At 40.8% G+C, this 70,675-nt stretch overlaps 1 protein-coding gene across 1 annotated transcript; it reads left to right on the forward strand.

Moving 5' to 3' along the window:
- Positions 1-27,367: 27,367 nt before the first annotated feature.
- On the forward strand, positions 27,368-49,093 carry RAD21 (RAD21 cohesin complex component). The gene is made up of 14 exons (XM_071421694.1): positions 27,368-27,612; positions 33,219-33,392; positions 34,742-34,871; positions 37,011-37,110; positions 38,095-38,201; positions 39,101-39,304; positions 39,926-40,051; positions 40,244-40,366; positions 41,983-42,206; positions 42,528-42,687; positions 43,004-43,155; positions 44,689-44,838; positions 45,287-45,370; positions 47,302-49,093. The coding sequence occupies exons 2-14, from the start codon at positions 33,249-33,251 to the stop codon at positions 47,491-47,493; spliced, it is 1,896 nt and encodes a 631-aa protein (XP_071277795.1). The 5' UTR covers positions 27,368-27,612; positions 33,219-33,248; the 3' UTR covers positions 47,494-49,093.
- The last annotated feature ends 21,582 nt before the right edge of the window (positions 49,094-70,675 follow it).

The following is a 70,675-nucleotide window of genomic DNA, read 5'->3' on the forward strand; positions in this document are numbered from 1 at the left end:
TGTCCAAGGCCATCACCTTGGCATGGCAAGAGCATCAGCATGGTGCTCTGTAAGTCACACCATAGTCAAGGAGGTGGTGGCTGCCAAATGTAGACAGAGCACAGTCTACAGGGGTGACACAAGGGAGGAAGGGACTTCTGAACACCTTCCTAAAAGCTACTGGTGCATTACTATGAACCTCTGCTTCTCAGTGAATATCCAGAGCTGGCCTCCCCACTGCTGCTCTAGCTGGGTAGAATGAATGACTGAGAGGGGTAACTGAGTGGACTGTACCAACAATTACCTGCTGTTAACAGCAACTGCTTTATTCTCTTATTAATAATTGAGTAACTCATAAAATGTGTTCCAATAAATGTTGGTGGTAATCTGTATTTCCCCCTGACTGGTTCCCTTGTCTGCAAAATTTACCACCTCCTCCTCCATAGTTGGAGACAAGCAGACAGTGAAATTGAATTCCTTGTAGGGAATTGGGAAGGCAGGAATGACACTGGAGCAGAGGCAGGAGAGAGGAAAGCTTTTACAGGGGCAGAGGAGAGGCCAGAAACACACCCCAAGTATAAGCCCACTGACTTGACCTAGAGGACTCATAACATCCAGGTACTGATAGAAATATAATACATACATTGACAATAATGGTGGCATTAAATTAAAAAACTCCTTAGACAGATGGTACTCCAGGCTGTTCTGCCTCTTTCATTTGGTGCTTTAAGCACATATAAGTAAATAGTCATGTAAAGATTGCTAAGAATTCCTGTTCACAGCTGACTTTTTGCAGAGACTGATTTTTAGATGGTGTTTAATTTTTGGAAACAGAACACTTCAGTCCACAGAATTTTTATCTCAATAGATCTAAAAGGCTCGTGAATGGACAGTAAAGTCTTTGTCTTTATATTCTCTAGCCCCATTGCTAAGAGCTATATGAGTTACAAACTGTTCATATAAAATTTCACATTTTTCTTCACTAAAACCCCAACAGGAAGAAAAAAAATCTGCTGACATTGATTAAGATTTTGAAAAAGCTCCTATGGTTTTGGCCACACCAGGCCAAACTATAAACAGTTCCCAGTTTATATTCTGGGAACATTATCACAGTTTCATTTCCACAACAAAAAGGCTCCATTCTTTTTTTCAAGGTTTGGCCTTTAACTCTGTCCTTGGTGTTCTGCATCAGAAATGTGCTTGTGTTGTCAGCCCCTCTATTAGCACTCACTTATCGAGGGTGCCAAGGAAAAGTAAAAGAAAAGGACAAGCGTCTAACAGGTTGCTATAGTTTCTTTTGTGCTCTCAAAATTTGTTGGCTTCAGGCATTTAAAAATGTAATTAACATTTGTACATCTGATAAATTTTAAAAATGGGTGAAGTTTTCACACTTGAATGTTAACAATTTCCATTGTCTGTTACCAGTAAATTTCAATGACTGGTAAATTTTCCTCTACAGATTTTGATCAGGCTATAATGCTGATAGGTTGTACTATGCAGAGTATGCCAAGTTGTGTGGGAGTGTTGATCTGCTGGAAGGTAGGAAGGCATTGCAGAGGAATCCAAACAGTCTGGATTCATGGGCCAACACCAACTGCATGAGGTTCAACAAGGGCTGGGTCACAGCAACCCCCTGCAGCCCTGCAGGCTGGGGAACAGTGGCTGGAGAGCTGCCCTTGGGAAAGGACCTGGGGGTGCTGGTCAGCAGTGACTGAACATGAGCCAGTGTGGGCCCAGGTGGCCAAGAAGGCCAATGGCATCCTGGCCTGGATCAGAAACAGTGTGGCCAGCAGGACCAGGGCAGGGATTGTCCCCCTGTACTCAGCACTGGTGAGGCCACACCTCGAGTGCTGTGTCCAGTTCTGGGCCCTTCACTACAAGAAGGACATGGAGGGGCTGGAGTGTGTCCAGAGAAGGGCAACAGAGCTGGGGAAGGGTCTGGAGCACAACTCAGGTGAGGAGCAGCTGAGGGAGCTGGGGGTGTTTGGCCTGAAGAAAAGGAGGCCCAGGGGAGACCTTGTCACTCTCTCCAGCTCCCTGAAAGGAGGCTGCAGCCAGGTGGGGTCGGTCTCTTCCCCCAGGTAACAGTGACAGGGTGAGAGGATACACTCTCAAACTGTGCCAGGGGAGATACAGGTTGGATATCAGGGTGAATTTCTTCATGAAAAGGGTTATTAAACATCGGAACAGGATGCCCTGGGAGGTGGTGGACTCACCATCCTTGGAGGTGTTCAAGAAATGACTGGATGTGACATTTAGTGCCATGGTGTAGTTGATAAGGTGGTGATTGCTCAAAGTTTGGACTCCATATTCTCCATATTCAGAGGTCTTTTCCAACCTAAATAATTCTGTGATTTTACAGACACAGAACAGGAAACAACCATTTAAATGTTCAGTGTAAAATAAAAGGTATTTTCCCTCCAAAAGTGAAAGAAAATAATTTCAATTATTGCAGGCTGGTAGGTGGGAGGCATCTTGCTAACATTACATATTGCTAATACTTTTTCCTTTCACTGCCATTTTATACAGTCATTTAGTCACAAGCTAGGAAAATGTGTGAATAATCCACTTCTGCTATGCCAACTTACACTGCTCCATAAGCAAATCAAATATGATCTTGGCAACATCTGAAGGGACAGCAAAATTAATGCAGTGGAGAATGGAGAGATCATGCAGCCAGTGATCTCACATGACAGTGTTCTTCCTCTGAAGTACCCCTGCTAAATTCCAGAGCAGTCTAATTATTAATGGAAATATCATTTTACAGTTGTCCTACAAGGAGTCCAGAGGTTTTAGGATTGTCTAGTTTAAAGCACTGTGGTATCTGCAGCACAAAAGTGTGTATCATGGGTGACAGCCTGGCTGGCAAACTCACCAGCAAGTCCAATAACTATTGCATTAGGCCCTGGTGCCAGCATTTGCAGGTCAGAGTAAGGTAAGACAGCACCAGGAAACCTGCACTGTGCATGTTCTGTGGTGGTAACCTGAACTTCTCTCTCTGAGGCTGGCAGGGCGATGCCTTACAAAGGTGCTAAAATGCAGCTGAGGCTTAGACATTATACTCATCTGAGCAATGAGGTTTAGAAAGAGACAGAATTAAGTCAGTACTACTGAATTTTGTTGTCTCTTTAAAGATTGGTGCCCAAGAAAAAGAAAAAATGCTGTAACAGAGAATTTGGAAGTAAACACCTCAGCATTTTAATAACTGCAAAAGCCATTTTTGCTGGAATGCCATGAACATTATTGCTGTAAGATAAAGGACAGTCCTATAAACAATACATAAAAAGACAAAGACACTACTTGCAACACTGCTTATTTCAGGGCTAAAATGCTGCCTACAAGTTACTACTGCCCTATTTTAATGTTCCCAGCTGGCTTCTGCAGGGAAATGCTTACTTTTTCTCATGAAGGAATGAGACTACACCTTCATCTAATACAATTCATTAGGGAACACAGAATAACTATGTCCCTGTTACCTTTTTGATCCCCATCTCCCTGGATGGTGAGACAAAGGTATACTAATTGCAGATCACTAAGAGTGATATGATGAGAATTTCTGGAAAACATTGTAAATAAATCAATGTTTAATCAAAGGGATGTAATAAATTCAGTTGAGAAGCCTCACTCCATTGCATCTCTCCATAGTCTCTCTAGTTAAAGGATGTCTTGTATATCTGCTGGTGGCAAGTATGACCATCACAACAGCATTAAAGGCATTCATCTGCCTGCTCATATCAGAGAGAGGATGAAGAAACAGAACCCAGAATACTTATTCCTCCCAAAATGAGACCTGGAAAGAAAGGACAATGAAATAAAGAGCTTCAGAGTCAAAAAAAAAAAGAAGGGGTGGGAGGAGGAGAGGGATGTAGAACAGGTAAATTCTGTAGGTAAATTGTAGGTAAATTCTGTAGGTAAATTGTAGGTAATTGTAGGTAAATTCTGAGAGCCTCTTGCAGGGACAGGTTATCCAAGGCATTCAAAAGGGTTACAGATTTCCCTCATGGTTAAAAGAGAAGGTGAAGATGAATTTAGCAAATTTGTTTCAGAATCAGCAAAAGGATTATTAGAAATGAGGGCAGAAAAAGATAAGTATTTTGACAACAAAGATAAATTGTCATGAATAGGCTTGGTAATGCTACAGAGAATAAAATACTTATATTTAATAAGTGAGTAGATGGAGAGATGGAGAGAATGAGAAATCAAACGTAACAGTAAGGCTACAGGAAAAGGAGGACAGTAAAATTCTGAACAAACAGAAAAGGGACAAAAGAACATCCTGAAGACAGCTAAAAAAAGTCTCATGTGGAGAGAGTTTGAAATGGCAAGGTAACACCAAAGAAGCTATGTCTGAGACAAAAATTCACAACAGGAGGAAAAAAAAGAGTTGTAAGCAACAGAAATGGCTGGGGAGGATGAGGTAGTCAAAATAGAGACTATAAAGATAAAAGGAGGAGGGCTGAGGGTGAAAACTTGAACTGATACTGGATAGGGATCTACCAGAGGAGGTGCTGAAGAGAACTTCCTCCTGAGAGTGTTTGATACTAAAGTAGAAAGCAGAGAGCAGAGGCTCACCAAAAGGCAAGATGGAAAGGAAGAAGATGTGGGGAATTGCCAGTGGTCCTGGAGACTGCATTAAGGGCATCCAAACTGAAAGGAGCCCTCCAGCTTAGCTAGGAAAGAACATTGGTGAAAGGGGGTCTCCACAGACACTGAAAGTAGATAAAACAGAAAGTCTGACAAATACAAGACAGGAATGAATATTTGGAAGTCCAGTTGGGTGTGAGAAAAGCTCAGTGGGGAAGTGCAACCATGGTTCCAGGCTGCCTGAAAAAAGCTGGAGAAGGGAGGCAGGGCAGCAGAGGAACTGTTGAGGACTAAAAGAACAAAGGGCATTGATTGGACTGTGTCAAACAAGAAGTAGAGAGTAAACACCAAAGAAATCTTACCCTCCAAGGCAGAAAAAGCAAGATGAGTTGGGATTTAATTGAGAGTAAACAGAGGAGGTAGGAAAATCAAAGTAGTTTTAATTGTCTAAAAGCAGATTTTGCACTTTAATACTAGCAAATGATTGCACACTTTGAAATTGTCACTTACAACTGCAAGATCCAGAAGTCTCGATAGATGTAAACCTGTAGACCCATATATTAAACTGATGCTATAGTTGACCTTGTTTTCTGAAGGAGAGACAAGAGATTAATTTATATGGAAGCCTTCCAGCCACTAAAAGTACAATTGAATTAGGCAAATTATCATAAAATCCGCCTCAGTTATCGGGCAATCTAGCCATTAGCACTGGGGTGAAAACATTTTGGAGAATGATTAGGGTTGAATGGATTTATAGCCCCAGGAATTGCAGAATAAAACTCTATGGGAACCCCCATTTTCAGGCTTTCTTTTTCTGAGGAGAGTACAGGACTACTGAGACCATAGCAGCCAAGTATCAATGCAGGCTGGTTTTGCTCAGTAGTTAGAAGATAGACTTACCTGGCATGGGTTGGATGGAGAACTTGTGCCTAGATTATTAGTTTAGGAAGTTAGCACAGATCTTTTGTGGTTTTTCAGTTACTAAATGATCATGACAAAGAAGCCTAATTCCCAATTTCCAAGCTACTGGTGGGTTACCAAGCAGTTGATGTTGCTCAGAAGGGCTGCTGATAAGACAACCTCTACCTGCACATTGGCACCAACTATTTTATGCCCTGGTTCCAAGACAAGGTGATAACGATGGAATGTGCTGTGCTTGTATTTGAGTGCTGTGCCTGTACTGCCATGGAGGCCACAGGCCCCTGACAGCTGCAGCTGATGCCTTGGAGAGGCTACCTGGAACAGAGGCTAGACAAAGTTAAAAGAATAAAGTAGGTATTTATTAAAAGGCCTTCAAAGGTACACCTTGGACCGTACAAAGCCTTGCAGAGGCTATACCCAAGATGGACAATAGTCACAAGTTTCTCAGACAGATAAGTCCAGTCTATTTGCATATCAGAGGTTAATTGTCCAATTAATTATGGCTTTAGGTAATGAAATCATATTTCCCTGGTTTGCTTCCCCCCCAATTCACTTTTGTTTAAATTTCTCAGGGCCTGAGGCCAATGGTGTGACCTTGGTTCCCAGGCCCAGAAGAATTGTTTAGTCTGACCAAAATGTCAAGAAAGCTAACTAGCATTCCATCTAGAGTTCAGAGTTATACACTAATGCAGTACAGAAACTGAAAAATGTAAAGGCTAAAAACTTAAGGCATTACAGTGAGTTTGCCTCAAATATCCACCACTGCAGTGCCAGCAGCTGCTGTTGGCCACACCTCACACAGTAAGCAGGGAGTGTTAGCAGGGCTGACAGCATTGCTTCAGGTGAGCACAGAACCTGACCCACAGTGAGCCACTAAGGCTGTTATGTCTTTATCTGAAATACAAAAGTGAATTTATGTATCCAGCAGAGAAAATGTGAGAGCACACCCCCATAACCAACCAGAAACACATCCTTGGAAACTACACCTAACTCCCCTGCCACAGGACGGGACAAAGAAATTGTAAAATGAGCTTTATAAATATATTGTTCTCTTTTGTTTGGGTTGGAGAGTATCAAATAATAAATCACATGAGAATAAAAAATGCTTTTTAAAAAATTCCACCTGCTTAAGTATGCTATAGCATAATTAAGTTCATTTAACAGGCCAGTGACTTGCCTCTTCTACCTATCCTCTTGCAGGCTAATCTTGTTAAAGATGTTAAACAACACATTTTTAAGAAGCAATCACTCTTCAAATCACTCAAACAAAATTTTATCTGCTTTGAAAATTAGAAATACAAAATTAGAAATACAAAATCAGTAATACAGTAGTCAGCTTTCTATTTTGAAACAGAATGACAGGAGGAGGCTTTCAGGTTGTTGGTTTTTTGGGTTTCTTTGTTTTTTGTTTGTTTTATGAAAATTAAATAGTCATTATGGTTTAATTAGAGAAACAGCCTAGCCTTGTTAGGAAGCTGGGTTGACAAAAACTTCAGAGACTCTATACAAATCTATACATTAATACATCCAATGATTACAGTGTGTGAATTTCTCACAACTCAGATCAACTTATATCTATTAAGAGGCAAGAACTTTTGCAAAACTTCTAGTCAGAAGAAGACCCAGAGTCTGTTTCCAGAAAAAGTGCAGTTTCTCTCAATTGCACCATTCTGTACTAGAGGGAAATACAGAGAGCTAAAATTTCCCTAGTCTTGCCTCTCATATAGATTTTGATAGAACTTCTACTTTGCTTTTGAAATCCTCACTCTGAGAAGTGTAAAGGAAATATAGGAGGATGACAAAATATGTCAGATGAGATTTGCCACAAAATGCTTGAAAGCCAAAAGCCTGCATGATTGATGAAAAGGCTTGGCATCCTGAGATCCATCAGAAATTAAGAGAGGATGCACTGCATACTACTCACAAACCTACAGGTTTTCCCATGACTTAAAAACCAGTCATCTCAGCTGAAAAATATCCTGGGCACCACAAACCTGGGACAAATCCAGGTTGGATTTTAATGACTGAAATCCATTAATAAGGGCTGGCTGGTAAAAAAAAACCAGCTGTGGTCCAATTGCAAGTCCCTGTGAGTTCATTCCTGCATGGAAAAGCCAACACAGCATTTGACCAATGGTGATTGATGGTGGATCTCCAGGAGCTAAGAACCACACAGGTACAAAGCTGCAAGGTTTTCTCACACATGATGTTACTGGGGCACCTGTACTGGTGGCACATGGTAACTTGCAGTTTTAAAATGTTCATTGTATTTGTTCTACGAGTCATCATAGGATTTTGCTCAACTTCCTTATGATGGCACCTTTAGGTACCAGCTAAGTGAAAAAACTCTGTACATGATCATGCAAATGAGGAGAATTAAACCTAGGGAGAACAAATGGAACTCAGGATTCTGAGATTTACATTTCATTTATTTTAAAACTGCTAAAACTCTACTTAAGTCTACTTAACTCTACTTAATTATACACCTTAAAAAATTAGGATATACCCATTTTTAACATAATAATCTTTGTAGAACCTACAAATTTTTACTTTGTGCATATAATTTCTTTCCTATTACTAACCCTTTCTTCAGCCTGACCTGACCTGGCTGGGTTTAAGAGCTGTCCCAGGGAGGTTTCAGTCTGTAAGGTGGCATTGGAGGTCCCCTCCACACCCCCACCTGAGTACCAGAGATATGGCCCCAGTGCAATCCTCCCCAGAGCCTCTCTGAGGAGAGAGAGGAAAGAGAGCATAGCTTGAGTGCCCCAGACAGACAGGAACTACCATGCCTCAAGGACACTGCAGGGATGGGCAGAGGACAGGAGCGTGGATATGACATGGGTACTGCCATCCAAGGACCCTGATGCTGTTGCTTAGTGGATAAACTCAGTATCACTTGTCCTTCTGTATTTGGTTTTGTTGCCCATCACAACCAGACCACTTGTGCCAGTTCTGTTGTGCTGACAGAGCCCTCCAGTGGGAGGACAGCAAACACCAGACAAACATTTTCTGCAAAGCCAGTTCAAGTGGCTCTCCACAGAGCTTAGAGCTCAGGCTTGTACAGCTGACCCTGCTGACCAGTGGTGTGGGCTTTTCTCTCCATCCCTAGCTGGTCACAGACACCACACAGATCACTCTGTTCTCACCAGCCTTGGCATCCAGGGGTTCAGGGAGCTGAGGTTCACTCTGGAGAATGGCTGCACTGGGTTATTGGCATTGCAGAGCTGGGAGCAAGGTCATTTATTCCCAAGAAAGGACAGGGCAAAACTGGAAGAGTGCAATGGGCAAAGCATGGGTGTGTGCACAGAACAGTATCACAGGAGATGGATGAAGTTTGCCAAGCTGTCAGCAGCAGGGGGAGTTGGCATGTAGGGACACTGTGAGTTGAAGATCTGTCGTGCTGTACAGTCTCTCACTGACCAAAGAAGTTTTAAAACCAACTTTGTCCTGCTATGCAAGGATTTAAAGCATAAGCTCTGACATTAATCCAAACATTATCCTAATCTTCAATTAAATAGCTGCCATTTTATTTCAACTCAACATGGATTCTCTGAATTTCTTTCATCAGGAATGGCTAAAACAGTTCAGATACCCCTGGCATCAGTCTGGCATATGTAATGTATACTGGGACTTCTTCTTTACCCAGATTTGTTCTGGTGTAAAACTGACATAATAGAGTACTAAGTCTCCAGCCTCTGTGTTTGAGTTATCAGACATTAGCCTGAGTATAGGAAAAAAAATTCAGTGTATTACATATCTGTCTTTCTTATCTCCAGAGGCAAAATCATTTTGGATAGTTGCCCTAGGGAGCAGAAAGACCATGTGTTTTCAGCTTTTGTGATATTTGTTGCTTATTGGATCAGAAGATTACACAGTAATCAAAAAAAAAACCTCCCACCCCCCAAAAAACCCCCAATAATAATATCCAAATGTTATAGCTGTCTGAAGAAAAAAACATCTTCAGTGAAGACCTGGCAAAGAATTAGGACATGACAGAGAGGTTAATTTGGATGTAATTCTTAAGGTTATTTGACTTGTGACTGGGAGCAGCACTACTGAAGAAAGCATGTTAAACCTCTCTGATAGGACTTTATCTCAATCACTAGCAAAGGTCCTGTCAAAAAAGCTATAGCAGTGGTCCACAGTTCCCAGGGAGCAGAGCCAGTGAGCAGCTGATGCAGGCACTGCACACATGCAGCCCTCAGCAGCACAGCCCAGAAGGATGCTGAGCTGTTGCTCTGCCTCTGCTCTCCCATCACCACTTCTCTTTGCCCAAAAAAAGGCTCATGAAGCTGACTTCGTGCCTCCCTCCAGCCCCAAACTTCACAGTTTTCTCCTGATTTCTAAAAGGATATGCAAGCATAATCTTGCATAAGAACTTGTTTCCTAAATCTAAGCTCTGTGAAAAACAGTTAGATGCTTAGTGAAAACATTATTTCTCTTCATTCCTATTCATGTTGCAAAATAACAGCACACACAACAACAAGGGCCTCCCTCCTTCCCCCTGATCAAACATTCGCTGACACTCCAGTGGCTGTGGTTAAACTGATGAGTGAGCTGCAAGTACAAACTGCTGGCACAAAGGGGCTCAGGGCCAGGCATGTGTTTCTTACAGCTGTTACCTAGCAAACATGAAATTTACTGTTTGAAAAGACACTTCCTTTTTTGAAATTGTTGCTAACTTTGAGAAAAAATAACACATTTCAAGCTTTCTTTGCACATTGTAAGGGAGCACAAACAACAAGGGTAAGACTGCAAACAACATTTAAGAGATTCTTTACCAGTCACCTTTAAAAACCTGCTATTTTCTGTAAAAGGATTCTGCTGCATATTTTTTACCATTAAATCCTGTATATCTCAGGCCTTCTCAGTTCTTTGTTTCTGCTGGGTGGGGAAAGGTGTGTTAGCAATGTAATATGCCAGGGATGTGATGTGGCATACTACTTCAGCACAGTTTAAGGAATCATCTGGACTGAAGTCAGATATTATATTATATTCAATTATTGTCTTAAAAGGTGTGTTACACTCTTTTGCGAAAATGAGGGGAAAAAACAAGATACAAAAAAATGCCATGGAAAGTAAACTGTAGAGACATGGACTTTTTCATAAAGAGACACTAAAAATATGCTAAAGGGTCCAAAAATATGGAAGTTCTCTTTTGTACTTATATGTCTTTTCTGATAGATGTTGAAATCAAGATCTACTTGAGGAAAATAGAGCTGCTATGATAACAGTCCTTTTCTAGACTGAACTATCATCCTTATCTACCTTTTCATTGCCTGTCACACAGATCTCTTCCCAAGATGTACATCTGCACCCAGCACTATCAGTGGTAATGTCTCTCTAAACTTTCTAAATGGACCTTTATGTAGTCATCCATGGTGCATTTATCTTCACATTTTGTAATCTAAAAGTTGGCCATCTAGTCCAAACCAGCTGTCCAGAGAACTTCTCCAGTCAGTGGAGGGAGACAAGTGTCCTCACAAGGCAAAGATTCACACTCAAGAAGTGTGTTTGGCACCAATAAAGGAACTGCCTTCTGCATGAACCTGTGTCAGCTCACCAAATGGAGACAGCTAGGTGAGACAAGCTCAGCCTCTACATGCCAGAACATGGGTGAGATAAAGCTCACCACAAATGTAATGTTGCACTGGGGCTGCTGTAAGGCTCAGATTCACTCCATCTTTATTTAGGTAAATGTCCAAGGTACCTATGGGAGAAGTCATTTCCCAGAGGGACTTTCTATAAAGATTGGAGAATGACAGGCACATCCTGAGAGTGAGCCATACCACAGCACTGCACAAAAGAAGGTGAGAAAAACACTCAAATTCTGTCCAGGCCACCAAACACCTCCTGGGAGACCATGGCCAAACCAAGTGGGACCCTGTTCCATTTCAGGCAACCTGGACAAAGGGGTAGCATGTGTGATGAATCCTAGCCTAAACTCCACTAAACTGGATTTTCACCTGTAATGTACAGCACTAAATATATTGTCATGGCTTGACATAAGATAAACAATACCTAACTAAGTATAAGGCAAGTTCATAATTGCCTGAAATGGTAGCTGTTAGAGACTTTTTTTATAGCAGAGGAAACCAGATGTTGATTTTATGGAAGCAATAAACTGTTTTAAAAACCATAGTACAATAGGATTTCAGCTGTTCAAACAGATTCTGCTAAGTCATCTATGTCCAAGGAGAAAACTTGGCCTTAATGACCATGTTTCTGCTTATTTTTAACTGGCAACTTAAAAACATCAGTCAGCATGAAGTATTGGATCCAAGGGGTCACCTGCTATGTTTATTAATTAATTTCAGTACAAAGCCATTTAGCTTTGTTCTTTGGCATTCAGGTCTATGCCCCATATTCCCTGATAATTCTGCTCACACTAGTGTGGTGCATGAAGATATGCACAGAGCTTGTGTCAGACCAAAGTTACTGAAGCGTTTCTGTTCCAAAGCATCAAAGTCAAGAGTCCAAACGAGTATCCAAACTAGCACAGCAGGAGTCTGGCTAACCCATGAAGTCCAGTTGCAATGGTTTAGCATTCTTGTCCACCCCACACACTCTGCTCAGCTGTAATACCACTCTCAGCTGAATGCAAAAATACCTTTTTTTCTCGTCTTCCCAGGTCCAAGCCCTACTCTGAAGTGCAGCTGCTTGGTTATTTCTGTGTTTACTGGTGTAACTGCTGTTACCTCAGTCCTGTTGGATCATGAAAGTAAAGTCAATGCTGCTGCTAACCTAGGCTGGGCTCCAGTGTGCAAAGAGCCAAGGCCAGTTTAGTCCACTCCTTCAGCTTCACTCTGCAAACCTCATTAGTTAAAACCAGATATCCACCTCCTCCTTCTCCTTACCAAACTGTCCATACAGTCATGCAGGAGATGCTTAATGTCATATACCTGTTCATTCATTTTGTTTCATTACTAAGAAAACAATAGCGTCCCACTGATATTTGAGGAAAACAAATAATGCATAAGGATAAATTATGAAGTAGTGCAATTCATGCACGTGAATAGGACTAACAGCTACTTTTCTCCCTCCCCACACATGGTGGAAATTTCGGTGCTTCTAAATAATGTTACTATAATTACTATTAATATTATTATAATTAAGTCTCATAGAAATTGACTTCAGGACTCTCTCTAGGTCATTTTGGACATTTTCCCATCACCACTGATTTGCAAGCGCTTTCCTACAGTCTGATTTTTTTTTTCTGTGCTAAGCTAAACTCACCTTACTTAGAAAGAACATTAAAACCAAATCTATAACAGCAGGTGGTGTTTAACTGCTGGAAACTGAGGATATTATATACTGAAAGTTTACTGAAAAGCTCAGAGCTCTGGGATTTCTACATATTAGTTATGACATCTCTAGGAATATTTAGATTTTGAATCAGAACTCAGGTGGGTTTTTGTGACATCAATTTTATCTCCAAAGGAATATTATCACAATAAAGGCAAATGATACTGGTTTGTTCCTATATAAGAAAGACTTGATTTTTATCAAAAATAATGTGCTGACTTGGTGAACTTCTCTGCTGTGCTGGAAGATAGTACAAGGTTTATGCAAAACCTTATTCTGGTTATATGTAGAGACCTCAGAATAGGATGTGAGGGGGTGTGTATATGTTTGGCTTTCATTCTCAAAACATTACAGTGATAATAGCAAGAAAAAAAGTGGGATTGTTGTGCTCCAGTTAGCTTGTTAAATGTTCACACTAATAGATATAGTTACTAACTGGAAAAACAGCTCTTGATGTTGAGACTGATATATATTGGTTGGAGATAAGCAGGAGTTTCTAGACTGAAACTAGAACATGAATAGGTACATAGGCAGGTGATTTCAAGCAAAGTCAATTTATCTCTTTCTTGCAATAGAGGGAGTCACAAGATAGGAAAAATCCTGATTTATCACATTTAAGCCATTTGGATGTGTTTAGCAGCTTTAGTTTTCCAATGACTTGAAGGAGGAATTTGGAGTCTGGCATAATATAAGCATGATCCTACTGATCTGTGTTTGGCTTTCTCTGTGAAATGCTGCCTACAGCAGAGCAAGCTGATAGCCTGGATTTGAAAGGAAATGAGGATTATTTAATTAAGTTCTCTGTCAATCCTTCCCTAATAAGTTTTGAAGCAGATGGCCAGTTGAAAAAAAAGAAAGGTAAATGGGATTGAAGTCTCTGCAGCTGGAAGTTCCTGGAAGATTTTGGAAAAGCCATAAATGCAAAAGGAAGGAAGGATTAAATATGGCATGGCCAGTGGAGAAGACAAGTGAGCTCAAGTTACCTGTTGTGTTTGGCAGCTGCTCAGCAGCAATATTTAGATTTGAAATTACTGCATGCAGCTTTTTTTTTAGATATAACTATTATGGGGAAGCATGAAAACTCTTCCAGCAAATGAAAACTGATTCTAAAATACCCACAGTATGATCCATGGAATAGTATCCCAGTACTTCCAAGGAACCAGCATCCTGGCAGCTCAGAATCAGCCACAGTACCTGTTTCCTCTTGCCCTGCCCAAGGGAGAAAACTGAGGACAACTGGGTCAAAAAAAAGGCTTTTAGGAAATGAGGAAGAAACATTTTGAGAAAAGGGGAAGTGCTAGGGGCTGTGAGAGAGGCTAGTGCTCTCCCAGGTGAGGGTACAGGAAATATGTAGTAACAGAGACACAAATTGATAGGAAATGAGATTTAAGTATTTCTGCATGTGCATTTTTAATGTGGCTTCCTGCTTATTAAACATAATCATCATAGTACCATATGTAAGCATTTTCACTGACCTGAGCTTTTGCAAACATACATATACATCTATATATAAATCATCTATACATGTACATACTTAGATCTGATTAGCCCCACTTTATCTCAACATCAGGCACATAACATTATTTCTAGTAGTAACAGGAAAGGCACTTTAGGGAAAGGAAGAACAAGAGGTAGAAATTGAAAATGCTCTTTTTCTCTCCTAACTGTAAGATCAAATTTGGAGTTGCAGTATTTGAATTTGAAACTACTGCTTGTCGTTTTTTCCATATAACTATTACAGTGAGCATGAAAACTCCTCCATCAAATTATAACTGATTCTAAAATACCTTCAGGATCACCAGAGTCAGGAACTCCTTTATGTTTTGCATCACCTCAAAAAGAAAGCAAGCTTGAAAAATGTTTTGCCATGTAACAGATGAATTTGCAGACCTATAAGGAAGGGAGACCAGTAGGGTAGTGCCAATTTATTTTACTGCATTTTTTATTGCTGTGCATCATATTTAACTTTCTCCTATTGCTTTCATATTGCTTCTAGTTCTACTAGACAATGTATATTCTATAGTAAAACTTGTTTTCTGTATTAAAATTTGGTATCAGAGTATCATAGAATAAAACTCTGACTAGTAATAGTCATCAATAGAAGATGCTGGAAGACCTGAAGTAAAGAATTTTAGGGCAGAGAGTTTGGAGGCCAACCTGCATATAGGAGAAAATGTTCCCTTGTTTTCCTAACACAGGAGTAGTGGTTTTGTGTAATGATATTCTGCAGAAAAATCTGTCTAAAAGAGTGGATATTATAGACATAAACAACAAGTTTTTTACATGCCTTACTCAGCCCTTGATCTAAGTCTAATCCTGAATGCCCTGGGTCAGCCCTTGCATAAGATGCTTCATGTTTTCTTTAATTAATTTTATAAATATTCCCTTCTAATTGTATTGAAGGTTCCACTGCAAGCTTTTGCTAGTGGCTAAATTTGGCAGCCTATTACAGACTAGAGGAAGGCTGCATTCTCATCTCCTTCGCAATCTTGTCTCTTTAAATAAAGGCTAGAAGGTCAAGTTTACAAACTTGGTCTAGAACAACTTACAGTAGATAAATTCTACCAGACACTTGAAATCCCGAAGATATAATAAGACTTTTTCCATTGATCTTTTGGGATAGTAGCTGGAGCCATAAAAAATTCTGTTTCCTGGCACCCTGGGGCTGCACTTGGCTAATGGTGTATGCTTTCCTCTTGTATCACTTGTCTTACAGTGCTCCTTGCTTAACCACCACTCAGACCCAACCTCTCAGTTTTTGATCACAGCTTGATTGCTCTGCTCCTTTGCTGACTAGATTCTCACAGCTTTCAGGGAGCTGTGATTGAGAAAGCAGTTCAGAACTAGGCCTACCAGAGTATAATTTAGGAACAAATATAATAATCTCCATCACAGCAGAAAAAATTACAATACAGAAAAATTACTAATTTTTTTTTTGTACTGAAATGATACCAAAACAGCTTATGAACTTTTCAGATATTTGTATTTGAAATTTGAATGCTCTTCCTGAATTATCTGTAAAGATTTAGGAAATAAAATCACCGGTTTTAGGATTGTCAAATAGGAAACTACCTGCCAACCATGTTATATTACCTCCTTAATAAACTAACCAATTTTTGTATGAAAAACAGTTCCAGAGTTCTTTTGACTCACATTTCCTGTCCTAGAATCACAGTTTTCTCACCTTTGGAAATTTTAATTTCACAGTTTTCTTGTGAAAAAGTTATCCATGTTTGTCCTTGTGTCATTGCTGCTAGCTGGCTGAAGTGAATTTTCACCTTCACTGGCATTTGCCTCTCTTGCAAAAAACATACTGCATTGTACACCTCTCTGCTTTTGTTTCATGAACTTAAATACAACAATCCTTTTTACTCTCTTGACATGAACAGGTTCCCTGTATTCCTGACTCTCTCAGTACTCCCAGCTCCCAGGCTGAACTGCAAATCTGTTCCTGGCACAACTTCAGCCCACGCCATCCAGTTTTCCTCTAGACATTGCATGGTTCAAGGGACAGAGCAGGTCATGGGCACTTCCAGGAGATGCTTTGGGATGGATCCTGGACTTCTCTTTTAGGTGTGGCACTTGGGAAGAGGAAATGCATTTTAGCCTTATGAGACATTTACTTTCAAATGAAGGCATAGCCACAACATTTCAGACATTAATGACACTTCTTTTAGATGCTGGAGATACTCTGATTCAGTTGATGATTGCATTTTCTGTTTTCATGAACATACCACATGTATGATACCATATCAACTGAACTTCTGCAGTTGTGGCCCTTAGAAGCTGCTTTGGTTTACACTTCAACTTAACTGTAGCTGAACTAATTTCTGATCTCTCATTTCAAAGTATTTTTCAAAGTATTTTTCGAAGTATTTTTCAAAGTATTTTTCAATGACCCACCTTTTCAATAACATCACAACACAAAGTCAGTCTTATATAGTACCATTTCTGATGGGTTCTCTAAATGTTTGATGCATGTTCTTTATAATACCAGGCTCAGAAATAGCTAGATTTTAACATTTGTTCTCCAGTCTCCAGAATGAGAGACACTCTAGTGAATTGCATCTATGTCTAAATCGAAATTTGAGGGCAAATCTCTGGCAAATTTCATCTACTCCCTTCAGCAAACTTTCTTGCTCTTTTTAGGAATCAGTCATCAAAAGGGACAGTAAATTAGTAAATTAGCAAAACTATCTTTTTCTTTTTGAAGTCCCTCTTACAAGGAGCACCCACTTATGGACTTAAGCATTTATCTATCTTTCCCACTCCAAACTGCCTTTAACATTTCTTCTGAAAATGTGATTTCAAATTATTTATTTCTGAACATTTTATGCTTTACAAAGATGATTGCTATTCACTACGTTCCTGTTCTTCTTGTAACATCTAGTTTCATATTCTGCATTGATTGTTCTTCTTGCTTTAGTGCAAACCCCTGATAATTACTATATAGATACTTCAGTTGCTTTTTACTTTTTATAGAAAAATTCTCAGACAGACAAGACACTGTCCTTGTTATATCTTCTTTTAATTAATATAAATACATGCTTCTAGCTATGAATGTTTTCCTACTCTTTAACCTATTCTTTTTTTGTCTGTGTACTTTTCAATCAAATTTTGTTTTCTTCCTGGTAAAACCAGATGTCTTTTCCACTCCTTGCAATTTTTCTCGCTTCATCACTCACATAACAGACTCCCAAGAGGCCAGCATCCCCCATGCTCAGTACTGAGCATAACTGTTTTCTAGAAGACAGATATCCCAAAGTCTTTTTTTTTTCACAAAGACAATTCCTGTGACTGTCACATAATTATAGGAAAGGCAAGCTGCAGAAGTTACTGCAGATCATCAGATCCAACCAGATCACCAAATCTAACCATGCTGCTCAAGGCAAGGACAGATCTCAGGCTGTGGAAGCAGCAGCAGGAGGTATCAAAGGCAGGAGAAGAGCAATAGGGATGACCTAGGAACAGGAACATAGCACCTGAGTCTGGAGACCATCTCTATCCACATGGATGACAAGAACGTGCTCAGGTTGCTCAACATGATTTACCTTCAATGAAACAACTGAAATGATTTACCTTCTACAATGAAACAGCTACCTGGATAGATGAGGGGATAGCAGTGGATATTGTCTCCCTTGACTTCAGCAAGGCTTTCTACACTGTCACTCACAATGTCCTAACAGGCAAACTCAGGAAGTGTGTACTGGATGAGTGGACAGTGAGGTGGATTGAGAACTGGCTGAACAGCAGATCCCAGAGGATCACAGTCAGTGGCACATGCTGTAATTGGAGGCCTATCACTAGTGGTGCTCCCCAAAGTTCAATACTGGGCCCAGTATTGTTTACCTTATTGATTACTTGAATAAAGAGTGCCTCTGTGATGGACCAAACTTTGATTGGATGGGCTGGCTGAGCCTGTGACCAATCGTTTCCCAAAGTGGGTTTGTGCCAGCTGAGGGAAAATGCTGATAAGAAGCAGATCCTGTGAGGTGGGGTAATGCTTGTTATATTCCAGTCTCTTCCCTCCCAATATCTGACAGTGTAAAACTCCCCCAAGGGAGGTATTGGATCATTCCCACATATACGGGGAATATATACAGGGGGATTATATACATATATATATATATATATATATATATATATATATATATATATATGAACATAAGTAATCCATCAAACTCTTTATTGCATGGTCCCCCACTCCCAACAGATCAAGACTGGAAGTCTCACTCTAACCACGGACACTGAAATTGCAATTGTTAAGTCTTGTCACTGGATCCACAGGTAGTGATATCTTCCCTCTCCACTATCTGCTCTTGTCTCTTCCTTCTTTTTCTTTCTTTTCCTTATATTTTTCCTCATGGTATTTTTCTATAATTATAGAAAACCAAAATGACTACATGTCTCTTTTCTCTTGCAACCAAATTGTTTTAAAATAAATCTGCCTCATATAGGCACTGGTAATCCAGTGTCATTTCACTCTAATTCACCCCAAAGAATCTATTAACCAAGAACCTCAGTTACCCTGCCTCAGAGGTGGGACATAACAGCCTCCTCACTAAGTTTGCTGATCTGGCAGGAGTGGCCCATTCCCCAGAGGGTAAGAATGTATTGAATATGCTGAATGTATTGAAGGCATCTAGAGATTAGCAGTTCTTTATGATCCTAACACACACACAGCAGCTTCTTAGGACACTCACATCAGAGACAAAAAAGAGTGAGCAAATGCTGACAGCTCACAGAGGTGAGATGTGAGATAGGATTGAAAAACTCATTGATTAGATGCTCTAAAGGATAGAGAAAGGCATGTGTAAAAATCAACTTTAGCACTCAGCCTAAGAAGACACCAGGAGAGAAGATGAGGCCTCAATAGCCAGTGTCATTGTCCTTCAACAGGACACCTGTATTCAAGCATCCTGATGCCTGCCTGCTGGACAGACTACCTGGGTATATATGCCCTGGTGCTTGTCTGTGGAAGTCTGAGAGAGCATGTGTGAAATCAGCAATATTTTAAAGTAAATCACCTTCCAATCCTGTTTTCCTGCAACTGCTTCTTGTTCTTTTACTACCCTGTCTCTTCCAAAGCCCTTTTCAAGCAGTGTAAACTGCTCTTGGAGCTGACTGGAACCTGCTATTCCCTTGGCTGAAGTCCACTTTGTTCTGCCTGTCCTCACATGCCACATCTTCCAGCTCCTCACCAAAGAGTTTAGAACTCCCTGCTCCAGGCCTGGGACCAGCCTTTAGAAGTGCTTGGGCTGTCACCTCACTAGTGTTAAGCATAGGACAAATGAAAAGAGATTCTCCATTTCCTGAGCAGCTCTGCCTTGACTGTCGTTACCATCACTGATCTGTTCCAGGTCACGTCATTTGTATGCAGAAGTGACACAACCAGAGGAGACTGCTCTGGTTCATCAGTCTACAAATGTAAATAATCTATGTCTTGGTCACCCTTCAAGGCTGCCATAACAGCCAGTGTGTCTATGGCTTCCTTATGACCTTGGTGTATGAAAATCTCTAACATCTTCCACTAATATGCTTCCAGGCACCTTCGGCTTATTCTATATGCAATTCACTTATAACATTTATTGATCATCTATTAATTTCACATTAAGTATTTATAAATGCACCCTTCATATAAAGTATGATTCATTCATCCACAAAAATTTATTGTTTGTGGGGTTATCTTATATAAAACAGATCTTTATTATTAACAGAATGAAATTACAACATCCTGTAAAAATCATTCATGATTATGAAGATAGAGAAACTACACTGACATGTTTAATAGTACTAGAAATTAAGCAGTATGGCTATTATACTGTATATATAATATATAGGTTTTTATGGCTGAACAGCTTTTGGCTTCATTCTTTATTTAATAGCTATTTTCATCCCCTACATTGCACTAACTTCCATCATAATTCTCTACAAATCATGTCACCCACTTAAATGCTGTAATTAATTGTCCTACTTGATCAAAGAAACAAAGATAGCCATACCTATATATAACACTAAAATATCCAGGAGAAAATTTCAACAGATAGTCCCAGACAATTTGTACTGAAAAATATTTAAATTACAACTTTGAAGTGTAAAGCAACAGCAAATAGGAATTGTGAAATGTAAGAACACACAAAGATAAAGTGCATAGCTAAATAAAAAGGATAATTTCAGTGAGGAAACGGCTTTTTCACTCCTAAAAGATTTTAAGACCTCATACTCATTTGATATGAAATACTGTATTTCTACTAACTTCCAGTACTTGATTTAATGGCAGGCTGATTTATGCCACTGGACAACCTTGTTCAACATCCATTGAAGTTACATAGTTTGACTCAGAATCTCTATTCCACAATTTTTCTCAAGACTTCAGCCTTGCCTACAAGGTTACCTTTACAGTAGGAATATTCACTTTATTTATGTCACATTAATGGGGATGTTTCATCCATGCTCAATGTGATGATTTTTATTTCACCATGATGCCCCTGCATACAGAGAATGGAATTTATTTTGAATTACATGATCAGCTTGGGGCCTCATATTCTCTCCTGGTCTCCCCTTAGCTTGGGGAAGGACTGCTTGTCTGTTCACTCCCCTTTCAAACTCCACTTTTTGCGGGACAGCTTCTATGAAGACTCAGAGGACACTTAACAAGCTAAGCTGGAAGTCAATGTAATTCTCAGTATGAAATCGGGATTTGTTTCCAGACATCACTTACAATTGTATCAAAGTATAATCCTGATATACTTTTTCATGCTCTTTTAAGAGTCCTCTGTGCTGCAAGAACAGTGTCTGAGAGCAGGATACAACCTGTACCTTCTGTCTTTGATATGTCACCAGGGCATGCCTGCACCTCTGGGGGCCAGACACAGCTATCGATGGTGGCTTCCAAAACAGCACCCACGTGTTAACCCTGGCATTAACTCAGCTGGATAGACCATGGTGCTAATAATGCCAAGGTTGTGGATTTAATCCCTGCATGGGCCTGACTTACAAATTGGACTTGATGATCCCTGTGGGTCCTTGCCAGCTCAGAATATCCTGTAACACCTGTATTGTCCCTGTAGTGTCAGAGACGGACCACAGTGGGAGCTGCTGTCGGAGAAGATTTATTCTGTGCAAAGCTGCTCCCAGACTTGTGAAGCACTGACAGGTACATTCAGTACAGGAGCTGCAATGTGACCAGAAGGGAGATCACTCCATGGTTATTGCTTGCACCGTGGTTATCACTTTGAGCAAATGCTGAAATGCAGAAAAGTATAATTTGTAAAGCTGACAAGTGTAACTTGCCAAAGAACCAGATTTGGCTTTGACAAATTTAACTGAAAAGACATGCCTACCAACAGAGCACAAGTACTATAAGTACTACAAGTACAGCAGATTAGTAAAACAATAGTTTTGATCCAAATACAGCTTTCATGTCAACACACACAAAAGAAATTATATTAATTGGCATCACAGGAGCCTGAGAAGTCAGATGAAAGAGACATTGCCTGACAACAACTGGACCAACAATATATACTTTACTCTGTGTCATGAATTCTAATATTTTCTGATCCATCTAATTGCTAGTGTGCCAAAATCTAGTTAGTTTGTTTATCTTCCAGAGATGTACTAGCCTCAGAGCCACAGTTAAAGAAGCTTTCATGATTACTTGACAAATTTAATTATGTACTCTTTTTTTTGAAAAAGTTCTTGATTTAGTGAAATACATGGTGGATTACAATTGTTAGGAAATTATGAAACTCCTCGTGCAGTGTATTTTGGGAATGTTTTCAGACATTAACAATAACAGATAATTTTCATATACATCAGCCTTTCTAGTTCTATGGATCAGGTAAAACTATCCTAACTGCATTTCAGTATCAAACTGCTCCCAGGGCAAGTAGTACATGAATACCACTGCACTGATGGAGATCTAAGGTATACTTTCATTTCTGCAAAATTTACATTACTGTAAGACTGCTCTCAACTAAACTGCTGTAGAGCATCAGCACTCAAAGTATTTTAAAAGTTGGCATATTTGACTGAAAATACATTTAAAAATCAATGTGTCTTCTGTATTTCTGAAGCTTGCCTTCAGTCTCTCCCTGCAGAGTTGTCCTTGTGCTCTTTTCCCTGGACCGTTTACTACCTGTCAGTTTCCTCATTAGTTCCACCATCTGATCAACTCTAGAAGTTAAAAATGACCACAAACTGTGGCTAGCAGGTTGGGAGGAGACAGCTAAGAATGCATGCAAAGAGTGTAACAGAAGACAGGAAAGAAGAAAGACTGCAATTTACCAGCAAGTAGAAACCTTTAGCCCCAAGGAAGCATTACAAGTGTTTATAGGTATTAAATCTGAAACCTATTAAGCTCCAGTATGAAAAAAAACCTGCCACTTGATCAGCTGCAATTATTAAAAAAAAAAAAAAAAAAGCCTTTCCAGAAAATTAATATTACAAATGGTTAAACACATATTTTGGTTTACTGGAAACAAAATGTGCTAAGAAGAAAAAGGAAGCATGTTTTCGGTTTTCTTCTTGAATAAAAGCCATAAACTTAAATATTTTTAAAATTATTAAGCAGAAGTGGGCTGATACATAATGCAATCAAAAAGGCCAGTCACAAGAATGCTGAGTCTATAGATATTTTTAAATTCTTATACTATTTCTCCTCAGCTGGAAAAAAATATTCCTCATTTTAAGAAACAAAAATCACAGAAACCTTGAAAACCCCAATACAAACACGTTTACTTTTACTGGTTATGGGATCCATGATTTACTGTGTCAGATCCTAACAACATTCCATCTATCCAGGATTAGCAAATACTGAGAGCTGAATTTCCAGGGCAATTTCATAAATCCAAACTTTCTTTGCCTCATTTATATCTCTTTGTGTTCCTCTGTAATGGTCTAATCAGGTCTGGCAACAAAGTACCACACAGTCATTCATTCCCCATCCCAGTGGGTAGAAAAACTGAAAAAGTAAAACTTAACTATTTGAGATAAGAACAATGTAGTTATGAAAAAAAAAAAGAAAATAATAATTTTTTTAATATTAGTAATAGTAATAATAATAAATAATGTCATGAAAAGGAGAGAGAGAAGAAAAAAACCCATGAAAAACAAGTGATGCATGGTACAGTTGCTCACCACACTGACTGATGCCCAGCCTGTCCCTGTGATCATTGGCTCTTGGGCAATTCTCCTGGCTTACATACTGGGCATGATGTTCTATGGTATAGGATATGCCAGTCAGCCATGCTGGCCATGCTCCCTCCAAGCTTTTTGTGCAACTGCTCACTGGCATAGCTTGGGAAACTGAAAATCCTTGATTTAAAGTAAGCACTACTTACTACAACCAAACATCAGTGTGTTATCAACGTTATTCTCATAATAAATTCAAAATACCACACTGTACCAGCTACTGGAAAAAAGTTCACTCTGTTCCAGCCAAAACCAGGACATCCTCAAATAAAATACACTGGTAGGAAATATCTCTGACTTGCCATGTAAAGAATTCCCAGCAAGCATAAGCCCTTTTTGCTTGTAGCTTTTGGTAAAAGGCTGTATTGTGAACTAAAGGCCAAGTGGCAAGAAACCAGTGTTTTCAGTTCTTCTCAATTTTCATGTACTTCACATGGGATCTGTGGCAGGTGGCCCACACTGAAATCAAGAATCTTAACGACCAGCCAGAGTGCAAATATTTGCATTCAAATGTCTATCTAATGCTCAGAACAGAGTACCACAGTGATTTTGTGGTATATTTGAATGCCATTTTCAGAAACCATTTCACCTATGGGTGACCTAAGGGCAGTCACGGCTCACAGTTGAAAACTTCTGTCCATGTGCTCTTGCATAGCAGGTCCCTTTCCAGGACCTCTGGCTCTCCTGTACAGCTGCAGAAAGCTGACTTGCTGTAAACAGAGGTTGAAATTGTCCCTCAGACAAGGTCCCAACATACTGGACAAACTTTGGATTATCTGCCTTGCAATGCTGAAGTTTTTAGAGGATCAAATCACAAGTTATGGTATTTTTCCTTCTACTTCACATGTTAGAAGTGTGACTGTGACTATCCTGAATTTCTTGTTTGATGGCTTAAAAAAGCAATTTATTGTTGCCAATACTTGGAAGTGATTGGGCAAAGCAGCTTAGATTGGAAGGAACTGGAGGATGGGCATGAGACTCAAGAGCAGATTTGGATCTCAAATTTCAAGGGAGAATGTTTGTCAGGGAAAAATGATTACTTCAGTTAATCCAAAGTAATGAAAACATGTTGTCCTTTCTCCTAAGAGAAAGTTTTTTATATATGAACGAAGTTGTTCTGCACTTGCAAATTTATGATTGCCTGACAGAAACACTTGACCAAAGCTGAAAACAAAAATAGGCTTCTTGCCTCAGTTTCTTCCTAAATGTCACTGCATAATGTGATCTGCTATATGCTAGCAGGAGTGTAGATCCTAGTCACAAACTTGCTTTTTTAAGTACCATCTGGAATGCATGTGTCTGAGCAGAGCCCAAGGAGAAACTCAGCGAAGTACGGAGTGCCGCATACAAATCAGTGCTGGTGGCAGCTCTTGAGGAAAAAATGGGGACAGGGAGATCAGTTACATTGTCTGTCTCAGGCCAGGGCATTCAGAGCACTTTCCAAGCTGAGTTTAAAAAAACCCCAAAACTGCAAACAAAGTCAGTAATGGAGAATTATTTTTTTTTAAGAATTGACCTTCATGAGAACCTAAGTGCAAAAGGTTGAAAAATATTTGACCTAATCACAAACATTTGAAAGAGCCATGCAGTAATTTAATGTATTTTTAATAGGGAACTCAGTGGACATGAGCTCTAACAAACACTGTATTTTGATCTTCCTTATTTACTGTAATGTAATTGCTTTAATTCTTAGCAGAATATCTGAAAATCATCCTAAAGTTTAAATACCAATTTGTTCATGAAGTACATTTATGTCCACAGTACAAATGAAACATTTTAATATCAGGCAATTAATGTTAGACCATGTAAATGAATTGTCTTGATTTTTAATTTTGATGGAAGGAAGCATTCCTTTTAGATGAAACATAAAAATATCAAACTGAATAGACATTGGAAAAAAATAATATTAAATTAGACTGGCATTATTTTAAAATAGATTCAAGAATAAATTTGAGGACAAGATTACTGCCTGATCTTCGCAGTAGTCACATACTGCCACGAGAAACAGATGTGATACAATTCAAATCCTTTAGATATAAACTGAGCCAAATTTAGACTATAAACTCTCTGGGATTTGCATATACTTGCTCCTTTGAAGTATGTACATTTAAAGCCCTATAATAACAAAAAATGGAAAAACTGAAAACTAAACTTTGGAAAAATGGAGAACCAACCACAGAGAGTAATCTGGAAAAGACTGGACCTATATATAAGCTTAATGTTTTTGACTACATGGTAGGTATTGCCAAAAATTTAACTAGAACTTCCTAGTTTTGCTCTCATAAAGGATGTCCTTTATATAAAGAATTGCTTGCTCAAACAGTAGAGAGCATGAGAAAAACAATAGATGCATTTTTTTTTTTAATGGGCAACTATTAAGGAATTGGTTGTGACAACTAAAGAAAAAATAGTAATAATAATTCCTTCCTGTCGTTAATTTCTGCTCAGTCAATGGCAATATGATGTAGGGCTTCTAAACAGGTAAGTGGTAGACAGTAGATAGGCAATTTTGACCAATCCTGTGTCTGCTAAGCCAGAGAAGGGAGGATTTCACACTAAAAGGGACCCAAGTGAGGTTAGCAGTGAGCAGGGCATGAGCCAGAGCCCAGCTGTGCTGTGGCCATTTCAGCAGCATCGCGGGCCAGGGCGTGCAGTGCTGAGGTTTCTGGCTACACCTCTGTGCTGCTACTGCACTGCAGGGCACTCTGCTGGCAGGGGCTATTTCCTGTAGCAGCAAATGAGGCTCCTGCTGGACCTTGATGCAATCCAGTGTATCAGCACTGTTATATTAATGTGAGTGTCTTATCAGCAGGCCTGGACACTCCCTGGGTCAATGCCCAGAGCTCTAACTCCACATGGAGATACAGGAGAGCAGTGACACAGCAAATGTGTTCTTGCAGAAGAAAAAACTTGACATATTACTACACCTGGCAGAAATCCATGTGGGACATACACAGAATCAATGTTTATTTTGAATAAAGGTTCTAGTGAGACATTAAGAACGTAAATGAATGCTGAAATCTTCAAAATTGAATCTAAGGAAAGAGAACCAGGAGACTGAACCTGCATGTTATTAACTATTATTTGCTGATGTTATCATCCCTTATGATGTATTATCTGAATGTCACAAATAGCAGTAATACTCCTTAAACCCTCAGTAGACAGATTTTCTTGGTATTCTGACATTATCTTTGTAAACTGATGATCCATTGCACTAGAAGTATAGTTTCAGAGGTTATTTTAAAGGTTATTTTGAGGTTTTTGAATTTTCTGTTTGGTGTTTATCCAGAATGGTATGTACTCATAGAATTAGATGTCTTAATGCCTGGGAGAGACCAGAAAAATCCATTTCCCAAAGCAGTCCATTGCTTTTACCTACTGATTGACTCCTTCTGTTTAGAGTCCTGTTGTAGCCATACTTCCCCCTCCACTACATTATACGTGGCCATCATAAATCAGTAAATTAGGAGCAAGGAAACCTGGCTATGTACAGTCGAAATCAAATTGGCCTAAACAAAGAAAGTGAGCGACGCCCGCAGTTGTTCCCCTTGAGAACAAACCACCCCACAGCACAAACCCTTGCAGCGCCCCGGCGGCAGGAGGGAGCTGCGGGGTCCAGGAACATCTCCCGGGGCCGGGCTGTGAGAGAAGAGAGCGATTCTTTAACACGATTTAAACCCGACATCGCAGAGCCCGCCTGGCGCCCAACGGGGGCGGGGCGCCCTCACAGCCCGGCCGCGCCCCCGCCGAGGCCCCGCCCCCCGCGGGGCCCACGCGCCGCTGTCACTCAGCGGCCGTTTCGTCGCTCCCGCGGCTCTGCCCCGCCTCCCGGGGCCGGGCGCACGCGCAGTGGCGGGGCCGGGGCCGGTTGTGGGGGGGAATTTGACCGTAAACATCCTGCGGTTTGAACGGCGCCTTCGCGCGCAGGAAGGACCGCGGCCGCCATCTTGTTTGCTTGAGCGAGCGGCTCGGCTCCGCTCGGCTCCACTTCGGCTTCATTCGGCTCGGCCCGGCTCGGATTCGGCTCAGCTTCGGTTCGGTTCGGCACCGCTCGACTCGGCTCGGGCTCGGCCCGGCCCGGCTCGGCTCGGCTCGGCAGGAGCAGCGAGCGGTCCCCGGGCCCGGAGCAGGGTAAGGAGTGGCTCCGGCCGCCGCGGTCGCTGCCGGCGCTCGAAGGGGCCCGGCGGGGCCCAGCTGCAGACCCGCTCTCGGGGTGCTGCCGTCATGCTCGGGCTCGGAGCCGGCTCTTCGGCTGAACCCTCCCGGCGGGGAGGGCCCGCCTGGTGCTCCGCGACACCTGGGGCTCCCCGGGAAGGGTAGGGCCGCCCCGGGACCCTGCGCGGGGCCGGTGTCCGGGGCTCTCTGAGGCGGGGCCCTGAGCGCGGCCTGGCGGCGGCACGGACAGCCTTGTGGGGAGCGGGGTCCGCGCACCTCGAGCGGCCGCACGCGCGGAGCCGCGGGGACCCTCCCGGGGAGAGCCGGGCCACGGGGCAGCCGAGGAGCCGCGGGAACCTTCCCGGGGAGAGCCGGGCCACAGGGCAGCCGCGGGGAGGCCCGGGGGCCGCGGCGGTGTAACCGAGCCCCGCGGTGTAACCGAACCCTGGCTGCGGCTCGCTAAACGGACTGCGAGGCTGCTGCGGTCTGGGCAGAGGGACGGGAGCAAAGTTCCATTTGCCACTCTTCTGGTTTTGAGTGCAGTATTCCCTCTGCCGTGGATGGGGCAGGGTACTGAATGTTCTCACAGGCTCTCTAGTGGCAATGAACTCCCTTCTGGACACTGTGGCTGTTTAGCTGAAAATAAAAGAGCCCTTTAAAAATGCCGGCCTTTTGAAGAACCAAGATCTTGCTCTTATGGACACTGTTAGAAATCTTGCTCTCTTTTTTAAGATTTCTCTGATCCTGATTAGAAACGCTTCTGTTAAATATAAAACAGGGCGTTGTTTTTATCAATAACAAAGGAAAGTTGGGGTCACTGTGACTTACTGGCATCTTTCATTGAAAATAGCTTTCCTTTAAATTCAGACACATAAAGAAACTACTGTAAATTTGGAGAAGTTACCATTTAGGCCCACATTGTGCAAATGTGGGTGATAAGCACACTTTCCTTAATCTCCTACTCAGTAGAACTCATTATCAAAACCGCCGGACATCAAAGCATTATTGGGGCCGGGCTTCTGTTTTATTTTATGAAGGTTCATTTATAAATATTAGACATTTTACAAAATTTGGGAAAGCAAGACCCACTCATCTAAAGTTCTAACTAGAGAGGAAGTAGATGTGATAGGGGTAATAAAAGGAGGAGCAAAAAGCTAGTGAGACGTACAATAAACTTAAATTACCACACAAATTAATCGTGTCTTGCTTATACTGTGGGATTTCCCACAGAAATTAGAGTATTTGCTTTAGTTACCACATCAGTTTAACTTCTTAAAGGTAAAATTTTAAAAAGTTTTTTACATTTGGTCTCTCTGGATGAACAGTGCAGAGAAATAACTGCAAAAGATGGAGTAATATAAGGAATGTTCAACTTACATAACTTTAAAAGAGTGTGTTAGTACAGGATTTATGCAAACTAATAAATATAACATTTATTAGTTTGAATTGGATCTGGAATTGCACAAAATAGGTTGGGGTAATGAGACAGGGCCTTAAATTAATAAGATTTATTTTCTACTGGTTGAGCATTCTGAGTGTAGGGGCAAGGGCAGGATACCTGCTGAGGGTTAGGTGGGAATTGAGGGAGGAGGACAGTGTTGTTCAGAGGGTTCAGTAATTTCCAGCTCTTACAGTACTTGTGAGTGATCTGCCTTTTGAATTGGTAACCTTAGTGGGGCGCTGGTTCTATCTGATTGTGTAGGTGTGTGGTATATTGTAATTGGAGAACAGTGAATGCAGTTCCTCTAACAGAGTGCTACAGTTTGAGGAATTAATAGACCTGGTCGTGCAGCCTCAGCCATAGAATTTCTGCCAGATTGTTGATGCAAGAAACAAGACCTAGAGACAAAGGGAAAATGTTGTATATATTTACCAAAGGTATGTAAAGTTGAACTAGTTCAGTTTTAGCTTTCTCAAGAATTGATTTTGTAGACATAAGAAATTAAGGTGACTTGACACTGAGCTTTAGTAAAGCTGCAGGTGGCACAAAGAAATATATTAAAATTCAGATAAATGTGGATTAACCAGACAATTCTAAAGGTGATTGAAGGAAGGAGATCAGATAAGGTAGTGGCAAAAAAAAGGCCTGGAGCTGTAAGGTGATGTTAGTGGAGTTTGTGATGATTTTTTTTTCAGTGGCACCAGATGTTCATTGTGGTACCAAAACCTGCCAGGGAGGCAGCGTTAGTGAGTGCCCACACATGGGAAGTCTAGTGATGTAAGAAGGATTGGAGAGTGAAGGGATTATGAGTTAAAGTTGAAGAATTCAAAGAACAGTTTCAGGGTGACGGTGGTTTTTCTGAACTTCTGAAGTCTTCTAGGGCCAGCTCAGCCTGATGCAGGTGCACAAGGTGTTCTCACCCTTCCCCAGATTACCCAGGGCTGCCTGGGCTTAGCAAAGCAGAAACAGTTTAGGAGGAAATTATGCAGGTGGGGAGAAACCAGCAAAGAAGAGAAATTGGAGGATAGCATAAGGACAAATTAATTAAAATGACTGGCTAATTTCTTAAACTGTAGTGTGGAATTTGACTACTCATCTGTGTGTGACTGTGGTTTTGGACTAGCTTTACAAGGACCAAAAGTAGGTGACAGTAAAAAAACAGAAGACTGAACTTCAGTTGTGGACTGATGTGTGTGTGTGGGTACATAACCTAACCTAAGGAGAGCCGCTGAGGAGTGGGTTTAATGAGCTAGAGTGAACCACAATCAAATAAAAATATGCTGAATGTTCTGCCTATTGTCAGCTCTTAGTTCATTAAGCACCTTTCTGCATGCCTTGAAGAATGGGACTAACTATGCCAGTGTGCTCTTCAGAGGTTAGACAGTTAGCTGTTCTAATCAGAACAAGGACTTTAAGATTAAATATATATGAGTTGAGGGTTAAGATGAAGCCCATAGTTATACCATCTACCAAATTTTCTTACTGCTGCTTTGGAAGGAGCAATTGCCAGAGTCTCAGATGAGAAGGTGAAACGGGCACATTCTGGCTCAGACCCTGTGTATGACCAGTATTATTTAGTTCTGCTTTACATTTCACTTACTTTGTGTGTAGAAGGGCAGTGAAGAGAAGAGCATTGAGTAGAGGAGATTTTTTTACACTTCTGTATTTTTTAAATTGTACGGTTGTTGACCAAGTTAGGCAGAGAAAACCTGAGAATAATTGTGGCACATTGAAGCAAATTCAAAGTTAATGGCAATAAAGTTGCAGGTATTTTAAAAAGTTGATTTGGCAAGACCAGGATATGGTCCTGCCTGGCCTTGTGTGAGTACATACTCTTTTTGCCTTAGAGGAATCCTGTTTCGTATCCAGTAAATTTCAAAAATTGACAGTTGTATTTTACTTTACAAGCTTTTTAAGAGTCATCAAGCTACCCTTTTGTGGATTCTTAGGAGTTGCTTTTCAGCCATTGATATATTCTGTGTGTCTGCCTGAGCACTCTGCCACTTGTAGGAACTCTTGGTTCCTTTAACATTCGTCCCAATCTCAAATTATGCCAGAAAATCTATTTCTCCCTTTATGCCACTGCATCAACATACTGTGCTATGAATTAAAGATCAGACAAAAAGCCTGAAATGCAGAAAAGGGAGTATCTGAAAAGAAAGACAAAATCTGGAGAAAGTGGGAGCAGCCTTTGGGGCTCGCTTTGAAGAGCTGAGGTGCTAAACAGCTGAACTGTAAAGGTGGGTTTGTACAGTTGCTGTAACCCAGTTATTGCCATGCAGAGCATCTGCTGGAATTTGGAAGTGGCAGGAAATTATTGCTTTAGGTAATAGAATCCTTTTTTGTTAATAGCAGTTCAGATTGAAACACACCTTAAAACTATCTGTAGTCTGATTGTCACTGTCTCCCTTGGTGTATTTCGGTATGGCAAGGCTTCAGCGATGGATGAAGAGAAACAGATTTAAAGTGATAGATAAATTGATTTTGTCCAAGTTGTCCAAATAGTGAGTTTCACATTTAACAGGAAACTTAAGTATGTTTTCAGTTAGCTGTATGTTTGAAGTTTTGTGAAACCCATGTTATCTGTTTTAATAATTGTGCCAAACTCCACTAATCAAAGTACATTGTTTTGCAACTGTTATTGAATGCTTTTAATGGATTAATACAAGTGGTTTTACTTAATCTATGTTTGTGTTCTCCCCTATTCCTCATGTTCAGAGGTAATTACAGGCTTACTGTTGCATGGTTTTGGTAGCAACTCAAGATATTTAAATGCTGTGTTGCAAAGTTATGTCTCTGCATGTACAAAAATACTGAGGCCTTCAAAAATATGCAAGGATTGAATTGTCTGCTGGCCTTAAGACAGTGTGATGTCTTTCAGAATATCCTGGGGAGAGGGAAGTATAATACCTTTCTTTAGACAATGTTTATCCAAAATTTATTTCAATGTGCTTCCTGGAAAAACTTGCTTGTGCCCATCTTTCTTGGACTTGACTTTGAGATGTACATTTTTTCATTTATTCTCCAGATGTCTGGAGGTTGGCTTTATTTCCAGAGCTTCTCTTGCCCCTGTACTTAAATTCCGAGCAGTATCAATTGTGACTTGCTGTGCTTCCTCTGGCTGTTTTTCTTTAGGTGTTGAGGAGGTAAAAACTAAAATGCATTTATTGTGCCTTTTCTGTTCTTCTCTTTTGATTCATTTTCCTGGGTTATAGAAACTACTGGAAAAACTCTTTGTGGAGATTCTTTTACTTTTTTTATAGCAAACTTTTCCTCTACTTGTAGTTAACTGAATCATATCTTTACCTCATGCATGGAAGTGGCATGTTTAGATCATAAGGCATCATGCTGTTCTGATTCCCTGTGGTTTGATGTGTTGGCATCTTACCAGTTGTAACAAAGTAATTACTAGATAAATAGATAAGAATGTCCTTTTTTTTTTCTGCTGAAGGAGAAAGAAAATAGAATCTTAAAGAAGTTTGGAATAATGCAGTCAGCTTTCTCACCACTTTTATCAACACTTGATTAAAAAAAATATGAAATGGAGAATGGTCTGCTCAGAAATGGAAGACACAATTGTGCTTTCTGTTCAGGAAGGAAATTATAGTGAAGTCCAAAAAGATTTAGTGCTGTATATTTTATAATGGTGAATCTTTTTCTGGAACCATGTCCACTATATACTGGTATAGGAGAGTAGTAGCTACTGAACTAAAAGTAGAAAGAAGTGAAAGTCATAGGAAACTACTGTGGAGTGAAAACTGAGATGTGCTTCTTTGCATTAGGAGAGTTTGGTATCATTACCTTAAAGGTAAAAAGATTCAAGATTATGTTTTCTTGAGGGATGGTAAACATTTCTAAGTTGTGTATGTGGCTGTTAGTGGGTGTTATTTCTGCTTTGTAATTCTTATATAATAAATACATTACATTATCCATTACAATATGTTACATTATCCATGTAATATGCTCTTACATGGATACCATTTGTAAGTGTTGGCTTCTTAAACATATTAAACAAATAGTCTGACCTCAGTGGTTAAAAATCAAATATGTGTACTTCTTCTGAGGATAAGGGAGGTATTTGCAAGGATGTTCCTCATAAAATAAAAGATGTGGAAAGAAATACTTGCCTTTCTCTTTGCAGGTTTGCACTTTGTTTTAGACATCTGGGACCATGTTCTATGCCCACTTTGTCCTGAGCAAACGTGGGCCGCTGGCCAAAATCTGGCTGGCGGCCCACTGGGATAAGAAGCTGACCAAAGCCCACGTGTTTGAATGTAACCTGGAGAGCAGCGTGGAGAGCATCATTTCCCCAAAGGTATCTGTTTTACACCAATGTCATGTGACCTTGTACTGAAAAGAACTTGAGTGTACAGGTGGTAATTACAGGTAGCAAATAAAGTTCTTAGTGTTGCTATTTTAAAGGGTGGAAAGGCGTGTTTGGATGTGAAATAATACTCTGTTGTGAAATGGGAGGAAATTTTAAGTAGCTTAATGTTTTTACATGTTTTTCTTCCCCTCTACTACTCATGACAATGAAATTGTTCATCTTAAAACTGATGGTATAGTTGTGATTTTTGTCACTTAACAGATGTCAATGTCTTATAAAAAAAGCAACTACTTGAAAACAAAAGAAAACTTACTTATATGTTTTATTTTGGTTGATACAAATGTTAACAGTTTTTATAGTACTACTCTAGATTTTAGAAGAAGTGCTAAGTGTAAGCAAAAAGTGTATTGTACAATCACAGTGATGCTTACTCTTCTAGAATAGTGATTTGTTTCATTATCACTTTCGGAAGGATTTAGGAAGAAGATAATGTTCATAGTCTCACTAGTGAGCTGGAGCATTCTTTTAGAGAAAGGAGAAACTAATAGGCATTTCTTCATATATTTAACTTTGTGTGTAACAGTTCATTAGCTGAAATTTTAAAAATATGTTGGAGGAAATAAAAATCTTGAATTCTTAGGTTGATGTTAAATCGTGTATTGCTTACTCTTTCTGTGAGATAATTATTCCATGTACCATTCAACACAAATTTCATGCTCTTTCAGCCTAACATACTTAAAGAAGAGTCCTTCTGTGAATTACTTTTTTTCATTTTGATGTTCCCGCAGTAGATACTTCATTACATAGTAAAGTAGTGAGATTGAAGAGGAAGGGAAGTTAAAATTGTTTTACTGTGGCAGTGCTTGTTTATGGGCACTCCACATCTTCCAGTGTTTCTCACTTCATGACAGAACATGGAGAGGTAGCTAACAGTTTTTAACCAGATTTTACTTAATCAAATCACTATTTATGGCTGCCCAACTTTTTGTGTATTTCACTTTTCCAACAATTGAAGTAGCAAAGGTGGTAGAAAAGAAGATGTGGTAAAGATAGGCTTTGTCACTTATTTTTGAACTAGACAGAGCAGTGTTTGGGAATTTCTGGAGTGAGCTGCTATTAATTTAGTGATATTTGCTGGGTCATCCATAAATAATGTAATAGGCTATCACCTTGAACTGTAGACTTTGCATCCTTTGTTTCTTCAGATTTCTGCTGATTTTTATACTTGTTTTGGATATTTGATTTTATTGAGAAAATTCATGTAAATCTGACTGATGTGTCATTTATGGGAATGCTGAGGATACGTTTAATTCACTGATTGTGCAATGTGTTTTTAGGTGAAGATGGCACTTCGAACCTCAGGACATCTTTTACTAGGCGTTGTTAGAATCTACCACAGGAAAGCAAAATATCTTCTTGCAGACTGTAATGAGGCTTTCATTAAGATTAAGATGGCTTTTCGTCCAGGTATCTCTCTTTTTCTTAGTGCTCTCTGAAAAGCTACATTGATAAATGTATTTATTAAGAAGGCATACAATTCTGCCTTCTTATGTCTGTATAATTACACAAAGGTATAGGTTATAGGAGAAGGAATTATTGCAGCTGGCTGGCTGACTGAGTTGTCTGCTGAAAAACATCTTTTAACTGAATTCTGAACAAAAACTTCTCTTATCATTGCTGATTCAGTAAAATCCCACTTACAGTTTTGGCTGTGGCTGGTGTATGATGTTAAATGGAAATACACTGCATGGTTTTTACCTTCTGCCTGAAAAAGGCCAGTGCCCTACTGAATAGAAGCGCAGAATGGGACTGGTTTCCATCAAGGGTCAGGATTCTTTTGCTATGAGTTACAAAAGAAACATGAAAGTAAGCTGGTTTTTTGACACTTTCACATTATAGTTTCTGAAAATAATGTGGACTGTAATGTGGGCATCAAAGATAGTTTTCCTTTTATATGTTTGCAACATAATTTCCCACTCTGTAGTTGCTTACTTAAATATTTTGCATTAAAATGGGGTGCCATATTAATACCTGAAATTACTTTTCTGTCCAGCAGTCAATGAATTATTTGGCTTTCATTTTTTCATGTCTTTATAGATAGTTCTCTTTAATTTTGGCCTGGGGAACTTTTTCTGAGCTGAAGTGTACCTGTGGCACTGATGCTGCTGGATGCTCACAGCTGCTAAATCATATTCTACCTTTTTAAGTTAGTGAGTGCAATAGATTTAAAAGCTGAAATTGAGGTAGACTTTTTGTTTTTTAAAAAGGCAATTCTTGAAAGCCAGTACAGCAGTTACTTGAGAAAAGTTAAGGTATGTAATGCCTTTATCTTCATTTCCTGATCTACAGGTTGTGATTCAGGCACTGAATTCAAGTATTGAATTTTATGTAGCTTTCAGTGGCAATTTGTTGACCATTGCTAATTTTTTCCTTATTACTTTGTTTAACTTCCCTGGGTTATAATAAGAACATAATTTTAATATCACAAGGCAGCCTATTTTCCCTCTCCTAACAGAGTGCATGTCAAAGTACCTTAAAATCAAGATTTACAAAAAGTGGCATGCTGGCCTGACAGAAGCTGAGGCACTGGTCTTTATTTTCAGTTAATCAACTTTGTGCCTTAGGCATTGAGTCTTTCTGTTCTGAGAATCATTTGCACATTTCATTTTAAGCAGCAGACAAGTAAAAATATTGAACAGCCCCGAACGGATGGACTAGATGTCTTCATTCCTAGTCAGGTACCATGATGAGTAAGCTACAGACTCATGCTTGTTCCTGGTCTCTGTGGACAGTGGTTCTTTGATTATTCATTGCAGAGGGGAGCACAGTGAGCGAGCAGAGTGTTTCTGAAGTATCTGTACCTCAGAATTGCCTGTGTTGTATGTGTGGGTCAGAAGGCAGAGCATAGAGCTCAAATCTTCTGCAAGTTACAGAAGGAATTGAACCTGCATTTCCCATGCACTTTCAAGTGCCCTGACCTTTTAAGACTTTGAATAAAACAGAGGGACCAACTGCTGGCACTGGTTTTGTGATGCCCAATCTGATATTCATGCTCTGAGAATGCCTGCTGAATAAGAGTAAGCATCTCTGGAGGATAAGAAAAGGTATGTGGTGGTTTTGGTAATACAGCTCTTTTATGTGCAGAAGCCTATGAGTTAGTGAGCCCCAAGTGCAATCAGTTCTGTTCCTGGACTTCTGGAGCTGATGGAACTGAATAAAGGACCAATAGCAAAGAAGTCACCCTGTGCTGCCCCTGCAGTGTAGAACCCTGCTGCTCATACCATGTATCATGATAAAATTCTTTTGGAGCAGGTGCCTGTAGTGTTGTGCAATATGATGCCTGTGTTGGCTGCACAGCTCTGCATAGTGCTACACAAACATTATTTTATACAGACAGTGCAAGGGCTTGAGGATATTTGTTTTGAATTTAGTTTGAATTTCACTTACTACCATTATCTAAGGTTTCTTTGTAGGTATCTCAGCATCAGTTCAGTTCAACAAATTTAAAGACAGTAGGCCCATGCAGAGAGAAAATGTTAATGACACAGTGAAAAATGCTGTCCTTGTAAGGAATGGGAACTGATGTCTGGGTGTTCTTCCTTGCAGGAGTTGTTGATTTGCCTGAGGAAAACAGAGAGGCTGCTTATAATGCTATTACCTTACCTGAGGAGTTTCATGATTTTGACCAACCACTCCCTGATCTAGAGTAAGTTTTGGGTTTTGTCCATTTCCATGGCAATGAGAATTGGTTTTAGTTGAGGAGACACTGGTTTGAAACAGCTAACTCATTGCTGAATGTAAAAAAATAATCTGTAGGTAACTTCTATTCTTAGGTCTTTCTTCTATACTGATAAGGAAATGTGCAGTCATTTTTTTGTTGATTTTAAGTTCATAGTAGCATTGACTTTGACTGAAAGCTGTCCTTACAGGAGTTTTTCAAAAACTCAGGTACCTGTTATAACTTCTTTTTTCTTCTATGCAAGGCATCCTAGATCACATACCTCCTTAGGATGGAAAAGATTAATTTTATGGGGATGTTGTTGACCTTTTAAAGTGGCACTTTTAATTCTTAAATCTTCTTAATACTTATGGGTTACTTTTACATATAACAAGTATACAACCTGAATAGTTCTTAATCTTTAAAAAACTGATGTTTTTTATTATTTTATTTTTTAAATTTGAGTTATTCATAATGGAGTTTTTAGAATCCAGGTTACTCAGTGTTCAATTTAGTTTAAATTAAAATTAGAGTATATACTAATTTCAAAGTGCAAAAATTTCTGTGTATTTATAAGAAATGTACCTTAATACACCACAAAGGTTGTTAGCTTGGTAGTGGTGCAAAATACAGTGTTTGATAAACTGTATTAATAGGTTTTGAAGTTGAAGGGGTTGAAGGCTTTTCTTAATTAATTTGCTCTTTGAAATTAGTAATCCCAACACAGCAAGGAGTGAGAGAGGTTACTGATACATTTCCCAGAAGCTAATGCAATTTGGATGATAGGTTTGAACCATTAATGGTCTCACTGTTTAAAGTAGTAGTTTCTATTCAGTGTTCACCTTTTTTTCAATAATGGACTTGAATGTAAAATTGTTTTTTACTGAATAATGTCATGTTTATTTCATCAGCCTTTATCTGTTCTTTTTTTTTTTAATGAGATTTTTAATAATTGCCTTCTGTTTGTTTAAGTGATATTGATGTGGCTCAGCAGTTCAGTTTGAACCAGAGTAGAGTGGAAGAAATTACAATGAGAGAAGAAGTGGGCAACATCAGTATCCTCCAGGATAATGACTTTGGTAAAGCTCTCATGTATTACTATGTGTTACTAGCTAATTTTAGTTATTTTAAGATACGGTTTTGCAATTACTATGGAATGCTCCATGAATTCTAAACAAATCAGATCAAACATTGTGGTTGTATGTTTAAGTTTTAGTTTGTTCATGTCAGTTTTTCCAGAACGTCTGTCCTCTAATGCTCAGTGAACTTTGAGCTGCCTAGAATAGGCAGAAAGAAAAGCTGAAGAATATTCAATCAAGTTAATCATTGAAGTACTGTGACAATTATAATTTTCAAAATGTGATGTGAATATGAACTGAGCTGTTGCTTTAATCATAAGCATGCTCTCAGTCAGAAACCAGTGGGACATTTCTGAAGCTGAATCAGTACTGGTGACAAGTTTGCTACTTTAGATGTCCTTTTAAGGACAGTATTCTAACATCTGAATCAACACCTAAAGACAGTTTTATTTGAATGTCTGGTTCCTAACCTGCAGTATTGTAAACCATAATTCAGTAATAGTTTTGAAAGAATAACCTAAAAATGGTGTTGACTGGGTGTTGGTTCGTTCCCTGTAATGGAAGCCCAGCCTTGAGGCATAAGGCACAATGTCTTTGAATTCCATTGCATTCTTTGGTTTCTGTGCAGATAAAGTTTAGTAGGATCTTGCTAATATCAATTCAAATGAGTACAATAAAATGCTTTGAAAAGGAGAGAGTTATTTTTATAATTGTTTGAACAGTATTTTATGCTATGGTATTGCTGGTCACAATTCCTTAACATCTTGTCATTAACTCTGCAAATAGGATTAATGGAAATAAAGTTTGGTCCTACATATGGGCCTTTGTTGATCAGTTAGGTAGGTCTCTTGCATCTTGAATTTTTTAGCACTTAGAGCAGTGCAATTGTATTCTTGCAGGTGACTTTGGGATGGACGATCGTGAGATGATGAGGGAAGGTAGTGCATTTGAGGATGACATGCTGGTGAGCACTAGTGCTTCCAATCTCCTCCTGGAACCTGAACAGAGCACCAGTCACCTCAATGAGAAGTCTAATCACCTGGAGTATGAAGACCAATACAAAGATGATAATTTTGGGGAAGGAAATGATGGTGGAATATTGGGTAAGTTTGAGAAATTTGTTTTTCCTCTATCCTACCTCCTACTTTAATTAATTAGTTCTTGGGTAGATGAGGGGAAGTTGCTTCCTTTGTTGCCAGATCCTGTAAAAGTTATGCCTTGTACAGTGAGTATTTATACTCACTGTGTGTGTATGTGTGTATATATATATATATATGTATGTGTGTATGTGTACTGTATATGTATGTGTATATGTATATATATATTTGTATGTGTATATATAACGTGTGTATATATATGTGTGTGTGTGTGTATGTGCACTGAGCATATATTCCATTTTGTGAGTGCTACAGCAGTATAGATGATTCACAGCATATTAAGTGTTGGCATATTTAAAACAAAGTTCTAAACTATTAGATGTAAGATGCAAATATGTGGCAAGTATATGGTAATAAATGTTATCTCTAAGCTCAGAATTAGAGCTGAAAAGCCCCTTGATAGAGCACTACTACCTTCTTCGATGTCAGCATTGAAAGTTCTTTCTAACTTTTGCACTATCTTCATCTGTCTTGTAATAAACTTGTCTGTACTTCTTTGTAAATTTGTCTATACTTATTTCATGAATTTGTGGATGCAAAACTGATTCTTTCATATGGTTTCTTCAGATGACAAACTTCTTAGTAATAATGATGGTGGTATTTTTGATGACCCACCTGCACTCTCAGAAAGTGGAGTAATGATGCCAGAACAGCCTCCCCACGATGATATGGATGATGATGATAATGTATCAAGTGAGTATGATCTAGCACCAGAGCTAGAATTACTTTCTACTCATGTAGTTTGGATTCTAATTGCTGAAAAGCATACTAAGCTCAAAAGTGTGAAGTGTGGGAAGCCACCTGAAGGTGTGGAGGAGGGGATGGGAGGGGTGGCCCAGCCTGTTGTGTTTTGACCTAGTGCAAGGCTCTTGTTGTCGCTGGCAGTGGGAGGCCCGGACAGCCCGGACTCGGTCGATCCGGTGGAGCCCTTACCAACCATGACTGACCAGACAACGCTTGTTCCCAATGAAGAGGAGGCTTTTGCTCTGGAGCCTATTGACATAACTGGTGAGTGAGCTGCTGGGGAGTACTGTGCAGTTTGTCAGAGACCACCTCAGCTTGATGGAGGGGAAATGAATGTCTAGCACTGCTGCTGACTCTGCTTCTCACTTGGGAGAGAAAGCTGGGATCAAGTGCTGAATTCCATTTATTCTAATAGTAGCCCTCCAGTACCTTCCAGAGAGGTAGCTTACATGGATGGTGTCAGAGAATACTAGTTTGTAGTTTCTGCAGTCAGTGCATGTAACAGCATGATACTGTAGCTTTAGATAAATATGCTAGTTAAAATGCACTGAGTCGGAATGGAGCTCAGCATGTCTTTCATTCTAATACAGTATCTGTAGTGCAGCACAGTTCTTGGTAAGCTGTGTTTGAAGGACAGGACTGACTGTTTACACTGAGAATGACTGCTGTTCTAGTGATTTGTAGCTTTAATGAATTGCTGATTTCAGGAGGTGCACCTTGTATTTGAATTTCTACTAAGTAGGGATTTTCCTTATATTTTTCTTTAATGCAAGATTCTATTTGGCTCATTATATACTGACCCCTGCTTTATTAAAAAATTAATATCTGGAAAGAAAGTAGCTTGTCCTGTTCTTTTAGACTGAGCTCCAGGCCCTGATTCCCTGCTTGGCCAGTGGGAGAGTCATGGCACTGCCCTCTCGTGGCAGGCTGGCAGCAGGGGACCAGCTCATCTGCTGGTCCAGCAAAGACAGCATTTACCAGACTTCAGGGTCTGCTGCAGAGTACAGGCTGTGAGCACAGTCATGTTATCCTAGAACAGGGTCAGAAGTTTACAGTTAAAATAACCACCCCATTAACTCTACCAAAGCTCAGGTAGGGCTTAGGGGAAAAAGTGGGTGTGGTATTTTAAATCTGTGATTAGAGTCATAGAATGGCTGGGATTGGAAGGAATCATGAAGATCTAGTTCCAACTCTCTTGCCATGAGCAGGGACACTTTCCATTAGACCAGGTTGCTCAGAGCCCCATCCAGCCTGGCCTTGAACACTGATAGGGATGGGGCATCCACAGCTCCTCTGAGCAGCCTGTTCCAGTGCCTCACCACACTCACAGTAGAGAACTTCTTCCCAATATCTAGTCTGAATGTACTCTCTGTCAGTTGGCAGCCATCCCATCCCCCTCACCCTGTCACTACATGTCTTTGTAAAAAGTCCCTCCCATTTTCCTTGTAGGCTCCCTTCAGGTAGTGGAAGGCCACAGTTAGGCCACCCCAAAGCTCCCTTTTCCTTAGGCTGAACAAAACCAAATCTCTCAGCCTTTCTCATAAGAGAGGTGCTCCATCTTCTGTTCAACTTGGTGGCCAGTGTTTGCACCAGCCTATCAAGCAAACCATGGGAGAGAGGGGCACGTGCAGCTGAGGGCATTGAGGCTTAGAAAGATTGAAATTCACAGAAGAATTTGCAGGTTATGGGAGAGCCTTTGTAGTATTTGATGCTTTGTACTGCACATAGCTTTTAATCCTTCTCCCAAAGCTAGTGTTGCCTTAGATTCTTTAGGCAGCTTTATATGAGGGCAGGTAAGACCTGTAGAGAACTTGCAGGATTCTTTTACAGCATGGTACCTTTTTGAGCTAACCTTCATTGCTTGCTAAAAATCTCAACAGTCAAGGAAACCAAAGCAAAGAGGAAGAGAAAGCTGATTGTGGACAGTGTGAAAGAACTGGACAGCAAGACTATTCGAGCCCAATTAAGTGACTACTCTGATATTGTCACTACTTTGGATTTGGCACCTCCTACTAAGAAATTGATGATGTGGAAAGAAACCGGTGGAGTTGAGAAGCTTTTCTCTCTGCCTGCACAGCCTTTGTGGAATAACAGACTACTGAAGGTAATGTTTTTGTGCAAGTTTATTTTTAAATGGAACCATATTCAGAATTGTGCTTCGTTTATAGCAAATGTCAGCATATAAATAGTGATATAGTGATGGCAGTATTCATAATTGGAAGAAAAAACATATTAAAAGAATTAAGGTAAATATTTTGAACATTGCTGTTATCAGTTACAAAGATAAATAAATTTTAGAAGGTAGTACTGTTGGAGAGGAGATTAAAAACTGATAAAAAAAGATAGGCCATAATTACTTAAACCAAAATGAAATAAAAGGACACTGAGAACTGCAATAGTGAATAATGTAATGTTTCTTTTGTAGCTCTTTACTCGCTGTCTTACACCTCTGGTACCAGAAGACCTGAGAAAGAGGAGGAAAGGTGGAGAAGCTGACAATCTCGATGAGTTCCTTAAAGACTTTGAAAACCCAGAGGTTCCCAGAGAGGAGCAGCAACAGCAGCAGCAGCAACGAGATGTCATTGGTTTGTGTCTTGTCAAAGATGCTCTGCTTTCCTTTGGAGCATATTTTTCTCTTTTATCTGTGCTTTGTATTAAGTCATCAAAGATTGTGTATGAAACAATGAGCTTTGTAATGGTGGTTTAGCTTGATGTGATGCAATTTCTGGCATAACTTTTTTTTCCTAGAAATAGGGGATGCTTAGGAATTGCTTGAACCAGTGGATTAAAAGTGCAGGCTGTTGAGAGTGCTCAATTCTAAAATAATAGCAGATTGGATTTTAGTACAGTTTCTATAATAACATTCTTAAGTATCTAAAAGAAGATTTGTTGTGACTACAGATGAACCTATTCTGGAAGAACCGAGCCGTTTGCAAGAGTCGATGATGGAAGGCAGCAGAACCAACCTGGACGAGTCGGTTATGCCACCGCCACCGGCTCAGACTGGGGTCAAACGCAAACTGCAGCAAGTAGAGCCAGAGCCAGTGTTACCTGTGAGTAAGCTTTTACTGGCTTTTTATGGGGAATGAGAAGTGAGCAGTGTTTTTGAGTAGGAAATTACACAGATTTGAAGCCCTAGCTTTACAGTGAATCTCCTTTGAGATTCACTGTAGTAGTATCAGAACATTTGTCCCTGGGTATCATTCTGGTGCCTTTGTTAGCTGAAAAGCTTATTGAAACATTTGAAATGCTGGTAGGATAAAGAAATTATACTTCTTCCTCCAGTAAAAGTCTTCAAGGAATCTCGTGTATTGCTTATCAAGTCCTGCTTGGCAAGTATATATGAACAGCTTCCATGAAGCAAGGATTGTGTTAGCTCCATAAATGTCTTTTAAGACAGCCCTAGTGTTCCAGGCTTAAGGCTTCAAAGAAAAACTTTGATTATCTGGAGAGATTTCCTGGTTGAGTTGTGAATAGACTTGGACACTAGCTGTGATGCAGTGTCAAAGGAAACTGTGAAGGGGAGAGGAAGGAAATGGGCAAAATGAAAGGTGTATTTTTCTGTATGCTTGCATGGTGAGAACAGTCCTGTTTATGCTGTGTCTCATGTTTGTGCAATTTTTAACCTCACTTTTCACATTCCTTGGCTGACAGGTTGTTCACTGTAGAATGGGACTGTTAGATGTTACATTATCTTAGTAAGCAGGGTGGCAGCTGCTGCTCCTTTTGCCCTTTCATCCCTTTCATGGGGTGAAATCACCATCGACTGTGCTAAGTCAAGTCAGTCAGTGTAATTGGGGGTGTTGGTGTGTTGGGAATTCTGTGATTATATTAGAGGCCAGGTCAGGCCTCTAGCAACAACCTGTAGTGATACCTGCTGTGTGCTACATCAGAAGTTGCTTTGCCATTTTTTAGGGTACGTGTAGAAACTTTCACATGTCAAGGGAACTTTACTGGCAAACACTTAATTGTTTAGATTCATGGGGAGAGTACCATATATTAATTTTACTAAAACTGTCTACATAAATCCTATTAATTTTCTTTTCTGTATTTTCCTCTTGACACAAATATTTTCTGAGAATATACTTCAGCACCAAAGTAATTCATATGTTTTCAGAAACTTTGTAGGTACCAATGCTTTAATCCCTTCATTCATTCATTTTATCCCTTCATTCATTTGTATTGATGAGAACAGCATTTTGATATTTTGAAGATGACTAGTTCCAGTGAGTTAAAGTGTGTTTGTGTAGCATTGCATCTGGTGATGTGGGATTTTAAATTTGCATGTGCTGATCCAAGGAATGAGATCAGTAGTTTGGATGGTGGCATAAGTGAAGTTACTGGAAAGGCTTTTTACTTTACAGTGGTGTTAAAATTTCTGGTTTGAGTAGAATCTAAAGAATTGAAAATACACATATGGACAGCAAAACAAAATTGCTTTTTGGTTTTCAAAAATGAAAAATCCTGACAAATGGCTAAGATTATATACTTGGATTTTATTAAACTGGTCTGTAGCACCATTGTTCTATTGTAAAGGAACTGACAAAATGATACTGTTTGTTTAACTGTATTGTGTGCTCTTAAAGCATCCACCATCACAACAGCTGGAAATACCACCTGTAGAAATGCCTCCAGAGGAGCCCCAAAACATCTGCCAGCTAATACCAGAGCTAGAACTTCTGCCAGAAAAAGAGAAGGAGAAGGAAAAGGAGAAAGAGGAAGAGGAGGAGGAAGAAGTAAGAACTCTGTGTAGAATCAGTTTGTGTGTTTCCCAGAAGTGGATGAATGTTTGACTGTGAATTCAGTAAAAGGCATAAGAAATAACTCTTTTGTTTGTCCTTATAAATAGCCCTTGGAAATGTAATTCTTAAATTATTTCATGACCATTTAATAATATAAATATTATTTAATTTTTTTAATTACATATACATTCTGTTCTGAATTAGTGTTCTCTTGTTCTCACCCATGGCTGGATTAAACCACTAAATGTTTATGATGCCTTAGATAAGAACTTTTGAACTTTAATGGTGTGGTTCATTTTAAATAGCTTGTCCTACTTAAAGAAAGTAGCTTTTTGCAAGAAAACCAGCCATGTCTTCAAATAGGATAACTTGTCTCTTAGCTACAGTATTTAATATCCTATGGTAACAAACTTCATGTCTTTTATTTTACACCTGCTTCCAGGAAGAAGATGGCACAGGGGGTGATCAGGATCAAGAAGAAAGGAGATGGAACAAGAGGACTCAACAAATGCTCCATGGCCTTCAGGTACACATGATTATTTGCTTTCTCTTAAAGCAGCTTTGGAGTATGTCCACTGATGCTTTTGAGCTGAGTTAAAATGTCAAGAAAGAGCTTTCTGTGCAGTCAGTGTTACAGAATACCAGTTATCTTAGAGGGGAATCTGGTATTAAAATACCAGTTATCATAGAGGGGGAAGAATGCATGTAGTTGATTAAATCTGTATCAAATAATTGTATTAAAATGAAATCTATTCTTTTATAATTGTCACTTATTGTTTAGAGAACATTTGAATTAAAATTTTTCACCTAAATGTTTTTCAACCTAAAAGTCCACACTCTGTGTGCACAGAAATTGAAATTATAAAATAACTGATTGTATTTTTGATGAAATCATAGTGCCTCTGACTTTTTGCTATGTGTCTTTAGGCAAACCCTCATAAGAGTCTAGGGATAACACCATTGTACAGGATGTTTACTTCTGTCTAGGCTAGTTTGAAAACTGTTATGCCATGAGAAGCTGAATCTATTAACAGCTGTGGAAATGTGACTTTGGCTGATTTCTAGCACATGGATTCAGTCTGTACAGACATACCTGTCTGTGGGATGGATTCTGGCTTGCTGGAACTAAAGAGGCTTTTTCTGATACGATGACTGAACACCACAATGTTCACCCTGAGCTGAAGTGCAAACTGCTCCTTTGCTTATCAGTCTCTGTGTTTGTCCTCCACATACTCTTGGGCTACCTCTGCCTTGCAGCCTGGTTTGTAGCTCCTTTGTTCCCTTAAACATTTTGGCAACTGGTGAGATTTGGCTGTCACTGAATGCCACATCCCAAATGGTCACACCCCCCTCTTCTCTCGCCCAGCTTTAAATGCAGAGCATGATGCCACGTGGCATGGATTATCCTTTTGTCCATTTAGGGTCAGCTGTCCTGGCTCTGTCCCCTCCCAACTCCTTGTGCACCTCCAGCCTACTTGATGCAAAACAGCACCATATGAGCTGTTGTGAAGAAAATTACCTCTGCCCCAAACCAAATCAGCACAACTGATTAAAATAAAAAAAGCTTTAAAATAATTTCTAAAGTATACAGATGTTGAGTTGGTAGTGTTGTGTAATGTTTTCCTCTCTGAATGTTTTATCACAGTTTCTGAAGAGAGCTTTAGAAATCTCTTTGGCCATAACTAGCTTTTTCCAGTTCTTTCTTCCATGTACTCAAAAGAGCATCACATTGGATGGCTTAAACATGAAATCTGCAGTGAGATTTGGAATTAAGGTCTGATTCATATAAAATAATTTGGTTTGCCCAGCCAAATATCTTTTCATCTTGTTGAAATTCATTCCATGACAGACAGTTCTGCTTTAAATTGAGCACTTCAGTTGTTGTCCTGGCCAGCAAAAAGATGTATAATCATGATTTTTTTTTTTTAATATATTCTTGCCAAGACTTTGAGAAAATCTTAGTGACTTGGGGTACTTAGTTTACTTAAGACAGAGGAGTCTTAGAAATAAACAGGCTTTCACTTTGGGAAATTATGCATCTTTTAAAGAATGTTAGCTCTTGAAATTTTACTTTATTGTTTTTGGAATTAAATTTATTTTGAGAAATAAAGCTTGATTTTTTCTTTATTTTATTCCTATTAAGAAAAAATTGTCCTGTAGTCAAAAAAGACTGGTTAGCTATTATTGCAGAAATAAAATCTTGTGCTAGTCAACAGTGTTTCTGGAATACATTCAGCAGATTCAAGAATGATTTTCACACATCCCTGGGAAGCCTACTAGGTTTCATTTAGCTAAGATCCATAAAGAAATTTTCATGTACATGTTACAATGCTCCTATTCTTCTGAATCCCTCTATGTCCTGGGGTTGTCAACAAACAGAATCTTGCCAAGAGACATTGATTGTTGTTTCTGTGTAGTTCTCTATTTAACTTGTGGTATCAATGTTGCGTTTTTCAGAGAGCCCTTGCTAAGACTGGAGCAGAATCCATCAGTTTGCTTGATCTGTGCAGAAATACGAATAGAAAACAAGCAGCTGCAAAGTTCTACAGTTTCCTGGTACTGAAAAAGCAGCAAGCTATAGAGCTGACACAGGAGGAGCCCTACAGTGACATCATTGCCACCCCTGGTCCCAGGTTTCACATTATCTGAATGGTTCCCTAGGGCAGAGCTCGTGCTCCTCTCACCGGTGCGTGTGTATTGCCCTGTCCGTAGGGCCCACAAGACCATTGCAGAAAATTTAGATTTTATTGTCTGTATAAAGTCCTTGGTTTTCTCTTGGGGTTATTTTGGGGTTTGTATTTTAACTTTACCACTCAAATTTTTAGTGAAACTGCTGGCTGGGTTGGGTGACTTGAGTTCCAGCTGCAGAAACCAGACATCTCAAGCACCCAGATAAAGATTGTTTTAGCAGCTCAGAGCAGATGTGTGCAATATTGGTGCATGTGATGTTGAGTATCAATGAAAATGTCTTACAATAATTTGACTAGTTGATTCAGTATAGATATTTTTAACCTATACAAGTAAATCTGAATGGCCAACCTTTTGTCTGATTAAAAACTTTGCCAAACTCATCTGAAATGTTCGGTCTGCTTCTCATAGTAGTAGTTTTTTCTCCCCTTCTCTAGATCTTTGTGCATACCGTGGGTCTCTTAAAGCTGCCAATATGAAAGGTAGTGCCTGATATGTCAGCTTGCTGTGTCACTGCATTTTTGCAGTCAGATTTTTGTAGCCCTTGATGCTAAGGGGAAACGAGTGTCTGTGGAAAGCACTTCCTCTACGTGATACATGAAAGGACAGAACATGTGAAGCGTTTTAGACTAAACATTCCTTTTCACTTATCACCTTGTTATGGTCCACTACTGATGATGGCTAATTACTGTTAATAAGTGACAAATGAAAACTAGTAATGTCATTTAACCATTTAAGAAATCATAGTCCTTTAGGTTTGTTAGAGCTGTATATAAACTCCAGACTTTTTAAAACAGACTTCTAGATTGTAAATTATCTGATTTTTTTATTAAGCAAGCATCCAACAGTAAGAATAAGAAAAATTGCTAAAATCAGATACCACCTGTACCAAAAGGGCAACAAACTTTGAATATAGAGTACAGATGGGCACAATTCCACTTAATTGTGTAGTGTATTAATGGCTCTTTGGATATATTTATGGTTTTAGTGTCAATTTTTTCTGATAATGTACACTCCCATGTTCAAGACGTTTTATCAGTTTTGCGAAAGAAATCCGGTTTGATTTTTATTTCTAAAGAATGAAGCTTTACTGTTAGACCAGGTAGCACCAGAAATTATGTGAATATGTTGATTATGGAGACCTGTCTTAACTTTTTTTAGGGCAAAATTATTCACAGTGAAGGTTCTGGTTTTAATGTTGGCACTTTTGTGAAATAATTTTGGGACTCCTGAATTTCAGTGTATACTCAACTGTAAAATTATGTGAATGTTTAAAATCTCTGAGACTACATGATGACCATGTTTTACTAATCCTTGAAAAAGTTAATTGTATAAAGTTACTGCAGCTTTATTTTCAACATGATGTGCCTGTAAAACCATAATTTTCTCCTTTGTAAAAAGAGACATTGTAGATAACTTGAATGTTTAATTATAGAAAAGGTCATTAGTTTCTTGTTACACATTTTTAGTCTGTTTTTGTTGCTTTTCAAAGTTAATATTCTTGAAAATAGTTGATGCTGTTATGTATAACTTTTCTAATAAAAGTTGTGTTATAAGCTGTTCTGTACTAGCTCTGTATCTTGTTCGAACACCTCCCATTTATGAAGGAGAGACTGAGCACTAAGAAATTGGTTATTTTGGTATTAGGTATGGAAAGATTTAGCTCTTTAAAAGATTAAACTCGAATATGTAAATAGAATTCTTACCATTAGGAAGGAAGTGTTACTCTACTGGCTGTACTGTGCTTTTGTTTGAGGATTCTATGCTAGGAATGTGTGTCCTAGGAAAAGGAAAATTATGGGAGACTGTCTATAAAATGTGATTCATCTGCATGCCTCTCTCTTCTGAATGCCAGAACATCTCCAGCTTGGATTCTTTTCTGTTCCTTTGCTTCTGGAATTGCCTCTGCATGTATGTCAGTGCCTCTGAAGTTACATGCTCCTCCTGGTACATGCAGACTCTTGGATGCAAGCCTGTGGCTGCAGCACATGGAGTCAGTTGGTTCCCTCTAGAGTTTATATGTATATATATATAGGGGCAGTGAATTCTGACTGACACAGGCTGAGTGAGCTGGCTTAGTCTGGGCTCCACACACAAAGGGACTGTCCTGCTTTTGAGTGACCTGTGGAAGCAGCCAGGCCCATCCTGTGTGTGCTGTAATTCCTGTGGGATGCAGGCTGGCCTGTGCTGAACCAGCCCAAGTGTGTGTGTGTGTGTGTGCAGGTGCAGCACTGGAAAAGTGACTTCCATTATTTGGCTGAATCTCTGTGAGCAAGAACTGTGGGAATTTGGGCACTCAGACTAGGATGAAAGCTCTTCTGGCTTTCCTTATATCAATAGGTTATATCAATAATCTAGTACAGTTTTATCACTAGTTTGGCTCTTTTGTTACACGACTGTGATCAACACTCATGATAAATGGATTTTGCTCAAATGTATGCCTGGTGACACTCTAATCTGGGACACTGAATGCAAGCTCTGCTTTATCATGTACAGGCTTTGTTACTAGTTCTGACCATGGCCTACAAGTAGTACCAACAGGCTTGCATTTCTTGGGAAGGGGGCTTTGTGGTAATGCACTGATCACATGTTGGATGAGGTCTAAGGCATGGTGATAGAGCATTGGTGTGGATGATGAGATGGAGAAGGGCTCTCTGTTGCACAGCCTTCATTGTTTTCCCTATGGCTGCTGCTGTTTTTTTTTTTTTTAAGTGCTTCAATATCTTGGTAAAGAAGGACAGCATATGCATTTTATTATAGTTGTTCCTGAAACAAACGTTGAAATGGTTTTAAAGAAATTGCCATAAGCATTCACTTGCTGTTAACTAGATAAATGTGACGGTGTTCACAGGGGTTTTCAGGTGAGGGAAGAGACAAGAATGTTGACTCCATGTTCAGAAGGCTTGATTTATTATTTTATTATATATATATATATTACATTAAAACTATACTGAAAAGAATAGAAGAAAAAACTTTAATCTCAGAAGGCTAGCTAAGCTAAGAATAGAAAATAGGGCTGTGATTGGCCGTTAATTGTAAACATCCAAGCTGGGCCAATCACAGATGCACCTGTTGCATTCCACAGCAGCAGATAACCATTGCTTACATGTTGTTCCTGAAGCCTCTCAGCTTCTCAGGAAGAAAAATCCTAAGAAAGGATTTTTAATAAAAAGATGTCTGCGACAGATAGAAGACGTTTTTGTCACAGCTCAGTGAGTAACATCTCTTTTCAGAAGGCTGTCTTGGGAGGGATTTAGATTTGATGGAGAACGTTACTGTAGAATGTGTTCCTCACTGCTTCCCAGTCAGGCTGGACTGGCTCTAGTGCCTTTGGCTGCAGTGCTGCACTGCAGCAGTGAGGAGAAGGAACTGCTGTGAATGCTGCTCTGTGCTCCATGCTCCCATTAGTGGCAGTTTTGTTCTGTCTGCAAAGCTTAACTGCTCACAGTGGGGGTACTATGCATGCCCTGCTTTCCAAATTACTCCTCCTTGGTGTGTAAAAAAGAACAGTTCAGGATTCTAAGGAGATGGAGTCGTTGAATGAATTCCTGCGCTATGTGTGATCACCTTGAAGCCACACTGCTCTGTTTTATTCCATCTGGGGTGGAAGGGAAGAAGGCAGGTGATGCTATCTACAGCTGGAGGTTAAATAGTGCTCTGTTTCTGAGAAGAGTATGAGTAAAGGATTCTTCCGAATTCACAAGACAGAATTTAAACCAGCTTATTAAGCAATGAACTAGCAGCTGTTGTGTGCAAATTTGCTTCAGGGACTTTGTTGGAGGGTCAGGTATATGGTGCTGAGGATGTTGATCTGTGCCCATCTTCTGTGGGCACAAAATTGCCTTTTCTGCTTGGATGTTTCCAGCTGACATCCTACTATGGCAAATCAAAGAAGTCAAATTTCCAAGGGTTTTTTTTTGCTCCCTGTTGTTCCACTGCTACACCTGAGTCTGTGTCATGGTACTTAATATTACTTTTTTGGGGGTAGTGGGGTTAAGGCAAATTTTTCTTAAGGGTCCATAGATTGTACATCTTTGCTCAAGCAGTTGTGTTTATCTTTGTGCTTTTTCAGACCTTTTTCTGTTTCACCTCCAAGAAGCAGCTGGAGTGAATATACTGTGAATTTCTGCAACATGAGCATACAGAAAAGCCGAACTACCAAGAAATAAATTGTCCCAACACACGAGGAAAAAGGACCAGTCTCTGCATTTCTTGCTGACCTCTAAAGGTCTAGTAAAGCTATGGGAGAGACAAGAACAGGAGGTAGAAGGGAAGATTTTCTCTAGTTCTTATAACAGGACCTAGTTTTATATTTGTTTTAGCTTAAAACATCTTCATGCAGAATAAAATGAAAAAAAATCCAAAATCTAATCCAAAATCTCAGGTAGGAGAAAATATATTAGCCAAATACTAATTTTAGTGTTCTGAGTAGAATAAGGTGCCAGAAACTTTCTGGGAGAACACACCCTCCAATTTCATTTGGCCCTAGATATTCTCCAGCAGCCAGGAAAGACGCAAGAGGTAGTTTGGTTGCCATTAGCTGGGTCTCTACATGTTCTACTTTCCCCAGCTCCCCTGCTTTTCTTGTTTGCCTAATTTTTGTTTTCAATAAAAACATTAAAGACCATAACATTGCCTGAAACTAACACAAAATAATTGAGGATGTGTGGTTGACCTTTAATCATGGATGTTTATAAACGTTTGACACTGATCAAGAAGACATGCGATGAGAAACAGAGAGTTGCTCATGACATTTGGCATCGTTCTGGAGCAGATGGGGGTTTAAAGCCAGCGGTGTTCTCCATGCAGGGACTCCTCTCTAAATTAAACTGTCCTGCTACATTCTTGAAACACTTTCTCCTTCCCTGCCTTGCAGTGCCCAGGTAGTGCTGGCAATTATGTGTACAATTTAGTTTTCTAGGTCTGGGGATATTGGGAACTGATTCAGGGTAAAACCCACCAAAAGAAACACAGGTTTTGGGTTTTTTTTTTCCCCAGCTGGATCAATTTCTACATCCTGTGCACTGGGCAGCCACACAGAAACTTGTGCCAGCATAACACAAGAAGCACCAGGCAGGAGAATAGAGAAGGGAAGGAGTAAGGATTTCTTTTTCATATGGCTGTGCCAACTTTGCATGTGTGTTAAATCAGTTTAAGAAAACTACTCACAACGTTGCAGTTTGAATTTAGGAGTCCCAGCCCTGGCTAAAACTGTGTACTGGCCTGTTCATCATCAACTTGCACACCACTTATTAATATTCTGTTTTTCCAAGGCAGACGTTGGAAGTTCTCCCTGAAATCAGGTATTTCTATGACAGAGCCCAAGCCCAGCCTCTGCCAGCAGATGTGTCTGCACTAATTTTCTGTTCATTTTGTGCAAGTTAATATATCCAGTCCTCAGGTTACTGGAGAGGAAGCCAGAATCGCAGTCCATTCACCGGCAGCATGTACCACACATCGCACTGGACTGCGAGCTCTGAAATGAAGGGATCACATTACTATAAAACGTTCCACTGCTGAGCATTTTTGCAGAAAAGTTCAGCTAAATTTGTCTTTGTACAAATTAAGCTGCTTCTCATATTTCTTGACTATGGGACTAATCTCCAAAACAAAAGAAATGCTGATGTTTAAGGAATAAGAAACCACAGTCAATGTTATAAGAAAAAATAGAAGGAGAATCAGCTTAGCATTTGGATTTCAAAGCCAAATTTGATGCTTAGGAATGTTTCTCTGGTCAAGTAACTAATGAGAGACCCTGAAAATAAACTAATGGTACCATTTTGCATTTTGTAATTACCTGAATGTAAACTTGTACCTAGTCCTGCTGATGCTGAGGGGGGCAGCAATGAGCTGGAAAAGGCGCACAAAGATTTGTTATGGTGGCAGCTACTTAGCAACATAAGCTGCAGGCTTGATCATATCTCGAGACTGAATAAGTGCAGGAGACACAAGTACTTCCAGTGCTTAGTTTCATCTCCACATCTGCGAGAAGCAGTTCCAGTTCATTAACTATGGCAGGCTGCTCCCTGGGGTGTGAGTTGGGGCTGGGACCCTGGGATCTCTTGCCTTCACCACTGAGCCTATGGAATCATATGGAGGCTCTCTGAAAAAAAAAGAAGTTTAAAAACTAAGCCCAAAAAGAGCAGACCCACCACATGCAAGAGGAATCTATCAGGAATATTTAATATTTAAATCATCTTCATGTCAGCAGCAAAGCCACCACCATTCCCATGTCTCTTGTGCTATTCCCTTGGCAGGGCGATGTGACCATCGGAGTGTTGCAGGTGTTGGGCAGGTTCTGCTGATCACCCACGAGCTGCTTTGGTGAGGCACAGCTGAGCAAGCAGCTCAGCCCCAGTGCACACAGCTGTGCAGGAAGACTTTACTTGTACTCCTGACCCCATTGCTCAGAGCTGTTCCCTGGAGGCTGATGCATGTTACTCTCAACAGACAGAGCTGGGGAGGAGGAGGAGGAGGAGGAGGATGAGCCTTCCGCAGAGAACAATGTTAAGCCCAGCAAGAGGGGTGCACATGCAGCCTTACATGAAATTATTCTGCATTTATGGCACTTTATTCTTATGTCTTAGTACTGCCATTTCTGTTAGGAAAGGACCCTTCTGTCTCAGTGTGATGTGCAGATCATTCATGCTCTGAGGGAAATACAGCAGGTACCAAACCCAGCCAGATGTGCTGGGCATGTGTATAATGGAGCAATAGGACTCTGAATCCCTAAGGCTGGACTGAAAGTGAGAGAAATGTTCAGTTTTTATTGCAAACAAGGTGGAGACATAAGGTCTGCCAGATGTGGAGGTGGATTCAGTGGGATGAGAGACAGGGCCTGCAGTTTGACTGCTGGGACAAGGATGTGAGAAAGTTTCTCACCTGCTCAATAGACCACGAGTTCAAATATGAACACACTGTCTCTGTGGTCTTTCCTCAAAATCCCTCTCTGCTTCTATCATCCCTGAGGCCCAGTTTTTCAGCATAACAAAGTTTTTTGCCTAATTTGAGGGCCAAGACATTTTCAATTGAAGGACAGAAAGGGCAATTAAACATTGGGATGGGTTGCCCAGGGAAGTGATGGAGTCACAGTCCCTGGAGGTATTTAAGAAAAGACTGGATGTGGCACTTATTGCCATGGTCTAGTTCACGTGGTGATGGTTAATCATAGGTTGGACTCAATGATCTCAGAGGTCTTTTCCAACCTAATTGATCCTGTGACAACATTTCTGGAACCAAGGTGAACTGCAAAGCAAAGCACACCCTTACCTCACCTGCAAAATAAGGTATCATCACTAGAAAACCACAACCAAAACAAGCTTACCATACTGGAAGGAAAGGTGAGACTACACTTTCTAGATTTTCATGGTTACATGCTCTTATCTCCTCAGTGTGGTACTTCTATTTTTGTGTTGTGTGTGGTTTTAGTTAAAAACCAAACAGTAATTTTTTGAACTTGACACTTTCTTCCTTATGGTAAGGGAAGCTAAGCAGCAAAATGCCTGAGTAACTGGCAAAGCAGTACTTGTGATCTGTGAAGAAAATGGGATGTGGTGTGGGTGGTTGTACCTGGTTGAGGCAGCATTCTATGAGAAGGGCACCACAGCTGCTGGATTGTGGTAGTGTAGTGATGGACAAAACACACCATTCCTGGCTACACAGGTCAGAACCCTGGCCTGTTCTTTTGCCCAAAGGGAAAATGGATGCTGTTCTGCAGTGGCCCCAAGTCTGGTAGTCAGCTGTGAGCTGCCAAGAGCTCCCTGGCAGCCTTGGACTCAGGGTTTGCCAGCTCCACAGGAGCAGACTGTGCAGGGACACAGGAGGAAATGCTCCTCCATGAACAGCACTTGGCAAGCCACCTGGACTACCAAGTTCCACTCTCCTCCTTCCCCTCCAGCAGAGGAATTTCCCAGCCTGTCCTGGGAAATTTTCTAGTAAGAAAGCCCAGTTGTGCCTACCAAGGGTGAAGCCCACATGAGAGAACCCTGTGAAGATGACTGAGCTGTGTGCCTGGCATTGGTCTCCTACATCCTGTCACCTCAAGCACACCACAGCTGCAGAGGAAAGCCACTACTCTGTTCCTCATCACAGCACAACCTGCCAGTGGCAGAGGTGAGGAGCAGGGTGGAGAGATCATCCCTCAGTTAGGACAGAGGCCTTGCACCAAAGTCATCGATGGACAATCAGGTCTTTGTCACTTGGGAAAGGCTTAGACTAGAGTACCAGGACAAGGTACTTCCAAGCAAAAATCACCTGAATGTTACACAGATATGAGTAATGAATGCTCATCCATGATTCTTTTCCACCTACTCCAATGGAGAAGTATCAAGTCGACATCAAGTTTTAAATCCACCAACATAACTTAAAATGTTACAGTAAACTTGGGTCTGACATTTAAAGAAAAAAATAGTGTTTGAAGGTCATTGAACAAACCTACTATAAAAACTATGCATCATTTGAAAGCTTTAGCTTCTAATTGATGTTTTTCAAAAGAATTCTGTTCCAAACACAGATAGAGAAATCCAGTTTAATCAAAAGGTACAAATAGCAAACAAGCACGACATATTTGATTACAGAATGTATAATTTGATAAATCATCACCATAATGTAGTCTGTGCATGTTTAAAACGTACCCTCCTATAACCAGGTCACAGATTCCATTAGATGTAGTAGAAGCAGCTAACATTTAAAAGTCCTCTACAAACTGTATTTTTTTCCTTCAATCAGCTAAATTAGAGCTTTTTCATGTTGAGGGTTTAGAAGCTCAGTTGTCTGGTAGGTATGAGATTTGATGAAAGCCATGTAACAGTGGGCAAAAAGTCAAGAAAACATCGCAAGCTGTTCATTTCCTGGTGCCTGAAGGGTGTGTGTAAGGTCAAATCTTTTGTTGTGACTCCATATTCCCTTCTGGAAGGGAAAGGATAGTTGTCTTCATGACATTTCTGCAAGGATATTTTAATTTTAGAAGATCTCACTGTAAAAAGAAGGACCAAGAAGCTGACCAACCCAGGGAAGGCTCTTAAATTCTTGAAATATTTAAAGCACTATGAGATGGAAACAGTCCACAGAAAAATATCATCAGCTCCTTGCTAACAACCTAAATATCTCCCTGCTTCACCACTGAGGACTGAGTTAACCTATTCCCTCCATGTCTGGATTGGTCTCAAAAAGCCAGAAACTTTTCTCAGAAAAAGTCTTTCCCAGAAATCACATTCCTGAATATCCTTTCCGTGAGTTTGCAACTGCAGTCATTTGGCTTTCAGTCATTTTTCTCCAGCACTGGCAATTTGTTGTTTCTCTCAAATGTTCATCTGGCTCTGTTTTGCTTAATCATAGTGTCTCCCAAAGGTCTGCTCTAATGAGTTTCTGCATTCGTACCATATGCTTTCCTTGCCATGGAGAGGTTTTGTTGTATACAAAACAGATTTTGAGCCTCTTTCTATTCCCTTTCTCTTCTATCCTCATATCTGAAAGGTCTTCTAAGCAAAAGAGTTTTCTCAGGTCTCTTTACCCAGCTAGTAAGACCACATCTAAAAAATGCTCCCATTTAATTTAGGTGCGTGACAAAAGTGTGAAAGTAATTGTCCAGTTGCTTGATTTGAATTTATGTTAAGTAGCTTTTTGGAGTCCTCATTTGGAATCCCAGAGGTCAAGGTCATCCACACGCTAAGAATGTGGTGGCAACTCCCAGTGACAGGAGACAGTGTCACAGACATCTTTTCTTAGGATTTTTCCTTGTGAGAAGCTGGAGTTTCAGCAACCAAAAGTAAACAATCATTAGGTTAATCAAAGGTTATCTGCTGCTGTGGAATGCAACAGGTAGACCCGTGATTGGTCTCCTGTAGATGTTTGGATTTCCTGACCACTCATGGCAGAGCTGGCTCTTGCTCTCTGTCTGAGACACAGATCTTTGTTATTCATTCTTGTCTATTCTTAGCTTAGCTAGCTTCTGAAGAAACCTTTTCCTTTCTATTTCTTTTTAGTATAGTCTTAATGTAACATATATCATAAAATAATAAATCAAGCCTTCTGATCATGGAGTCAACATTCTCGTCTCTTCTTCATCCTGAAAACCCTTGTGACCACAGTCACAAGACACCAAATTCCTAATGAAGGAGCTGAGCTTCTAAGGGTGGTAGAATTATATAAAAGGAATAAATTCTTTACTGTGAGGGTGCTGAGACAAGTTGCCCAAAGAAGTTGTGGAGACCCCCATCCTTGGAAGCATTCAAGGCCAAATGGGACAAGGCATTGAGTTGGAAAGTGTTCCTGCCCATGGCAGGGGAGTTGGAATGAGATGATCTTTAAAGTCCCTTCCAATATATACCATTCTATAACTCTGATTCTCTGATTACCATCATTTCTGGAAATTTTTCCTCTCTCTATGCCCACAAAATTCCATTCCAAGTCACTTCTGCCACAGATCTATTATTGACAGCACTGCTTAGCTTAGATAAGAATCTCAATTCCAGTTCCAGTAGCACAAAAGAATGCTTTCCTGCATTTTCCTATATAAAACACTGTCTCTAGTTTTCTCTTTTAGATTCAATGGAAGTAGTGTTCAAATGACATTCCAGTTTTTCTGATTGTCCATCAAGCTGAAAGCCTCTATGAATGTTCTTTCCACAGCCTGTTCTCTGGTACAAAATGCAATTTGTTGTCTGGGAACATGGGGATGCATGGAAGAACCTGGTGCTTTTAGCCTTAGGAGCAGCAGGGAGGAAAACATCTAGTTCCAACACAGCTGTGTCAGGAAGCCTTCTGGGAGGGAGCCAATCATGTGCTGGCCAAGTGTGAAATATGGGAAGACATTGACTGACCTGCAGGATGGAGGCAAGGACAGTGGCACTGATGTGCACTGGAGCTGGGACAATTGTGTAGAGGAGTTCATATTGGTGAGCATTGGGAACATCAGAACAGATTTGTTTAGAATAACATTGGGGAGAAGTAACAGTTTTCCTATAGTGAAGGACTTTATGGTACTGGATTAAAAACAGCAACACTCCCTAATATTCCTCACAAAGACACTGTTTACCTTTTGGAAGCTGTCATTTCTCAGCCTGTTTGTTACTGGAGGCTCATGCAGGTCTGATGCACTTTGTCACCATCCCAGAGCAGCATCCAGGAGAGTCAATCCCCTCAGCAGTGGTGCCAACTACAGCCCAACTCAGAGCTGTGCTGGACCTACCTTTGCATCCGTTCATGGCACTGAGAAGGATATCTCAGACCCTCCTGGTGATGAGAATCCTGCCTAAGGAGGAGACTCACCACAAGTGAAGTTCACTGGTGATGTCCTGCCCTCTCTGCTTCGCAAGTCCCTTGGCAAGTAGCAGAGCATTGACACCAGAGAATGGTGTTTTTCTCTGAGACATAACCTAACTATCAGCCAATGGTACCAAATCTTACCTGCTTATCTAGGCACTGCCAGAAGAGCAGAAGACAAAACTGTGCTTATGTCTCCAAGATCAGTTCCAGTTTGTCTGCTGAATTACTGTGGCTACAACATTTTACGGTATTTGAGATTTTTTGCCAGGCTGTTTATCGTACTTTTTTTTTTTTTTTTTTTTTCAGTCAGAATGGATTTTCAAATTATCCAGTTTCATCTTCTTTTGCCTGGTTTTACAGACATTTCCCAGTGTTTGGGCTACTTTAATGCAAACACTAGGCTTACCTGTAGGATGTCCCCTGGTAAACTTGACAATTAGTTATACAAGATCAGATTTTTCATAAGCTGGCAAGATCTCTTGGAACACTCCAAAATATGTTGCATTAATGTATGGGAAGAGGATTAATCTACTTTTATATCCATTTTCAATAAACCACAATTTTCTCCAAAAGATCTGCCTAAAACCCTTGTCTCCCAACTTGAAATATGTTTCTGAAAGCAATAACATTTTCCATTACACCAGCAAAGTAGATATTAACTTTTATTTCTCTGAGTATCAGAACTTTCCATCCCTAAAGGGATGGCTTCTTTGTATCACTGCAAACTTGATAAATGACGTGCAATGAATCTAATTCATGTCACACCTTCAATGCAGGGTTATTATAAAACAGAGGGAGCTACAGTAAGTGGAGTCAGAAAAACATCTCCTTCTGTTCTGAGCCTACTTGGAGATTTCTGGCAAAAATGAGGACAAGGTGTTACTTCTGTATGTGCCCTTAACTGTAAGGGCAGCTTGCCACACGCTTCACTCATTTAGAGAAAACATCCCTGTGATGGATGACCCAACTATATAAAAATAACAGCCTGGTGATAAATTTAATGTGCAGCTTTGACCTCCTGCCTTTCTAATATTCATGTGCTGCCGTTTTGCTTTAGCTGTCAGAGGAGGAGGGAGTCAAAGCAGGGACCTCCTCATCTGACCCACCACCCACACCATGACCACTACTGGAGAAAGGAGCACAGAAGGGGATCTCTTTCCCCAGGAAAACAAACCTACCAAGAACTACAATCAGAAGCCACTTGCTCTCTGAAGAGACAGGCACAAGATCAGCTGCTGGGTGAATATCATGGTTCAGCACTGATCACTGGTTTGTTATTTTATTTTCCTGTTTTGTTGTCCTATTGTAGCTGCTGTCTGCCTATTGTCTCCATGTCCAGTTGAAATCTCCATGGTCACCCTCCTCTCAAGGTGATTGGTGTGGTGAAGGCAGGTGAGTTGGGCAAGTGCTGTAAGAGAAGCCTGTCCTCCAACCCTGAACCTCAGATGTCTTCTAGTCAGGCTCCTAGAATGTACCTGCTCAGCAGGTACATTGAAAAACTCCAGTGAGAAACTGATCTGGCTGCTGTCAAAGAGCAGGAGATTGGATGAGATGTTTGTTCATTCTTTAAAATAACCTTAGACAAACTGGAGCTTCCTTGGACTATACTTCCATCCAGATATGCAGGTAAGCTAGGTATGGTGAAGGCCTCTGGTGCCTCTCTGATGATTCTCCTCACACTTTATCAGAAGAAAAACAAAAATGCTCTTGATGCTAAAATAAATTACCCTGATGTACAGATGCCTGTGTAGTGGTCAGTCTGCTGTCCAGACACATTCCTGGAAGACCCTCAGATTCCTGACATATTTTGTTCAACCCAAACCTGCACTCATCCAGTTCTGGTGCTTGTTGAAAGGTGGGTACCAAACCAAATAGACACTGGGTTTGGTCTCCTGTTCTTAAAACACCCCAGCTTTCTTGAAACCCTCTTCCAGTCAAGCTCCAACCTGCACAGTGGACTCTGCTTTCCAGCAGCAAGCCAGGGCTAGTGCAGCATTCATGTCTGATGGAAATGGCAGTTTCATTACTTCTAACATTATTTGCTCAATGTGAAATGGGAGTGCTTGGCACAGAAAGATGCATTGCAGATACTAAAGATACAGATACAAAACCAAGGGTTTGGGGATATCTCAGGCCTGCTAAAAGGCATGACCAGAGAAAGACCCACCCATTTCCCTCTAAAATGTTTGTGTGCAGGTAGCAAAGATATGCAGCCTGAATTCTGATAGTAGATGAAAATGTTATAAAATCCATTTTCAGGTCACATCTAGCAGACAGACAGGCTGTCATCAGCTCTGATTCTGCCATTTCATTTTCACTCGCTCTCATTCATGTGGAAAGATCCTGGAGCGCCCTGGGCTGTGATCTGCTCAGTTCTATTTTTGGCTGTCTCCTTTCTGAAGGAAGGTGATTTCTCACATGTGGTGTTTTCCAATTATCACTTGTTGAGACATACCCCCTGGTTATATTACAAAGAGAATCAGGTGGCAAGTACATATTTACAAGTCTTTATTCTAGGGCACAGGAATACTTGATTGATCTGAGCTTTGAACTGAAGGTCTGGGTACTCTTGAGAATCATGTTTCTTCTGAGTGACTTGATCCAGCCTCTTACTCTTCTGTGAGAGATATAGAAAATTAAGTATCATCTAATTTACTTGTGTGTATATGTGAATAGGCTGTTGGTGGTCAATTGTACAAAATGTAAAATATGCAAGTGTCTCCTACAATATCCTCTATTGTATGTGATATTAAACAGGCTTTTTTTTCCCAGTTACTGTTCACCCACTGCCCACCAAGCTGTGACTCAGCTGCTTCCTTCGTTTTAAAAGCTTAATCTTTTTGGTCCAAAGTATTACTTTGTAAAGTACTTTATCAGGAAAAGCAAGGATTTGTGGAAGGATGAGTGGGTGAGCAAGCACCTTGCTGTGGCCTTTCTGTTTTCTCTGTCCCACTCTCAAGATACACAGGATTACCTCGGAGCTCTCTCAGCAGCCTAAGTCTGAAAACTGAAAAAAGCACGATAATGATGATAAATGAAATATTTCCATTATTAGGGGTGTATTTGCATCAAAAATTAGCTTAATTATTGACAACATTACAGTAACACATCAAAGACAGGAAAACAAAACTCAGCAAGGAGGCTAGGGTCACACAAGAATTTGGGAGGGGACAAATCTGGGACAGCTGACCCCAACTGACCAAAGCAATATTCCATAACATATGGTGTCACCATCAGTGTATAAAGGTGGAGGGAAAAGAAGGAAGGAGGGAACATTCAGAGGGGTGGCATTTGTCAAGTCACTGTTACATGGGATGGAGCCCTGCCTTCCTGGGAATCTCTGAACACCCACCTCCCAAGCGAAGGCTTGAATCAATTCCTTGTTTTGCTTTGCTCATGTGCACAGTTTTGCTTTACCTATGAAATGGTCTTTGTCTCAGTCCACACAAGATTTCTCGCTTTAACACTTCCTGTTCTTTCCACCATCCCACCAGGGGGGGTTGATTGCATGGCTCTGTGGGGCTGAGCTGCCAGCTGGGGTTAAACCATGACACTTCCCCACCATCTGCTGAACCAGCAGTCCTGGGCAGGTCTCAGAAGTCTCCCAGTGCATCTCAGCTGTGACAACAGGACCAGCAGGGTCTTGCCTGGATCAGCCTTGTCAACAGTTGAGGGTCCCTTCTGTGTGAATGTGCAGATCAGCAAAACCTCCAGTCACTGGTTTTCCTCCACTCCACAAGTTCCCAGAAGTGGCAAAAGTCCCAGTGAGAGCTACTGAGAAGAGAGGGTCTGCTTTGCTGATGCTGTGGATGTTTCATGGCTAATAACCTTTGACTAATAACCTTTTGGCAGCCACCTTTTCCTTTGCACCACAGTGGTCAGCAGTTGTCTATTCTTGTTTAAACTTGAACAAATTTAACATATTTCTGCAGCTGCTGTTACTTTGATGAGCAATTTATCCCAGGATCTTTTCACTGTCAGTTTCCCTCTTCCAGCTGTTTGCTCACATCTCTTGGAATGATTTCATTAGATCAGCTTCAAGCTCATAGTAGTGAATATCACAGTTTCTTTTACAGGCCATTGAGATGTAGTTAATTTTCTTGCTTGTGGCTTTGGAGACTGAAATTGAGATGCATCAACATTCCCTTAATTTCTGATTCTTTTCTACCAATCTTTTCATTTAGGGACATCCTACTTTTTCTAGACCAGTAACAGACCCTTTATCCCCCTTCTTTTTATGCATTTTTCCATTTAGAAAATCACATTGGAGAACCAACTCATAGGGCTTATCATTTACAAGTACAAATATTCAGCCTGTGGTTACTTGTTTTGGCTCTGGTTCAAATAAAAAAGAGTACCACAGGTAAATATGACACCTGTAGGGCCTGGGAAATCAAAAGAGAAAACCAGATTTTTTCTGAGAGTGCACACAGTAAGTGTAGGAGCTTCCTCTCTAAGATAAGAAGTCTGGACTGTGCAGCCTTACTTTGTACTGGAGCACCAGTCTTGGAGATTTCTGTGAGCAACAGTGAACAAAAAGAGTGCTGAGAAAGAAAAAAAGGTACAGTCATGCTACAAAAAACATGGGCAACAAATTGCAAAGTTCAATAATAGCATCAGATAGCCGGAATGGAAAATGCCCTAAGAATATATGATTACTCTCTGCAGAGGCTGGCAGTTGAAATCTCAATAAACTAAGTGGACTATTTCCTTATCAAATGTGACAGAGGGCAGAACAGACTGTACAAATAAGCCATTATTTAAAGTCACCCTACTGAATAGTCTGACACCTGGAAATTCATCTACCAGCGAGATACCATGCCTCAGTCATTGTCCATGCCTAAGTCATATTTCTGAACCTTTTCTACCTGTCAGTCATTAAGTCAGAAATCATTATGAGATTGAATAGTATGTTACTGGAAAAATAAATGGTATGAGGAAAAAAAGGTCATTTTCCTCTATTCAGCTTTGTTTTCCATGCTGCCTTCTGCGTTTTTCCCGCTTTCTATGGATAGGATGGATTCATCCTAATCTGAAGGAAGAGTCCAGTGGACACTTCTATATGTGCATTTCTGATCCAAGGAATCACAGAATCACAGATTCAACTAGGTTGGAAAAAACCTTTGAGACCTCATCAAGTTCAACCGATGACCAAACACCATCTTGTCAACTAGACCATGGCACTGAGTACCACATCCAGTCTTTTCTTAAACAACCTCCAGGGACGGTGACTCCACCACCTCCCTAGGCAGCCCGTTCCTATTGCAAATCACCCTTTCTGTGAAGAACTTCTTCCTAATGTCCAACCTAAAGCTTCTCTGATGCAGCCTGTGTCCTCTTGTCCTATCGCTAGCTGCCTAGAGCTGCCTGACACAATAAACCAGCGTGGTGGATTTTATTGAAATGAGTTTTATTGAAAAGAATAAGCAAAGGAGTTAATTTTTAAGGCAGCAAGGGTAAATCTGCTACAATTTTTCAAAGTTAATTAAAAACTGAACAATCTCATGATTGCATCAGTGTTCCTATTGAGACTAAATCAATAAACCAATGGGTTCGAATCACGGAATTGGTAAATTAATGCAGTGAATAATCAAACTGAAGGTTGGAAGTGAAAGGAATTACTTTATGTTTGTCCTGTTTTCAGTTCTCATGAGAAAAAGGAGCAGAATTCAAGGAAAAGGCAGCTTCCTTTCTATCTCTGGTTGCAGGCTGCAGTCTAACCAACTCATGAAACTATTTAGTCAGTGTAGAATCATTTTGGTTTCAGGGCCATGCCAAGGAGACATTGCAATCCCATCCTGTTTCACTTTGAGGAAATCTGATTTAGAGAGTTCTCAGAGGTCCCTCTTTAACATGGCCTCTTCATGCTGAGCTGCTGCCAGTGGTTTTGGGTTAACTGCTCTCTCCGAGTACCACAAAAGCTATAAACTTTCCAAAGATGAAAAAAGACTCCTTCCACGACTTGCAAAATAAATGTTACTAAGAAGACCCACTGCCTCCAGGCTATCTGCTCTTTCCCCTCCCCAAGCACTTCTTCCCATCAGCAAATTGCCAGGTACTGCTCTCATGACCCATCTGCCTTGTGGGAAGGCTATTCCAGCACAGAGCTAAACATGTCCTGTAGCAGTTATTCCAGCTGAGTGGCTTTGGAAGTGTAAAAATTACCTGTGATTAAAGGCATTTTCTTTGATTATATCCATGACTCTGAATTTGCTATTCCAGTACAAAATGTCCATCTAGTTATTTGTGGCACATGAAAGCCACTCACATGGATGTTACAGAACATCCTCCCTCCAGACCTGGACCAAGTGCCCCTACACGGACCTACTGTTCCTGCCCTCTGTGCCCACTGATGAGCCAAATATGTGGCAAAACTTCAGAACAATTTGAAATAATTACTTTGTTTTATGGCTTGTTTTATTTAAAGCCCCTTTAAAACTCAAGCTGTCTTATTTCTCAGAAGAGAGACCTAAGCCTCCTTGCTGTGTCTGTGACTTGCTGCCCTGTCTTTATCCAGGCAATTTCAGGAGGCTATACTCTGTAAAACTAGATGCCCTGCTATTTTCCAAACATTTAATGCACTTTCTTGTCAATACAGAGTAATGCAAGGAAAACAGTGATTTTTTTCCTGGTGGAGATTTAATTCAGGCTTCACTGGTAAAATTTGGAGAAACACATTTTTTAAGATACTTCCTGGCAGGATTTTTAGCACTATCTTTATGTCTGATTTGTAAGCTTTTGAGTTACTAGCTCTCACTCAGATGAGTTCCTTCAGAAATCAGGTGTAATGCCAAATTACACCTGATGGGTGGTGGGTGCTTTGAGAAAATGTAAATTGTCCTATTTGTTTACCCATGTTTCAAATCCCTCTGTTACTCAAGCAGGCTGCTGTGCAAAGTGTCCCTGTAGGTATCTTTTCCTATGTTTGTCCTTTTTGGTGTATTGCTTCAGTTGGGAGAGTGACTGTCAGATCAACACACTCTTTAAGAATAGATTAGGATATTATGATCAACACAAGATAAGGAAACCAAAATGCTGTAATTCTTATCCCTCACATGTAAAGTGGAAAAGATACTTCTGCTTTTGTTTTCTTGTGTGCAACATAGGGTCAGGAAAGGTTTGCCTCCCATGTCCATCAGCACAGGCTATTACAGAACGGAGGGTCAAATCCTGGTCAGGGTGGCTCTCCCCCGATGTAGTACAATCAATATTGTTCCTGTCCAAGTGCAGTGAAGTCCTCTAGGGTCACTGGACCACACCAAACAGTCAGTATAACCAAATTATTTCCTCCTGCTGAAATCACTGTTATGGTCTAAGGACTGAGGGTTCAGTCTGCTGGGCACAAACTCATCACATCTGGCAGGGCAGCCAGGGCTGTGCCACCACTGAGTAATTCCAGAGAGCTGGGCAGGCCATGGTATTATTGCCAGACTTCTGTGGGAGAAGGGAAAAACATACAGGCAGGTTAGTGCACTTCACTGGATTTGACATATTTTTAATGAATTGGAAAAAATGCATGGTAAATTCATTAATTTCTGCGGGGGTCTCTAACCAGAATCCCCTAGCTGGGATTTGAAAGACTTGAGACAAGATGTAGAAGTTTTCCCCTTGGATGAAGCCCAGAGAACATACTGGAAAGATAAATACATGCTTCTCTCCTCATCTTTTCTTTCCCTGTAAAACGTTTAGGCTTAGATCTTCCCCGGAGATAAACTGGCACAGTTTCAGTCGTTGCAGCAGAGCTGCAATAATTTACAAAAAGCCTGTGCATTTTAAATCACGGCAGTTATGATAGAGAGGGAAAATCGCAAACCGTGGTCACTCCTGAAGGACCACGTCCCCTCCATCCCCGGTCCCTCGGCTGCTCTCCCTGAGCCCACTCCGAAGCCGGGCTCTGCGGAGGTTCTCTCATCCACAGCACCCAGCAGTGTGAGCAGGGCACAGAAGTGTGTGTGGAGCAGAGCTGCGGTTCAATGCCCGCCCCAGGCCCACCCAGGCCAAGCCGTCCCCGCTATCTGCGGAGCGGGGCCCCGGGACCCCAGCCTGGCCCTGATCCGCCCCCGGGGCCCGGGGAGCTCGGGCTGCCCCGCTCCCCTTCCTCAGCACAGCGGAGCGCAGCCCCGGGACCCCAGCCTGGCCCTGAGCCGCCCCCGGGGCCCGGGGAGCTCGGGCTGCCCCGCTCCCCTTCCCCAGCACAGCGGAGCGGGGCCCCGGGACCCCAGCCTGGCCCTGATCCGCCCCCGGGGCCCGGGGAGCTCGGGCTGCCCCGCTCCCCTTCCCCAGCACAGCGGAGCGGGGCCCCGGGACCCCAGCCTGGCCCTGATCCGCCCCCGGGGCCCGGGGAGCTCGGGCTGCCCCGCTCCCCTTCCTCAGCACAGCGGAGCGGGGCCCCGGGACCCCAGCCTGGCCCTGAGCCGCCCCTGGAGCCCGGGGAGCTCGGGCTGCCCCGCTCCCCTTCCTCAGCACAGCGGAGCGGGGCCCCGGGACCCCAGCCTGGCCCTGAGCCGCCCCCGGGGCCCGGGGAGCTCGGGCTGCCCCGCTCCCCTTCCTCAGCACAGCGGAGCGGGGCCCCGGGACCCCAGCCTGGCCCTGAGCCGCCCCCGGGGCCCGGGGAGCTCGGGCTGCCCCGCTCCCCTTCCCCAGCACAGCGGAGCGGGGCCCGCCCGCGGCCTCCTCACATCCTGCGCAGCCCTCCGGCTCCCCAGTTAGCGTCCTTCACAAATAATTAATGCAGAGGGCCGTATGCTGATTCCGCAGAGCCCATTAATCACTTTTGCTGAGGCACAGGGACTGTTTGTACAGAGTTTGCAGAGATTATCGCCCTGGCTCCGGGATTTGTCACGCTGCATTACAAATGGTGCTTTAGTGAGCTCCAGGGGTCCCGGGGGGCGTAACCTGTCTGAGGCAAAGGCAAATATTGTCAAGCAGCCGAGGTTTCCCAAGAAGGGGCTTATCTGTTCCAAATTGCTTGATCATATAAATAGGACTTCAATATGAGATACATATGCAATTAATTCCTCAAGGGTTACATTTGATAATGGCACAGAAATTAATCTTCAGTCACAGAAATAACACTAGCTGTTTCAGAGGATTCAAGTAAAAGCTTGTAGAGATATCCACTATCAAGAATATTGCTTTATTTTCCCTTTTGATAGAATATTGTTATTATTATTATTATTATTGTAACCTGCTGAGATTTCTGTTTTGAACATGTTCTAACAGGGATTAGTTCATTAGTAACCAAAGGGAAGGGCACAGCAGCCACAGAACAGCCAAGCCTCAAGCATTGTCCTCCATGAGAGTCCTGGCTTTGAGATCCAGTCTCCTGTCCACAGTCTGGTAGAAGGATGACACAAGATAGGGCACACTCAAATGTACCAAAAAAGGGGTGCTTATCACTAGGCAGGTGAGCACAATGTCAAGAGAAATGTGTCCAGGGACTGGGATATACAGTTTTGGCCTGGAAAAAAAACATGCTGAGAAATCCTTCAGAAAAAAATGTGAAAGCGGGGCATCAGCCTTCTTCTTCAGCATAATGCTATCAGATATGTTTGTGGTGGAGGTAAGCTTGTGTGTAACTGGAGGGTAGTTGAGAAAGCCTTAAAATTAAGTGTGATTTTATAAAAGTATACATGAAGAAAAGTTTTGTTACTTAGAAGTTTGGTAATTATGTATTTTGAGCAATCCTACCACCTGCAGCTTGAGTCTGCAGCTACTTCAGAGAGTTCTGCAAGGCACAGGTGAACAGATGGTGTGTTTGTTGACACCATCAGGTAGCGGGCAGTGAATATTTGTAAACTGGCAAGTGCCCACCAAAAATTATTCTAAAGCACATAATTAAATAAGTTATAAATAACAACAACAGTAACAACAACCTTAAAAAATAATAATTTAAAATCTCATTAGTTGAAAAGGAAGGAGTGAGGGGAGGAACCAAGAGTTTTTTCAGATTAATTATACAGCCTTATTTCTTACCTTTTCCTAGTCCATTACACACAGAGACCAAGGAAAAATCTAATAAATTAAACAGCCCTCAGATACTCTACATAGCTGAAGCTAATTGCCTACCATTTTTATATTGTCAAGCATATGTATTAACAATGTTCTAGTTCTCACTATCATTAAGAAGTAAATACAGACTTGAAAACAAGTCCCCCAGAAATCACAAAAGGCCAAATACATGGAAGAAAATTCCACTGTCTGGCATAACACAGTGATTTGTATGAATGCCATATCCCCATTTTAATTTTACTATCTTCTCAGAAGCTTGGCAGGCCTGCCTGGGTTCTGATAGCACCAATCTTGGTGCAAATTTATCTCTGACTCAAGCTTAACACCAGTGGTGTTGCTTGTGTTTAGGGCAACAATAAATCTGACTTCTTTACTACACAAAGAAAAAAGAAACACTGCAGTTCTGTGGGCATTCTAATGATGATGCAGAACTCTTTTTATTTTATATCCAGTTTAATTAATTTTAAAAAATCTAATATAAGCAGGCAACTCATATTCTGAAAAGTCGTTATGGATACTGAGAAGCAAGGCCTACAAATGGGATAAAAATACAAATATGGGACTTGGGGGAAGATTCTGGCTATGGACATGCAGCCATGAAGCCTTTGAGGACTATGAGAAGCATGGCAGGGCATGCAAAGAGGCAGTCAAGAAAGCTAAGGCTTGGTTAGAGCTGAAATTGGCCAGAGATGTCAAGAACAACAAGAAATGGGTATTCAGACACATAACCAGTAAGCAGAATCACAGGTAAGACATGGGACCATTGCTAAACATGACAGGGAGATTAGCTACTTCTCAGTACAAGGCCACTGTCTATACTCATTGAAAAGTCATAGAAATCAGGGGTGGATCCCCCAGGGATCAACACTGGGCCCTGTGGTGCTGAACATTTCATAAATGATCTGAATGATGGGACTGAAAGCAGCATCAACAAGTTTACTGATGACACCAAACTAGATGGTGAGGGGGACATGTCAGAAGGGAGAGACATCTCAGAGAGACCTGGGCAGGCTGGGAGAGCAGGAGAGAAAGAACTGGATGAAGTTTAACAAGTGCAGGGTCCTGCACCAGGGACAGCATAACCAAAGAGCCCAGAACAGGCCAGGATCTGTGCTTTGGGAGCAGAATCACTAAGAGGGAGCTGGGGGTGGATGACTGGCTGACCACAAGTCAGCAGTGTGTGGCTGCAGCCACAAAGGTAAATTGGGTCCTAGGCTGAATCTGCAGGGGCTTAACTTGCAGTGGTGGGGACTTCACCATCCCACTCAGTGCTTGTCAGGCTGCACTTGGAGTAGTGTGTCTTGTTCTGGCCCCCACAATTCAAGAAAGATGTAAGCAGAATGGGGAGGGTCCAAAGAGGGGCCATGAAGATTATCAGAGAGCTGCAGTACTTGTTCTGTGAGGGAAGACTGAAGGAATTAGCACTTTTTTCCCTTGAGGAGGCTTAGAGAGAGCTCATCACTTTGTTTAAAGGGTGACTACAAGAGGACACTGCCTCTTCACAAAGATCCACATGGAGACTACAAAGGGCAACAAGAACAAGTGGCACTGGCAGAGGTTTATATCAACAGAAAAATAGACATTTTTTACACAAAGAGCAATCATTCAGTGAAACAACCTCACCAGGGATGGGGTGGAGTCCCCATCACTGGAGGTTCTTCAGACATCTTTGAACAGGGAGCTAGATAACCTTATTTAGGTTCTCTGTTCTGTTCTGTGAAAGGTTGTACCAAATGATCTTTCAAGGTCCCTTCCAACCTGGGCTGTTCTATGATTCTTCCTTATTCAAATTATCATTTGCATCTTAATTTTAGGGTACAGGGATACAATCCTAAGCCTAGTGTGCTGCTGAGTTATACCTAGGATT

Source organism: Agelaius tricolor, unplaced genomic scaffold (genome assembly GCF_023055355.1).
Source record: "Agelaius tricolor isolate 1412-34295 unplaced genomic scaffold, bAgeTri1.0.p SCAF_2, whole genome shotgun sequence".
Lineage (NCBI taxonomy): Eukaryota > Metazoa > Chordata > Aves > Passeriformes > Icteridae > Agelaius > Agelaius tricolor.

Coding starts and splice junctions, on each gene's coding strand:
- RAD21 (XM_071421694.1), top strand. CDS start 33,249: ATGTTCTATGCCCACTTTGTCCTGAGCAAACGTGGGCCGCTGGCCAAA. Junction 40,367..41,982: donor GGAGCCTATTGACATAACTG/GTGAGTGAGCTG, acceptor AAATCTCAACAG/TCAAGGAAACCAAAGCAAAG. Junction 44,839..45,286: donor AGGAAGAGGAGGAGGAAGAA/GTAAGAACTCTG, acceptor ACCTGCTTCCAG/GAAGAAGATGGCACAGGGGG.